At 44.4% G+C, this 72089-nt stretch overlaps 1 protein-coding gene across 6 annotated transcripts; it reads left to right on the top strand.

The window, feature by feature from the left end:
* Nucleotides 1-24731: 24731 nt before the first annotated feature.
* LOC127341840 (probable RNA-dependent RNA polymerase 3) lies at nt 24732-45850 on the top strand. Of its 6 annotated transcripts, XM_051367783.1 has the most exons (20): nt 24732-24954; nt 25667-26320; nt 26402-26585; nt 26844-26973; nt 27334-27417; nt 27870-28041; nt 28600-28816; nt 29188-29275; nt 29350-29466; nt 29728-29793; nt 29911-29982; nt 30420-30526; nt 31298-31446; nt 31616-31838; nt 32762-32987; nt 33663-33808; nt 36847-37006; nt 37468-37606; nt 45079-45245; nt 45328-45850. In XM_051367783.1, exons 1-20 carry the CDS (start codon nt 24885-24887, stop codon nt 45577-45579), a joined length of 3423 nt encoding a protein of 1140 aa, XP_051223743.1. In that variant the 5' UTR covers nt 24732-24884; the 3' UTR covers nt 45580-45850. The 6 variants fall into 6 exon arrangements, with proteins under 6 accessions (XP_051223743.1, XP_051223742.1, XP_051223740.1 ...); XM_051367782.1 differs by having other exon boundaries at nt 25667-26585; nt 33741-33808; XM_051367780.1 differs by having other exon boundaries at nt 25667-26585; nt 45121-45245.
* Nucleotides 45851-72089: the final 26239 nt, after the last annotated feature.

Raw genomic sequence — 72089 nt, 5'->3', positions numbered from 1 at the left:
TGCTTGTTTCTTGTTTCTTTGCGTTACTACTGCTGCAATACTACCACCATCAACTACACGCCAGCAAGTTATTTTCTGGCACCGTTGCTATTGCTCATATATATTCATACCACCTGTATTTCACTATCTCTTCGCCGAACTAGTGCACCTATTAGGTGTGTTGGGGACACAAGAGACTTCTTGCTTTGTGGTTGCAGGGTTGCATGAGAGGGATATCTTTGACCTCTTCCTCCCTGAGTTCGATAAACCTTGGGTGATCCACTTAAGGGAAAACTTGCTGCTGTTCTACAAACCTCTGCTCTTGGAGGCCCAACACTGTCTACAGGAAAAGGAGGGGGAAGTAGACATCAAGCTATTTTCTGGCGCCGTTGCCGGGGAGGAAAGGTAAAAGGTACTCACACTCCAGACCTCGGCTACCAAGCTATTTTCCGCCGTTGTAAGTACTCAAAGCTATTTCCTTTAGATCCTGCAATTGCATCTTTTTGTTTCTTGTTTACACTAGTTTGGCATAATGGACAAGAATGAGCTTCTTATGCTATTTCCTGATTTAAAACATGGATTGTTTGATGCGAAAATTAAAAAACCTATGGAATCTTATTTGCATGCTGGTAGTAATATTAGTATGAACGCTTTGAACACCATTGTTGATAATAATATAGAAAGTTCTAAGCTTGGGGAAGCTGGTTTTCATGATCTTTTTATTCCCCCAAGCATTGAGGAGAAAATTTTCTTTGATGATACTTTGCCTCCTATTTATGATGATTATAATGATAGTAGTCTTTTGTTGCCACCTGTTATGGAGGATAAATTTGATTATGATTACAATATGCCTCCTATATTTGATAGCTACTTTGTTGAATTTGCTCCCACTACAACTAATAAAATTGATTATGCTTATGTGGAGAGTAATAATTTTATGCATGAGACTCATGATAAGAATGCTTTATGTGATAGTTATATTATTGAGTTTGCTCATGTTGCTACTAAAAGTTATTATGAGAGAGGAAAATATGGTTGTAGAAATTTTCATGTTACTAAAACACCTCTCTATGTGCTGAAATTTTTCAAGCTACACTTGTTTTATCTTTCTATGCTTGTTGCATTATGCTTCATGAATTTGTTTATTTACAAGATTCCTATGCATAGGAAGCATGTTAGACTTAAATGTGTTTTGAATTTGCCTCTTGATGCTCTCTTTTTGCTTCAACTACTATTTCTTGCGAGTGCATCATTAAAACTGCTGAGCCCATCTTAATGGCTATAAAGAAAGAACTTCTTGGGAGATAACCCATGTGTTATTTTGCTACAGTACTTTGTTTTATATTTGTGTCTTGGAAGTTGTTTACTACTGTAGCAACCTCTCCTTATCTTAGTTTTGTGTTTTGTTGTGCCAAGTGAAGCCTCTAATCGAAGGTTGATACTAGATTTGGATTTCTGCGCAGAAACAGATTTCTATCTGTCACGAATCTGGGCTGTTTTCTCTGTAGAAAAATCAGAAAAATATGCCAATTTATGTGCGTGTTCCTCAGATATGTACGCAACTTTCATTAGTTTTGAGTTTTCTGATCTGAGCAACGGAAGTATTTATTAAAAATTCGTCTTTACGGACTGTTCTGTTTTGACAGATTCTGCCTTTTATTTCGCATTGCTTCTTTCGCTGTGTTGGGTGGATTTCTTTGTTCCATTACCTTCCAGTAGCTTTGAGCAATGTCCAGAAGTGTTAAGAATGATTGTGTCACCTCTGAACATGTGAGTTTTTGATTGTGTACTAACCCCTCTAATGAAGTTTATGAGAAGTTTGGTGTGAAGGAAGTTTTCAAGGGTCAAGAGAGGAGGATGATATACTATGATCAAGAAGAGTGAAAGCTCTAAGCTTGGGGATGCCCCGGTGGTTCACCCCTGCATATATCAAGAAGACTCAAGCGTCTAAGCTTGGGGATGCCCAAGGCATCCCCTTCTTCATCGACAAATTATCAGGTTCCTTCTCTTGAAACTATATTTTTATTCGGTCACATCTTATGTGCTTTACTTGGAGCGTCTGTATGCTTTTATTTTTGTTGTGTTTGAATAAATTGGATTACATCATGCTTGTGTGGGAGAGAGACACGCTCCGCTGTTGCATATGAACACATGTGTTCTTAGCTTTTAGTATTCATGGCGAAGTTTCTTCTTCGTTAAATTGTTATATGGTTGTAATTGGAAAATAATACATGTAGTAAATTGCTATAATGTCTTGGGTAATATGATACTTGGCAATTGTTGTCCTCATGTTTAAGCTCTTGCATCATATGCTTTGCACCCATTAACGAAGAAATACATAGAGCATGCTAAAATTTGGTTTGCATAATTGGTCTCTCTAAGGTCTAGATAATTTCTAGTATTGAGTTTGAACAACAAGGAAGACGGTGTAGAGTCTTATAATGTTTACAATATGTCTTTTATGTGAGTTTTGCTGCACCGGTTCATCCTTGTGTTTGTTTCAAACAACCTTGCTAGCCTAAACCTTGTATCGAGAGGGAATACTTCTCATGCATCCAAATCCTTGAGCCAAACAACACTATGCCATTTGTGTCCACCATACCTACCTACTACATGGTATTTCCTGCCATTCCAAAGTAAATTGCTTGAGTGCTACCTTTAAACAATTCAAAATTTATCACCTCTGATTTGTGTCAATGTTTTATAGCTCATGAGGAAGTATGTGGTGTTTATCTTTCAATCTTGTTGGGCAACTTTCACCAATGGACTAGTGGCTTCATCCGCTTATCCAATAATTTTGCAAAAAGAGCTGGCAATGGGATTCCCAGTCCCAAATTAATTAACAAAAATAGACACTCCTCCATGGTATGTGATTGTTGGACGGCACCCGAAGGATTCGGTTAGCCATGGCTTGTGTAAGCAAAGGTTGGGAGGAGTGTCATCATAATAAAACTAAAATAAAAAGGCACTCCTTCATGGTATGAGATTGTTGGCAGGCACCCGAGGATTCGGTTAGCCATGGTTTGTGAAAGAAAGGTTGGAAGGAGTGCCACCCAAAATAAAATAAAATGGGAGCCGCTCTTTGAAGGTTTGTCTGGCAAGGGGGTTAGAGTACCCGCTACCATTCGTTGACAACAACATACACCTCTCAAAACTTTAATTTTATGCTCTCTTTATGTTTTCAAAATAGAAGCTCTAGCACAAATATAGCAATCGATGCTTTCCTCTATGGAGGACTATTCTTCTACTTTTATTGTTGAGTCAGTTCACCTATTTCTCTCCACCTCAAGAAGCAAACACTTGTGTGAATTGTGCATTGATTCCTACATATTTGCATATTGCACTTGTTATATTACTCTATGTTGACAATATCCATGAGATATACATGTTATAAGTTGAAAGCAACCGCTGAAACTTAATCTTCCTTTGTGTTGCTTCAATGCCTTTACTTTGAATTATTGCTTTATGAGTTAACTCTTATGCAAGACTTATTGATGCTTGTCTTGAAGTGCTATTCATGAAAAGTCTTTGCTATATGATTCACTTGTTTACTCATGTCATATACATTGTTTTGATCGCTGCATTCACTACATATGCTTTACAAATAGTATGATCAAGGTTATGATGGCATGTCACTCCAGAAATTATCTTTGTTATCGTTTTACCTGCTCGGGACGAGCAGAACTAAGCTTGGGGATGCTGATACGTCTCCGACGTATCGATAATTTCTTATGTTCCATGCCACATTATTGATGTTATCTACATGTTTTATGCACACTTTATGTCATATTCGTGCATTTTCTGGAACTAACCTATTAACAAGATGTCGAAGTGCCGTTCCTCGTTTCGCTGTTTTTGGTTTCGTAAATCCTAGTAACGAAATATTCTCGGAATTGGACGAAATCAACGCCCAGGTTCCTATTTTGCCCGGAAGCATCCAGAACACCCGAGAGCCACCAGGGAGGGGGCACAGGCCCACCAAACCCTAGGCCGGCGCGGCCAGGGGGGGCCCGCGCCACCCTATGGTGTGGGCACCCCTTCGACCCTCCTGCGCCGCCTCTTCGCCTATTTAAAGCCTCCGTCGCGAAAACCCTGACACGTTCGACGAAACCCACAGAAACCTTCCAGAGCCGCCGCCATCGCGAAGCCAAGATCTGGGGGACAGGAGTCTCTATTCCGGCACGCCACCGGAACGGGGAAGTGCCCCCGGAAGGCTTCTCCATCGACACCGCTGCCATCTCCACCACCATCATCATCACCGCTGCTGCTCCCATGAGGAGGGAGTAGTTCTCCATCGAGGCTCGGGGCTGTACCGGTAGCTATGTGGTTCATCTCTCTCCTATGTACTTCAATACAATAATCTCATGAGCTGCCTTACATGATTGAGATTCATATGATGATGCTTGTAATCTAGATGTCGTTATGCTAGTCAAGTGAATTTTACTTATGTGATCTCCGGAGACTCCTTGTCCCACGTGTGTAAAGGTGACAGTGTGTGCACCGTGTGGGTCTCTTAGGCTATATTTCACAGAGTACTTATTCACTGTTGAATGGCATAGTGAGGTGCTTATTTATATCTCTTTATGATTGCAATGTATTTGTATCACAATTTATCTATGTGCTACTCTAGCAATGTTATTAAAGTAGTTTTATTCCTCCTGCACGATGTAATGGTGACAGTGTGTGCATCCGTGTTAGTACTTGGTTTATGCTATGATCATGATCTCTTGTAGATTGCGAAGTTAATTATTGCTATGATAGTATTGATGTGATCTATTCCTCCTACATATGCATGAAGGTGACAGTGTGCATGCTATGTTAGTACTTGGTTTAGTCGAATTGATCTATCTTACACTCTAAGGTTACTTAAATATGAACATTGAATTGTGGAGCTTGTTAACTCCGGCATTGAGGGTTCGTGTAATCCTACGCAATGTGTTCATCATCCAACAAGAGTGTAGAGTATGCATTTATCTATTCTGTTATGTGATCAATGTTGAGAGTGTCCACTAGTGAAAGTGTAATCCCTAGGCCTTGTTCCTAAATACTGCTATCGCTGCTTGTTTACTGTTTTACTGCGTTACTACTGCTGCAATACTACCACCATCAACTACACGCCAGCAAGTTATTTTCTGGCACCGTTGCTACTGCTCATATATATTCATACCACCTGTATTTCACTATCTCTTCGCCGAACTAGTGCACCTATTAGGTGTGTTGGGGACACAAGAGACTTCTTGCTTTGTGGTTGCAGGGTTGCATGAGAGGGATATCTTTGACCTCTTCCTCCCTGAGTTCGATAAACCTTGGGTGATCCACTTAAGGGAAAACTTGCTGCTGTTCTACAAACCTCTGCTCTTGGAGGCCCAACACTGTCTACAGGAAAAGGAGGGGGAAGTAGACATCAGGCACTCCTTCCAACCTTTCAGTAATGTATCGATCTCTTCGCTGCTCTTCTTACGTGGAGGTCATCGGGGTTCATTTGTACCATCGAACAGATCTCCACGCTTTTTCCATGGGTCAGTCTTGTGTAGCCACCTTCGATGCCCCATGTAAACTGTTTTCGAAGAGCCGGGATCCTTACCAAGCTGCAAAAACATCGTCTCTTCCATGCACCTGACACATGCCTTGTGTCCATGGCACACCTAACACGAAATATAACCGTATCCGAGGTAGTCATGCACCGTCGTGATCAACGCAGCTCTCAATGGGAAATATTCTTCAGAGACGGCGTCCCATGTATCTACCCCTTCCTCCGCCCACAACGTTTCAAGCTCCTCCTTTAATAATTCGAGATACATGTTGATATCGTTTCCTGGCTGTGTCGGCCCTTGAATTAGCATACTCATCTGTATGTACTTCCTCTTCATGCACAGCCAGGGTGAGAGGTTGTAGATCCATACAAACACGGGCCATGTGCTATGTGTGCTGCTCTAGTTTCCGAACGGATTGAATCCGTCCGTGCTCGCACCCAACCTGATGTTTCTGGGATCTGCCCCAAAACTTCCGAATTCATTGTCTAATGCTTTCCACTGGCTTGCATCCGAAGGGTGCGTCAGCACTGGGTGCTCAATCCGCTCTTCATCATTCAACACTGCCTCCTTTCTTTTAGCGTGCCAGCGCATGAGCTTTGCTTCCTTGCGGTCCGCGTAGAACCGTTGAAGCCGGGGTGCGAGCGGGAAGTACCACACAACTTTCCGAGGAGCTTTCTTCTTCCCTTTCTTGTACCGTTCAGCGTCACACACAAGACATTTGGTCTTGTCCACGTGCTACTTGCGATACATCAGACAGTCGTTGATGCAGGCGTGATACTTTTCGTGGGGTAAGTCGAGAGGGCACACGATTTTCTTGGCCTCAGCTAGACTACCAGGACACGTGTTCCAGGCAGGAAGGAGATCTTTCACGTATTCCAGAATGTCGTCGACGCTTGTGTCCGTCCATCCGTGTTTCGCCTTCATCTGCAGCACATCGAGCGCTACTCTCAAGCGGGACTCCCCCAACCCGCGACCTGAGTCGTACAACGGAGTATTCGAGTCTATCTCCAGTTGCTCAAGCTTTGATTTCCGCTTGGCGCCTTTCGTCTTTTCGAGAAGCAGATCTTGAAGATGAGGGTCCCGCACGACTGAAGCTAGCGGCACCTCTTCGTCGTCGTCAAGGTTACTATCGTCGTCAAGGTTACTATCGTCGTCAAGGTTATCGTCCTGTGCGACAAACTCTTCATCGTCATCAATATCATGATGCCCTCCTTCTTGCCGGCCATTACCACCTGCTGCCGTCGCCCCATTGACCTCCGCGCCGTCATCACTCATCCATTGAGTGTGTCCATGCATGAAACCATTAGTGAGCAGGTGCCCCTGCAATTTGCCTGAATAGGGGTCAAACCATTTCACTCCTTTGCATCTTCGGCACGGACACAATACCTCGTGCGGTTATTTTCATACATGTCGATGATCGCGTGTTTCAAATATCTCATCACGACGCTTTCACTCATCTCGATAACCATTATCGCCTGCACGGTAAGATTATATAATTGATTAGAACCATCCATCCGTCGGTAGTTTTCACGGAAAATTTCGGCATGACCTTCCTACACGGTAGGACATAGGAGCGCCAGAAATGTGCCGAAACGGAAACTTAAAGAATCAACATTTCGGCGCAACGTTGGCAACTCATTTTCAACGCCAACACACACAAGCACAAACACAACATATATATATGCCACACACGAGAGCTTTGCTTCAAATGTCCAACATACTCGATTGCATTCCTCAATTTGTTCATTAATCACCTATTTGTTTGATATATTCGTCGATGAGATCGAGACGACGCGCCGCGACAATGGCGTATGGAAGCCGACTTTCTAGATCTAGAACTAGATCTAGATTGAGCGGTCAATGCGCGATAGATAGATCTAGATCTACATAGGGATGTGGGAGATGCATGTAGGAAGGGAAGATTTGCTCAAAAAATATGATTTTGTTTGGTCAAATTGGCTAAAGTTGGGGTACAAATGGGCAAAAATTAGGTGGGTTGGGAGAAGGTTCGGGTTGTGTGGATGAGGAGTGAGTGTAGTGGCTTGTGTGAGTGCTGGTTGGTGGCTGTAATAAGTCCCAGGTTACTGCCGGCGCACCTGGACCTGGGTGCGCCGGCAGTATATAGCCCATCCGGCTATATCTGCTCCAGACCAGGCCCACGAAGCATTGCCGGCGCACCAGCCCATGAGCGCGCCGGAAATAGAAAATTACCGCTGGCGCGCTCATGGGCTGGTGCGCCGGCAATGCTTCGTGGGCCTGGCCCTAGTTGGGCGAGGTATTGCCAGAAAATAGCGTCGGCGCGTCGGATCAACAGGTGCGCCGACAGTGGGCATCCATTGCCGGCGCGGCGCTTATTTGGTGCGCCGGCAACAAGTTCCACCGGCACATGCCTATGGTGGTGCGCCGGCACCACTTGCCTCCACCTATAGGCTTTTCCCTAGTAGTGATTACTACAAGTTGGGGAAAAAGGAGAAAAAGGCCACCATCGATGAGAAGGAGGTCGCACATCTCAAGGCACAAGTTGCGCAGATCCCGACATTGGTCGAGACATTGGTCGAGGAGCAAGTGCGACAACAAGTGCAACAAATCGTGGAGACCCAACAGAGGACGCAACGGCAACAAGTGGATGACCAAGTGGGCAACACGCTTAGCTCTATCATCCCTACCTTGGTTGCCGGTCTGGACGTGTGGTATAGGGGAGGAAAAAAGGGGCCTCCCCCGGTTCCCAGTTTCACGAGCAGCAACTCACACAACGTGGAGCCATCGGTGAGTCTGCAGGTGGCAACAATGGTGTCTCCGGCGGCGCAAACCTTGGTGGCTCCGGCGGCGCCAACATTGGTGGCTCCGGCGGTGCCAACCTTGGTGGCTCCCGCGGCGCCAACCTTGGTGCCTCCCGTGGCGCCATTACTTCAGCTCAATGCACCCGTCGCTGCGGATAATACGCCGCCCGGCACCGCGCCAACAAGCGGCCACTCCATCAGTGGCACGCCCACCGCCGGCGGTGCCTTGACCTTAGCCGAGCTGGACGCCATCACGGTAACCAACCCTCGTCTCCGATGACTTCAATATCCTTGCCTTTGACTAGCTAGCCATCCCTAATGCCCTACATGTTTTCCGCAGGGTGCCGCCGCCGACGTCCCATGCACTCTCCTGCATTTTGTGAACGGCGAGTTGATCGATGTTGCCAAGGCCAAAATCGTTCAACCGAGCAACCGCCAGTTACACAGTGTACCCATGGCACCCGACGTGTATAGGATTCAACTGGTTCGGGTGCTTAGTGACTACGACGACGTGGTACCTCCCTTTCAACCCTATGGTGCCGACGAAGATGAGGTCCTTACCCTCCACCAATGCTTCAATTGGTCCATGGTTTGGCCAAAGAGCCAGATTCGTTTGGGGGCGAGTGACACCACCCCACAGACAGCACCCCAAGCCGTGCCGGCGCCAAGCCATGGCAAGACCACCACAACGGTGCCGCCATCAGCCGACGAGCACATGCATATGGCACATGATCCTCACGATGGTCCGGACGAGGACAGTACGTTTGCCAACCTTGACTGCAACTTCAATTTTGCGATGGACTATGATCTCCTTGGCCAACCCTCTCAAGCTGCCGCCGAGGGGAAAACCTATTGCAACAAGAGGCGCCTATTCTGTTCTCAGGAGACGCCTCCAGCTGCCGACTTCACTGAGACTCAGCCGATAGCCGAGGTGAGAAGTGTTATCAGTCCTAACACACTGAAGAAGGCTTGCGAAGAGGAGAATCCAGTCCCAATACATACGAAGCCGAAGGGACGGAAAAGAAAGAAGAAGGACGACAAGTCTGCCAGCCAGCCGGCACCGATCCATGCTCAGGACGGGCCACCAGTACCCAAGGATATGGAGTCGAGGGTGCATGTGTCGGGTGAGCCGATGCTAATTAAAAGATTGTACGATGCTGCACCCGGTCCTATGCGATCTCTGGTGGACGGTGTTTGGCATATGGAGGAGCGGCGTCTCAAGGAGAAAGATAATGGATACCCGGTGTATGTGGCCAAGGTGCCCTCGGGCCATGGCTTTGTCGATAGCGGCTTCGCCCAGAAGATCTTCTTGCGGTATGATGACATCTTCGCCATGTTGAACAGTTATCCGCTGCACTACACCTTCGTTCGCCTATACTCGATCAGTAAGGCGATGCAGATCATTAGAGACAAGACCCCGGGCATCGCGATAGCCGACCCCTTCTACATGCGTGCCGTCCACTTGGCCAGCGCCGGTGACCGGAAAGTGGCGGCTGAGTACCTCAAAGGTTTCTTTCTAGCGAACCAGAAGAAGTACAACCTCCTCCTGCCTGTATTTCCCGAGTAAGTCATCCCCTCACCGGTCTTAACACGTGATTGTTTTAGATTTCTATCGTCCCGTTCTTAAACATTATGTGTTCTATACGCAGAGACAATACCTGCACACTCATCTCCATAACCCCGAAATATTCCATGGCCACATACTTTGATGCGGATAGTAAATCAAGCACGGACTACACGAATGCCAAGGCTATACTTGATGAAGCTCTCAATGGCTACGTCAAAGCTAAAGGCATCATGGAGAGGCCAAATCGTAGGTACGGGAAGCACGTGTTCAAGCACATAACAAATTTCCCCTGCGTCAAGAAGCCGCCTTCTAGTAAGAAGGATGCCTACTACGCCCTCCACCACATGGAGGTGTTCATACAGGATCAGCAGCAGCTTACGCCGCCTGAGCATCTCAGAGAATGGGGCAACGGCTTGTCGCGGATCCGGGACGACGGCATCAAGCAAGAGTTCTTTCGCATCCAAGTAGAGTTTTGTGAAATCATCTTTCAAGATGTCATTAGAAGCTGGGAGTTCTATGCCGGCTATCACCACAACAAGATGACATAGACACAATGCTCCAAATGCAGGGTGATGACTACCGCTCATGGATGTGCTTGAAGAAAGGCGGCGGTTTTATCCACGCTCCGTCGTCCGTTTAGCCGAGTCTTGATGTGCGAGCCTAGTTATGTAGTTGTGAACTAAAGACGAGCTTGTGTTGTAATAAACTTTATCCAACACTTTACTTGCATGTCTGTTTAATTAGTTTCGACGGTTGTTGAACTTATATGTAATCGATGCTATTAATTACTATTTCGGCTATGTTTGTTTCATTTTGTTTGCATATGTCATTTAGTTGATACCACTTGGCTCTTTCTTCCATTTTAGTGCCAATGATTAGAATGTTCGGTCAACTGTACACCCCGGGGTGACGCAAGTGAGCCTGGTGTGATGGCACAAGTATCAATCTCTTGTGCATCCTACCTGGCCTCACTTACGCCATCCCGGGATGTTCATATTTGTTTCGACCAACAATGTATGAGGCCCTCGTCATTCCATTTGCTTTGGTTTTTCAGAATGCCGATGATTAGAATGTTTGGTCACCTATACACTTGGAGGAGGGGCCAGTGAACCTGGTGCGATGACATAAATATCAATATCTTGTGCATCCTACTTGGTTTCAGTGACGCCTTCTCTAAATGTTAATATTTGTTCCGACCAACAAAATATGAGGCATTCCATTTAGTTCATAATAGCTACTTGTCTCTTATTTGAGTTGGCACTTCTTAATTGCATTGGCCTTTCTTCCATTTTAGTGCCGATGATTAGAATGTTCGGTCAACTATACACTCCGGGGTGACGCCAGTGAGCCTGGTGTGATGGCACAAATATCAATCTCTTGTGCATCCTACCTGGCCTCACTGACGCCATCCCGGGATGTTCATATTTGTTTCGACCAACAATGTATGAGGCCATCATCATTCCATTTGCTTTGGTTTTTCAGAATGCCGATGATTAGAATGTTTGGTCACCTATACACTTGGAGGAGGGGCCAGTGAACCTGGTGCGATGACACAAATATCAATCTCTTGTGCATCCTACTTGGTTTCAGTGACGCCTTCTCTAAATGTTAATATTTGTTCCGACCAACAAAATATGAGGCATTCCATTTAGTTCATAATAGCTACTTGTCTCTTATTTGAGTTGGTACTTCTTAATTGCATTGGCCTTTCTTCCATTTTAGTTCCGATGATTAGAATGTTCGGTCAACTGTACACTCCGGGGTGACGCCAGTGAGCCTGGTGTGATGGCACAAATATCAATCTCTTGTGCATCCTACCTGGCCTCACTGACGCCATCCCGGGATGTTCATATTTGTTTCGACCAACAATGTATGAGGCCCTTGTCATTCCATTTGCTTTGGTATCTCAAAATGCCGATGATTAGAATGTTTGGTCAACTGTACACTCCAGGGTGACGCCAGTGAGCCTGGTGTGATGGCACAAATATCAATCTCTTGTGCATCCTACCTGGCCTCACTGACGCCATCCCGGGATGTTCATATTTGTTTGGACCAACAATGTATGAGGCATTCCATTTAGTTCATACTACTTGGATCGTTTTTGAGTTTGCTCTTATTCGTTGCAAACATCTATGAGCGTGCACTAATGTTTCTTTGGCTTGTTCATATATGTGCAGATATGACATGGTATGTCGTGTACAAGGGCAAGGTTCCCGGAGTCTACAACGACTGGGAGGAGTGTCGGAGACAGGTTCACCGTTTTAGCGGTAACAGCTACAAAGGGTACACCATTAGAGCGGAGGCCGAAGACAGATACGCACGCTATCTGGCGGGAGAGAGGACGGAGCGGAGGAGGAACCGGATGAAGACCACTTTCATCGGGACGGTGCTAGTAGTGACTCTAGCTCTCTTCTATGTGATGCTAGTTTAGATGATCGACCTTGTCTAACCACTAGCTCATTTGTGACTTGTAACCCCGTAACTTGCATTGTAACCTCGTAACTTCTCTAATGTGAATGCTTGTGAATCATGTGGGGCTAATGTGAAGAACTATGTATGGATAAGATGTGATGTTGTTTATATGTTGTTATATATCCTGTATTGTGCTATTGTACTGTGATATACAACCTGTATAAATACCTGCCAGGATACAAAAAAAAATCAAAATCATAGCAGTGGCGCACTAGTGGACCATCTGTGGCGCACTGCCACTAAGTAGCAGTGGCGCACTGCTCTGGATCCAGTGGCGCACTGCCCTGTGATCCTCTCCGAGACTAGCAGTGGCGCACCAGGATAAGCAGCAGTGGCGCACGTCCTAGAGATGGCAGTGGCGCACGTCCACACGCAGCAGTGGCGCACCTCCTCACTAGAACAGTGGCGCACGCAAGACGGTAGCAGTGGCGCACCTCATCTACATAGTGGTGGCGCACTGCCTCTGACCAACAGTGGCGCACCACTTTGGAGTAATAGTGGCGCACTGCAGGACATGTCAATGGCGCACCACGCAGTGCGCCACTGGTATCCAGGCTAGTAGTGGCACACCCCTAGTGCGCCACTACTAGGAGTTAGTAGTGGCGTGATAACAGTGGCGCACTAGTGGTACGCCACTGAAGGCTATAAGTGGTGCGCCACTGAATGCCTTTTTCCTAGTAGTGTTGTTTTGAGTTTGGTGTGGAGGAAGTTTTCAAGGATCAAGAGAGGAGGATGATACAATATGATCAAGAAGAGTGAAAACTCTAAGCTTGGGGATGCCCCCGTGGTTCATCCCTGCATATTTCAAGAAGACTCGAGCATCTAAGCTTGGGGATGCCCAAGGCATCCCCTTCTTCATCGATAAATTATCAGGTCACCTCTAGTGAAACTATATTTTTATTCTGTCACATCTTATGTGCTTTACTTGGAGCGTCTTTATGTTCTTGTTTTTGTTTGTTTGAATAAAATTGGATCCTAGCATTCTTTATGTGGGAGAGAGACACGCTCCGCTGTTGCATATGAACACATGTGTTCTTAGCTTTACTCTTAATGTTCATGGCGAAAGTTGAAACTGCTTCATTAATTGTTACATGGTTGGAAACAGAAAATGCTACATGTGATAATTGGTATAATTTCTTGAATAATTTGATACTTGGCAATTGTTGTGCTCATATAGATCATGTTTAAGCTCTTGCATCATGTACTTTGCACCTATTAATGAAGAAATGTTGTAGAGCTTGTTGACATTTGGTTTGCATGATTGGACTCTCTAAAGTCTAGATATTTTCTGGTGAGGGTTTGAACAACAAGGAAGACAGTGTAGAGTCTTATAATGCTTGCAATATGTTCTTATGTAAGTTTTGCTGTACCGGTTCATACTTGTGTTTGCTTCAAACAACCTTGCTAGCCTAAGCCTTGTATTGAGAGGGATTACTTCTCGTGCATCCAAATCCTTGAGCCAAAAACTATGCCATCTGTGTCCACCATACCTACCTACTACATGGTATTTCTCTGCCATTCCAAGTAAATACTTCATGTGCTACCTTTAAACAATTCAAAAGTTACTATCTCTTATTGGTGTCAATGTTTTATAGCTCATGAGGAAGTATGTGGTGTTTTATCTTTCAATCTTGTTGGGCAACTTTCACCAATGGACTAGTGGCTTCATCCGCTTATCCAATAATTTTGCAAAAAGAGCTGGCAACGGGGTTCCCAGCCCCAATTAATTAACTTTCATTAATAATTCTCTTCACATGTTTTGCTCTGATTCATCAGTAAGCAACTTAATTTTGCAAATAGACACTCCTCCATGGTATGTGAAATGTTGGAAGGCACCCGAGGATTCGGTTAGCCATGGCTTGAGAAATCAAAGGTGGGGAGGAGTGTCATCTCTAAATAAAACTAAAATAAATAGACACTCCTTCATGGTATGTGATTGTTGGAAGGCACCCGAGGATTCGGTTAGCCATGGCTTGTGAAAGCAAAGGTTGGAAGGAGTGTCACCCAAAAATAAAAATAAACTAAACTAAAGTACATGTGTAAACAAAAGAGAAGAGGGATGATCTACCTTGGTGGTAGAGATAACGTCCTTCATGGGAGCCGCTCTTTGAAAGTCTGTTTGGCAAGGGGGTTAGAGTGCCCACTACCATTCATTGACAACAACAAACGCCTCTCAAAACTTTACTTTCATGCTCTCTATATGATTTCAAAACTTGAAAAGCTCTAGCACATGATTTTATCCCTGCTTCCCTCTGCGAAGGGCCATTCTTTTACTTTTATGTTGATTCAGTTTACCTACTTCTTTCTATCTTAGAAGCAAACACTTGTGTTAACTGTGCATTGATTCTTACATACTTGCTTATTTGCATTCATCATATTACTTTGTGTTGAAAATTATCCATGAGATAAACATGTTGAAGTTGAAAGCAACTGCTGAAACTTATATCTTCCTTTGTGTTGCTTCAAAACTTTCTACTAAGAATCTATTGCTTTATGAGTTAACTCCTATGCAAGTCTTATTGATGCTTGTCTTGAAAGTACTATTCACGAAAAGTCTTTGCTATATGATTCAGTTGTTTACACATTGTCTTTACCATTGCTTCGAATCGCTGCATTCATCTCATATGCTTTACAATAGTATTGATCAAGATTGTGATAGCATGTCACTTCAGAAATTATCTTTGTTATCGTTTACCTACTCGAGGGCGAGTAGGAACTAAGCTTGGGGATGCTTGATACGTCTCAAATGTATCTATAATTTCTTATGTTCCATGCTACTTTTATGATGATACTCACATGTTTTATACACACTTTATGGCATACTTATGCATTTTCCGGCACTAACCTATTGACAAGATGCCGAAGAGCCAGTTGCTGTTTTCTGCTGTTTTTGGTTTCAGAAATCCTACAAAGGAAATATTCTCGGAATTGGACGAAATCAACGCCCAGGGTCTTATTTTTCCACGAAGCTTCCAGAAGACCGAAATGATTACGAAGTGGGTGACGAGGAGCCGACACCACAGGGCCGCGCGGCCAAGGGTGGGCCCGCGCCGCCCTGTTGTGTGGGGCCCTCGCGCCGCCTCCAACCCTACCCTTCTGCCTACTTAAAGCCTTCGTCGCGAAAACCCCAGTACCGAGAGCCACGATACGGAAAAAGTTCCAGAGACGCCGCCGCCGCCAATCCCATCTCGGGGGATTTAGGAGATCGCCTCCGGCACCCTGCCGGAGAGGGGAATCATCTCCCGGAGGACTCTACATCACCATGATCGCCTCCGGACTGATGTGTGAGTAGTTCATCCTTGGACTATGGGTCCATAGCAGTAGCTAGATGGTTGTCTTCTCCTAATTGTGCTATCATGTTAGATCTTGTGAGCTGCATATCATGATCAATATCATCTATTTGTAATGCTACATGTTGTGTTTGTTGGGATTCGATGAATATGGAATACTATGTCAAGTTGATTATCAATCTATCATATATGTGTTGTTTATGATCTTGCATGCTCTCCGTTGCTAGTAGAGGCTCTGGCCAAGTTAATACTTGTGACTCCAAGAGGGAGTATTTATGCTCGATAGTGGGTTCATGCCTCCATTGAATGGGACAAAGGATGAAAAGTTCTAAGGTTGTGGATGTGTTGTTGCCACTAGGGATAAAACATCAATGCTTTGTCTAAGGATATTTATGTTGATTACATTACGCACCATACTTAATGCAATTGTCTATTGTTTGCAACTTAATACTGGAAGGGGTGCGGATGCTAACCCGAAGGTGGACTTTTTAGGCATAGATGCATGCTGGATAGCGGTCTATGTACTTTGTGCTAATGCCCTAAGTAAATCTCATATTAGTCATCATGATATGTATGTGCATTGTTATGCCCTCTCTATTTGTCAATTGCCCAACTGTAATTTGTTCACCCAACATGCTATTTCTTATTGGAGAGACATCACTAGTGAACTGTGGACCCCGGTCCATTCTTTTACATCTGAATACAATCTACTGCAATCATTGTTCTCTGTTGTTCTTTGCAAACAAACATCATTTTCCACACCATACGTTTAATCCTTTGTTTACAGCAAGCCGGTGAGATTGACAACCTCACTGTTAAGTTGGGGCAAAGAATTTTGATTGTGTTGTGCAGGTTCCACGTTGGCGCCGGAATCCCTGGTGTTGCACCGCACTACACTCCTCCACCAACAACCTTCACGTAGCCTTCATCTCCTACTGGTTCGATAACCTTGGTTTCTTACTGAGGGAAAACTTGCTGCTGTACACATCACACCTTCCTCTTGGGGTTCCCAACGGACGTGTGCTTCACGCGTTATCAGAGACAGAAAAGATGGCTTGAACTAATCAAGGATTATGATTTGACCATCAATTATACTCCAGGAAAGGCTAATGTTGTAGCAGATGCCTTGAGTAGAAAGAGCACTAGAGGAGTGGAACAAGAATTATCACCGGAGTTGAGGAAGGAAATAAGCCAAGCCCAGATACAACTTTGGGAGAAAGAAGCTCATGAAGGACTATCGGCTTTACAAGTAGCCGATGAACTAAGTGTTAACTTAAAGAATGAGATAATCATGGGACAATTGGACGATCCATTCATCATGGAGGAGATGAGAAGGATTGATGAGGGAAGACCATCAGAATTTCACCGAGGAGAGTTGGGATCATTATGGTTCCAGAAAAGGATTTGCGTTTCGGATATTAATGAGATCAAGGAAGTTATACTCCGGGAAGCACATCAAACACCATACTCTATACATCCGGGAAGTACAAAGATGTACATCGATCTCAAGGAGTTATTCTGGTGGAATAACATGAAGAGAGAGATAGCACAATACGTGGCGGAATGCCATACCTGCCAAAGAGTGAAAGCTGAACATCAAAGTCCGGCAGGAAAGTTACAACCTTTACCAATCCCAGAATGGAAATGGGAAGAGATAGGAATGGATTTGATCACCGGACTACCCATGACTAATAAAAAGAAGGACATGATATGGGTAATCGTGGACCGGTTGACGAAGAGTGCACACTTCTTAGCAGTAAACCAGCAGGATAAAGGAGAGAAACTCATCGATCTTTACATTAAAGAGATCGTGAGTAAACATGGAGTGCCTAAGAAGATCGTGTCAGATCGAGGATCCGTGTTCACATCAGCATTTCGGAAGCAATTACATGAAGCTTTAGGATCCAAGTTAGACTATAGTACCGCCTATCATCCTCAGATGGGAGGACAAACAGAGAGAACAAACCAGATATTGGAAGATATGCTTAGGGCTTGTGCCCTAGACTTCGGAGGATCATGGGAGGAGCACTTACCACTAGAAGAGTTTTCATACAATAATAGCTATCAAAGCAGCATCAAGATGGCACCATTCGAAGCCCTGTATGGAAGGAAGTGTAGATCACCTATATGTTGGTATGAAGCAGGATCAAGTAAGGAGTTCAATCCTGATTATGTCAAGGAAAAACAACAGATCATCGACATTATAAGAGATAGGCTGAAGATAGCTCAAAGTCGACAGAAGAGCTATGCAGACCAAAAGAAAAGGACATGGGAGCCACAAGTTGGAGACATGGTGTACCTTAAAGTAAGTGCGATGAAAGGTCTTCAGAGATTCTGAGTAAAGGGGAAGTTGAGCCCTAGATACATAGGACCTTTCAAGATTCTGAGTCAGAACCGAGGGTTAGCCTTTGAATTGGATCTACCTGGAAGGTTAGCTCAGGTACACAATGTATTCCATGTGTCTCAACTCAGGAAGTGCTTAAAGACCCCAGATGAGCCAGTATGACATGATGAGCTCGAGTTACAACTAGACTTGACCTACATCGAGAAGCCAGCTAAGATTCTCGAAGAGAACTGGAAACAACTCAGGAATAGAGCCATTAAGTACTGCAAGATTCAATGGAAACATTACCCCGAGAGGGAAGCCACCTGGGAAAAGGAAGAAGACCCGAGGAAATCATACCCAAAACTCTTCAGGTATTACAACCACAACTTCGGGATGAAGTTTTCTTTAAGGGGGAAAGGTTGTAATGTCCCAGGTTTAGAGACGATCGAGGGGTAGATTTTAGAAAGGGATGTGCACTGCATCATAAATTCCGGGGAAATTTCGCGCTTCTAAAACAAAACTGCATCGAAGGGGGACAAGTTTCTCTCTCGACACCTTACAGGGTTAGGGTTTCGAGAGTGCGACAAACTTGCATCTCACCTAACTAGTTTAGGGTTTTGAGAAGAGAGGAGAGTTTGTGCATTACAACTTAAGTTGCATGATTGAATTCAAACAAACTTGTGTTTGAATTTCAAATTCAAATAGCATATGAATATCTCATAATTTGAGGTAATTCATTAAACAAATTATAAATAATCATGAATATAAATAGTACAACTATTATACAAAGCTCATTAGAGAAAATTGGAGCTTTATTGATATTCACACAAAATACAATGTCAATTACAATATCCAGAATTGAAATATGAATTTACAACACATTACAAGAATTGACCAAATAAAAGGAAAAAAGAAAAAGGAAAATTACAAGTTAAGGAAATGTCCTAAACTACAAGTTGATCTTCATGAAATCATTGATCAAGATGATCTTGCACTTCATCTTGATCATTCCAAAGTTCCCTGCACACACATAAACAAGAAACACAAGTTATGCCAAGTGGCAGGTCAGCAAAAGAAAGTGTAAATGGAGAGGATATGACCATGATCAGCCGAGCTGATCCATTCACTGGACCATGTGACAACCAGCAAGCACACAAGCTGCTCACACAGCCATTGTGCATGCCCAACAACAAGCCATGCTATGTGCATGCATCACAACACACACACAGCCAGAGAGTCACCAACAGGTTGCCAGGCACTGCTGTCGACCAGAGAAGCAAGGGGCAAGGCAAATAAAAGCTTTTCACAGTAAACCCTAACCATTCCATCGACACAAGCTTCTGGGTAAGAACACCAAGAACACAAGAACATCAAGAACAGGAAGAACAGCCACTGCTGTTCAACCTACTCAAACAGCCACAGAAAATTAATCAAGCACCACAAGCTGGCAAGGAGGAGCAAGGCAAGCAAACCAAACCATCAGAAGCAATCCTCTACACCAACAACTTAATCTAGGAGCTGGAGTGAGGTATACTCAAATCCATGAGCAAACATCAGTTTTGCTCATAATACCAGCATGTGCATCACACACACAAGTCAGAGGGTATGATAACCCTAGGTTCATCATCATTTGGTGTAAACCATTTGATGCTGGCAAAATAGGGAATAAGCCAGAAGAAATTAACCCTAGGGAAGAATTGGTCAAGCCCAATGTATCATCACTGTGGCAAACCAAAGAATCCAGTAAGGGATTGATTCACAGCTAGCCTAGCCCAACTCACCTAGCACCTACAGCTAGATACACCATCAGACAGATAGGCAACTTGTGCCTATTTTTGTTTGTCAACAACAAAGATCACTAGAAATCCAACAAGGAATTGCCAGCGATGCTTTCACTAAGCCACAACAAGCCAACAAGGGTGGGAGCTACCTAACAGCAATGAATTGCAGTCAAGGTCACCTCAAACCACTAAACCAGCCAAACAAATAAGCCATGCACAATTATCATTACCCAGATGGGTTCAAACAGGAGGGCTAGGGTACACAACCCAGTGTTGGCATCCATCTAGCCCTACCCAAATTCAAGTAAAATGATCATTACTGCAGGGCAGTTCACATCAATTATCCATGTGATCAAGCCAAGCTAGATAGATAATTGAAATACACAAACAACCAGTGGTATAGACACTTGCAAATGACCCAGAAGATCACTGCAAGCCACAACAGACACTTGAACAGGCAAAGCCTGCACCAGCACAAGGCATGGTGATACACAATCACCAGGACAAGCACCAGACAGTCACATGCATTAAGCTAAGCAAGCAATAAACAAGCAGTTGTGGATCACTTGATCACCAGAGCTTGCTAAAGCATGCTAAAGCCTGCTAGAATCAATTCTAACATCATCACAAGGCCCAGACAATTAAATTAACCATATAATTGAACAATTGCATCACAGATAAGTGAATAAAGCATTATAATTGTATCGAGAAGCACTCCATCAAGGGATGGAGCTGTTAATCCAACAGCTAGGCTCAATTGAGCATGACCATAAATTATAGCACAGAGTTAGCACACCAGGAACACTGGCACTTGCCAAAGGCAAGGATCATGCATCATGATCAAGCCAGAGGCAAGTAATTGTACACACAGGAGAGGCAGGAGCAAGATAGTAGCAGCAGTAACAATGAAATAAAGCATAGCACCACAACATGCTCATGAGCAAGAACTCATGAGCTGCAACAGCAAATTATGAGCAGAATAGCACAACACAGCAACTAGGATCCATGGCAGATGCACAACAGCACATCAACACAACACAGCAGCATACGCACAAGCTAGAAAGGCGTAGCAGCAGCATCACGGCAGGGCCAGCATCTCTACGAGGAGAAGCAGGCCAGTGGCCAGAGCTAGACAAGAAGGGAAGGAGAAGCAGTAGAACAAGTAGCAGAGAAGAACAGAGGAGGTGAGAACTTACTGGTGAAGTGGAGAGGAGCTCGACCATAGCGGCACGGTGGCGCCAGGCCAAGCCGAGCCAGGCACCACCTCGCCGCAACGCCCGCTCCACCACGGTGAGGCACACGGCCGCGCCACGGCGCCAGGAGCATCGGCGGCGATGAAAGCGCCGCGGAACACCACGGCCAAGCGAACAGAGGCGATGGAGACGAGACGAGGAGGCGGCGAAACACAGATCGATGCGGTGGATCTGAAGCGCCGTCGAACGGCGGTTCAGATGCGCCACATCTCACCGCCGGTGATGGCCGGAGTTGGCCGGAATAATTCGGCGGAGGCGCAGGCGACCACGGCGTCGCGAGAGCGAGGAGGCTAGGGTTCGCGAGAGAGAGAGAAGGGGAAGGGGACTGGTGCGTCCGATCGAGCCCAACGTGCGGCTCGGGTTAGGGTTAACCCGCTGGGCCACCCTAACAGGTGGGCCCAGGGGCAATTTTGACTTTTCACAATTCCAAATAAAACAGAAACTTTGAAAATGCATAGATAATGATAAATAGCTCTAAAAATAATTAAAAATATGAAAACTACTCAGGATAAAATTCTCTATCATAATAAAATATGAAATGGAATTTTTGAAGACAAACAAGATTAAGTCCAAATTTGATGATTTAAATAATCATTTAAATCACACCTTATATTTTCAATAATGAAAATAAGTCCATAAATTCTTTTGGACTTTAAAAACACCTTGACAACATTTCAAGGTAGTATTTTACCCTAAACAGAGTATCCCTAAATCATTCTTAGTATTAACCTCTCACATGAAATGATAAAAACACCGGAAGGGGGGGGAACAACCCTAAAAGTTGAATCATGCATAATTGCTTCTTTAACCATTGCCCTTATCGGACAATGATGCTATTTTTCAGCAACAGAGGACAAGGGTCAGTCCACACCATCCAACTGCAACACTTTGCAGTGTTCAGGCAAGTTCATCACTTGCTCATGTTATTTGAGTATTTTTACCAAATTACTTGCAAAGTACTATGTTTATCACTATTGCATAAAAAGCAAAACCACTATTTTCATAACTATGAATATGACTATGTGGTGGGCAATGGAACCATGGATTGTGTTGATATGGTGGAGGTTCCATTGCAAGGGTTTATATCCATCTAGGATTAAACAACAAATGTCGTCCAGTGATTCTTGTGCCGTAACAATCGTGTTAACCATAAGATCTGGAGTGGGACGGAATAGTCAATTGTATTTCCACCTCTTGTACATCAACGGACGCGCTTTACCGTAGAACACTTGTATTCCAAGGGTGCAAGCGGTAGGCTGGGGAAGCCTTAAGTCCCCACGGCAGAGACCGTAGTTACACTTGTCGCCCGAGGATCAGGTTGTAGGGTGGGGGTCCCAGCAAAGTCCCCACGGTATTGCGGTCTATGAGGGGTTGCATCTACCGGCGAAGGAGTTTGGTTCGATCCCAGACTGTCGTCGTGGTCGGGGTCCATCCTTAATTGAAGGAAGTGTGGACGGGAAAGCTGCCCGGTTGGCACCAAGGTTAAGATCTCTTATGGGTAAAGCAACACACGTCTGCAGAGTGTAATGAATCGTGACCTGTCACTCCCTGTTCCGGGATTTGGAAATGCGAACGCTGCCGGAAAGGAACTCCATGAAGTTCTAGTAAACCGGTGAAGGCTGATGGACATAGTTCTTTGGAATAAAAGCAACCTCTTGAAGAAATGTTTATCAAAACCTGCATTGGTATTAGACTTTCTGGTCTAATATCGTAGCTAATGCATTAAACACCTCTTTTCTATAATGAACTTGTTGAGTACGCTCGTACTCATACCACTCTTAAATCCCCTGCTTAGACTGTCTGAATCGACTGGAGGAGGACAACGACGACCTTGAAGGAGCCGAAGTCATCGGCTATGAAGAACCAGACCTCTCTGGAGGTGTTGAAGGTGTAGACTACCTCATAGTCTACGGAACCGGGGAGGGTTCCGGAGGAGGGCACGTGTAGACCTACCAAGTAGTAGTAGTATCCGAGCAGTACGAACTCTTAGTACTTAACTGCTCGAGATGAATAAATGTATAACCTAGTAAGACTTTTATATTGTAAGTTAAGTCGGGTTCGCCTCGAACTCAGGAGTATCCCTCTTAGGACCCAAGAGGAGCTCCGAGATGATATGTACATGATGCTTGTAATAATAAATGAATGAGTTATGGACCTACTATGTTCTGTTGTACTACTCTGAGGGATGTAATATTTGCGGATTGGTACTTCGTGAATGTTATATCAACGACTGGCATACTACAACATGAAGTGGTATGCAGGGTCACCACACCGCTCGTCCCAGATCTAGGCCCAGGCGGGGCCCGGAGGGGCACGGCGGTTGTTCTGCTCTTGGCACGCCGGCGGCGCTCCCTGGAGGAAGAGAAGGCAGGGCGGCGGTGGGTGGGCGGCGATGGCACTTCGGCCGGCCAGCTGCAACGTAGCAGCGGGGCTTTACGGGCCCTTTTGGGTCCGGCCGGGCCAGTTCGGGCCTGGTCTGCCTCGTAGCCTCGTCCGGTCGGCTACCACGAAAGCGGTGGAGCCAGTTCCCTCCCGCGTGGCTGCGGTGCTGCTACCCCCGCCCCCGCTGCATCCCTTTTCTTCGTCTAGGCCCTGCTCCGGTGACCACAGTTAGGCGGCGAGGATGGCTACAAGACCGTGGTGACGTGTGCGGGTGGGCGGCATGTTAGGTGGAGCACGTCGGAGCGTCTGGGGTGGTCGGTTTGGTGGTCGGGAGAAATCCCTGTCGGCATGCTCGACACCGACGCGGTGACGCCTACGGGTGTCACCTTGCCTTCCTGAAGGGCATCGGGTGTACCTCCTCCTCAATCCCCTCCGCATACCGGGGGAAACCCTAGGACTAGTCCGGGCAGCAGCGGCGTCATCGTCGTCTCCTTGGTGAAGGTGTTGCTTGGTATGCGGCGCCTCGGCGTGCTAGGAGCATGGTGGTACTTCTCCGGAGGTCGCAGCGGTTGCGAGTCATCATCGTTTTCGTCGATCTGCCGGTATCGGCATTATTTTTTCTTTCCTTTCTTTTTCTTTTCTTTTGGGCTTGGTTGTGCTGCGGCCCCAGCGCGTTCGTTGTATCAGGTCGTTGCTATATTAATATAGCGGGGCGAAAGCGAAACAACACATTCGAATTTCAAACGAGCAAACCGATGGTTGATGGGGAAAGAGCGGGCGTGCCAGAGTCTGCCAGAATAAAAGGACACAATTGATTCCCAGAATCTTATTTGCAGGCAACGACGGAACGGCTCGGAAGATGACGTGCATGCAGCGGCCCCACCCTGCCGCAGGGGCCCACCAGAAACGTTCCCAAAAGTTTCAATTAACTTCGCCACGCGCCGTTCCTTCCGAGCTACGCCAGGTCGGTCGCGGTTCCCTCGTCCCACAACACAGCTTGCCGTTCCACCTGTCGTTACGCGGGCCCCGCCGCCGCCGCCGCCGCCTCCTGCTCCCTTATCCCCCGCCGCCGCAGCAGCATCGCGCCAGTCGGCCAGTGCCCGTGATCAGACGCGCGGCAGCTTTCCCCTCCCAGCACTTTCTTTGATTCCTTTCTGCGTTTCTCTCCTCCACAGCCACAAGGAACTCCCCCTCCCCCTCCCACTCCCACCACTGACCAGTGACCACCGTCTACTCCTCCCGCCACCGCCGCGGCCGGGGATCGCGGCGAACCTAAACCCTAAACCCTAGCGATGAGCTACCTAAGCCCGACCCAGTCGCGCGCGGCGGCGGCGGCCGTGGGCGCGGAGCTCGCGCGGCTGGAGCGGCGGCTGGGGCAATGGGCCGACCCGGACGCGCGGCAGCGGCTCGCGGGGCTCGGCGAGACGGCGGCGGCGCGGGTGCTGCGGACGATCGGCGAGTCCCGCACGCCCGTCAAGACGCTCTCCGGCTACATCCGGCACTTGGCGGACAAGGAGGCCATGGAGCGCAACGCGAGGGGCATCCCTCCCGCAGAGAGCGCCGCCTGCAGCTCCGGCCCTTCACACGGAGGTGAGAAAAGGCATTGCTTTTTCTTTTCTTTTGGGGGTAATCTTGGGTCCCTTGCTCACTTGGTTGATTGATTGTGCGCGTGTAACTTGATTAAGCACTACTCTTAGAGTGTATGATGCAGTTAGTCGTTAGTTGCATTTGTGTGGTTCCAAAATGGTTCATTTTTAGTGTGGTAATGGCGTAATGCGCCTGCTCATTTTCGTGGCTGTGAGTGTTCATACTCGAAGGATGTTAACGCATTTTGTGACGAAATGGAAATTTTGATCGAGTGCCACGGTTGGATCATCGGTTCCTGTTCTCTTTTGGAATTCCTCCCAAGTTTCAGGCTAACCGGACAGGACTGATGCACAGAAAGGTGCTGCTTTCTTGTTTTGTCCGGGTGGATCTACTTGCTGCTTGGCAGCAGACATTGTTCAAATGGCGACGCTCTTTCCTTGCCATTCTTTTTCTTCTGAATTTAGTGGAGGCCCGCTTCAGATTTCTTGAGTGGTGTTTCCATAATTCACCCCTTTGCAACCAAGAATGACTTGGTCTGCATGCTGTTGATTTCGAATATCTTCTCTATTTTCCAAATTGTGGGCTCTTAGGTGTTACTAGTCGTTGGATTTACCTTGCTTGTCTTGCCTTTTGCTGGACCAATGATTCCTTGCTTTTGTATGTACTGTAATAATAATGTTCCTTGGACTAATCATGGAAATCTTTGGTTTTGCAGATGAATCTGTGTCTGGGCCACTTCACTATAGCGATGATCAATATGATGTTCAAAGCCCTTACAGAGAAGAAATAACTTTGGGTCTCTCAAACCATGCTGCGGGTGCCAACCAGCCAAGGCCTATCGGCTCGCAAGCTAATGAGGGTTCTGGCAGAGAAATTGCTCATGTGGTTCCAAACCTGTCTGCAATGGGAGCTCAGACCCCATCTGGTTGGGTGTCGTTACGAAATCAGAATGAGACTCAGATTAATAGTCCTATCCGATCTATGGCTGCATTGACTGCAGTCACGTCGCCGGTTCAAGCACTGCCCTGTATGGAAGGTGATATCCCATCCGCAATGACACCTGCTATGATGCCGGTTCCAACTCTGCCCAGTACGGTTGGTCAGAACAAATTGGGAAAGACACCTGCTATGATGCCGGTTCCAATTCTGCCCAATACGGTAGGTCAGAACAAATTGGGAAAGACACCTGCTATGATGCCGGTTCCAACCCTGCCATGGATGGCAGGCGAGGATCCAGAAGCTTGGATCCGGCTCCTGAAACAGGACTATTCTCATTACCCTGCGATGACTCCTCCGGTGTGGAACCAGATACCTGTGCAGATTTGTAGTCCTGCCCGAGCAATGGCTCCTAGTGTTATGATACAGGAAGGTACCCCAACGACGATACCAAACAATATTCATACACCTCCAAGAAGTGTCTCCGCACCAATCCATGCGTGGGATATTTCAGGACGAGTTCAGGGAATTGGTGTTCCCTCTGGAAGCCCACACAGCCCAGCATGGGCAGGGATGTCAAGTCCTACATTCTATTGTTCTACATCAAATGCATCGAGGGAGAAAGCAAGTCCTCAAATGGAAGCACTGGATGGAATGGAGTTCAGGAAGATATTTATGATCTTTGCGTACCTTTCTGGGTGAGTTTATCCCCTGATTACATTTTGGAGTAAAGAACAAAGACAATAGCGCTTTGCAAGTACATGGTTTTTGGAGTAAACAGAATAAAAACACTTTCAATTCACTTTCATTTGTACACTTTTATGGATGCATTATTCAGACTATCCCCATTTTCTGAAACACATGTGGCAGATGTTCCCAGTAAAAATTAACCTTTCAGGCAAAACTGTATTGTCTACGTGATGCTCTCTCTAATATATCTTGTATTTAATTTATAGGAGGAGGATAGAAGATGAACTATCTGTCGACTATATTAGATCCTTGCAGAGACTTCCCATGGATCATTTCGAGTCACGAATCTGGAACGAGTTTGGTTGCAAGTATATGGATGTTTCAGACAGAACAAAGGTTCATATCAGTACTCTTGTTTCCCTTAATTTTATGATAGGTCTCTTAAGAATGGTCAAAGATGATGATCTCCTATCATAGTAGCACATGGTATATCAGTTTAACTGTAAACAGAGCTAGATATAATTTGTGGATGTGTATCGCGGGTTTTTGTGATCCTTGTCCGCTATGGAAACCATGTCTCCACTTGTATTTCTCACACTCCTTAAATAGCTATTCTAGATTCAGTGAGTACTGATACCAGTATTAATGTCTCCCAGTGAGAATATTGTACTGACATATATTTGTATTTCCCTCTATAATAAATGATAACATGAGACTGATGGAGTTGTCCTCCCTTTCTCAATTTGATGCTCGTAGAACCTCGATTCAAACTCAGGTACAGCAAGAGTCTACCATTGTAATGTTGAGATAAGAGGGGATTATGCGGTCAAAATTTTCAAGGTCTGTGATGCTTTTATTTTTCTTCTGTCATTTTTATTACATGTATTGTTTCGTTTTTTCCACAGTGTCCTGCTAATTGATGTACGCACACCTTCCAGTCATGATTATTCCTGGCGGTTGCTTTCGACTGCTTGCCTACCTACTTTCACATATAGGTGTATACCACCCATGTATGCTGTCAAAGCACTAACAAAGTGTAGGTATATGTTTATGACCATTTGATTACAATTGCGTAATTGGGAAAATCATGCACAAGATGTTAGTTGAAGTATGTGATCTCAATTGCATAACGTGGCACATCATGCACAACATGTTAGTAGAAGTACAAATATTAGAAAAATGCAACATTAATTAATTGGTTAAAGGACCAAATTGATGTTTGCTGCGTACAGTGATGAAATTCTCTTGGAAGAAGTTCATCCTACATGTTAACCTTATGTTACTGGAGGCAGGGACCATACGTGGAGACTAGAAGGACTCATCTGGCAAAAGTTATTGGTGATGATAACGTCCTTGTAGTGAAGATCATAGGGAAATCTTCAAAAGACACAACTGATTTTGCACCTTACCATAAGGTCGCTGAAGATGGTATTTTTCTGGGTTTGCGTCGATACCGATTTTTCCGTAAGTTTTCATTATCTTATAGTACTCAGCAAATATCTGCATACTTAGTGTCATACTGTGGAGATGATTTTTACATTTCTTGGCAAGATTTAATAAGTGTATTAGTCCATTCTACATTTCTGCATTTCATGGTAAGGTACTTATAGATTGCTTGGAGTTGTATGAGATGAATCAAGATTTATTTGTTTGCATGGCATTGGATGAACAGATCCAGGAAAATAAGCGATAGTGTTTGTTTTGTTGATTAAAATGGAATATTATGTATATCATTGCATTCATTTTGACTTTTAACGGATATTACCGACTTAATCTATTGAACCATGGATAGTCATAATAGTACATGATTATCACTTATTTTTTTCATATTGCCACTGAATTCAACAACAAATCAGTAATCATTACCAGGAGAGCCTAATCAACTTAAATTTCAGCTGTAAGTATTAATAATGGGTAGTTATTAGAAGTTGCGTCAAGGTTCCATATGTTTCATCGCAGTTAACTTGGTTGTGGTAGGCTGGACGATCGTCTTTAACTCATGTCTGGGCGTCTATTTTTTAGTTTACAAAGATGGAGGAAAAGAAGAGAAAATTAAAGAAGATAGAAGATTTGGGGGTAATGAGAAATGCACTTCAGCTGTGAGGTGCTACTTTGTTCGGACCGAGTCAGGATGGAAGATGGATGAACCTTATATACTCTCTGGCAAAACAATCAGTCAGGCCCGCAAACTTTTCATGCATGTACATACCGCTCCCACCTTGGCGAAATATATGGCCAGGTATTTTCTGCTAAATTTGTCGCATAGTACCAGTTAATTGATGTGATATGGGTGCCTTTTCTAGTTTCTGGGCTATGTTGATGCTAATGTATGGTTGTTGCTACCATAATGAGAGTATTTTAGAAAAAAAAAGCAAAAAGAGTTGTATTTCAGAAGGCTCAAATTTTATTGAGATATGCTTGTCTAACTACCTAGGTTTTCTATTTCCTGATTCTTTCAGTTGCGGCTTTTGAACTATTAAACCCTCTAAACAGAAAAAGGAACTGATTATTGATGCTATTCCCTTCTCCATGGTTGCTGCTGTAGTCTCTCTTTTCTGTGTGTGTGTGTGTGTGTGTTTTCAATTTGTGTTCTTTAATTCGATGTGACAGGTTTGCGTTAATACTATCCAAAACTATCACATTGGAGGCTGATTTATCAGTGGTTCATGTTATACAGCTTGATGATAAACCTTGCAGCGTAATTCTCTCGCTCTACTCCGTTATCTGCTCTTGCTTCTAGAATTTGGAATTGATCTTAATGCAATACTTTAGGATGAATATGGGAACATTGTTGTTCAAGATGACGAGCCTTTAATTCATACTGATGGAACTGGCCTTATCTCGGAAGATTTAGCTATGAAATGCTCCACAAGTATCTCCGAGAGAAAGGTTTGTGTACTTACCCGTACTTACACCCTGATAAAAAGTTAAGTGGAACTTAGTTACGAACTTATTGTAGATATTTTATACTTCACTAGACAAATCTGGGTTCTCCTGATGTATGATACGACCTCCCTATTACATTTCCTCTATAATTTCCCTGTCCTGGAATATCATGCTCTTCAGATTACTGCAAGAATAGCTAATGTCAGTATTTTATTCCAACACTTCTAGCTTAATATATTTATTCTTTCATTATGTCTTGTTCAGGATATTGTATCCTGTGACGAAACACCTATGGTGTCTTCACGTGCGAAGAGGCGTCGCTCTATCGCGGTATCGCCACTGAATCTGTATTGTATTAACTATGTGTCGCAGTGTTCTTATTTATATTCTGAATATGTTACCAATTAACTAAAAGATTAATTTTTCTGATCTGTTCGTTTTTTTCAGCCTCTTCTTACGCAGTTCCGTATGTTTTATAAAGGAGCAGCTGTTAAGGGAACTGCCTTAGTTGACAGAAGGGTACGCATTGAGAGTTAGTCTTTAAGATATCATGCCACTTAAAATTCTTAAAACATATTCTTGTTATTGGTTGTCTGTTGGTAGTTCTTTTTACGCAAGTGGCAGTTGTGGCTTCATAACTTTTGAGCATCTATACATCTGCATTTTCCTTCTACAGTGATAGAAAGTTATGGGCATGACAATACAGTTTATCTATATATGAACTCAAGTATACTTCCAAGCAGCGCAATGGAGCAGTTATTTGTTTTTCAGTTAGGATAGACAGATTAGAAAGCTATTTCCCTTCTGCAATCTCATCATATTACCAAGATCAGTTGACTACTAGTTTGGTTCATGTTGATATCCTTAACATTGTGGATATCGGCATGCGTTTTACTATCTTATCTTGCCCAAACCTTTGAGCATTCTTTGTAAGAATATCTTATTTTCTGTTGCAGCTTCCTTCTGGAACTATTCTTATACGTCCATCAATGATAAAGATAAAATCTGATCCAGAATTGTGTGGTGTACAGACCGTCAACTCTTTGGAAATAGTTACAACAAGGTACACCAAGAAACTCTGAGTTGTGTTGTTGGGGTGCTAAGTACTTAGTTGTTTACACATGCGAATATTTGAGATTTTATGTCTATACATGACTATTGTTGCAATGCTCCTCGATGTATTTCTTTATGCCTCAGAGGTGGCATTACAAATTACACATGGTAATCAAGTGAAATTATTTGGTATAACTCACTGGGATTTTGTATGGCTATTTCACTTGTTTCATATCTTCTCTAAAAGTCTTTCATGGACTGAAGTTTAGTGTCTCGTTCATACCAGCAGTACGAAAACAACCATTAAAATTGTATGTTGCGGTACCAGGAAAAATCTTTCAGTTTAAAGAAAAAAAATCAGAACCCACAGAGATCTCCTAAGTTTCTCATCTCAGGAAAAGACCCGAAGTGTTTGAATTGTATTTGATCCCTTTTAGAGGAGAATAGATACATGTTGGGATTTTTAGGACAATATATTATACTACCTATGTCCATAAATAGATGTCTTAGCATTGTCTAAATCTAGATGTATCTACACACTACTTGGATTTGTCTAAATCTGGATGTATCTAGACACTACTTGGATTTGTCGAAAAATCCAAGTAGTGTTTAGGTGCATCCAGATTTAGACAAATCCAAGACATCTATTTATGACTGAGGGACTAAAAAAGATGCTTCTTGTTTTGTTCCGCATTTAGTTTAATATTTCACCAAGAATTCCTTCTGTTTAATATTTTTTTTTCTTTTGGTTCACTAGTAATATCCTTGTTTCTTTCATCAGCAATCAACCCAAGAGGACATTAACATCAAAATACTTGATTGCACTACTTTACTATGGAGGGGTGAAGGCAGAGTACTTTATAGAGCTTCTACACGATGCAATTGAAGGGGCTGAGAATGCTCGTTATGGTTATGGTGATGCACTTAAACGTAAGCTTTAAATACGGTGGTTGCATATTCTTAATGCACTGAATTTTGTACAAATTGGCACCATATTGTGCTTCTTTCTGTTCTTATCTTATTTAAGTTCTGACAGTCTGCCATTTATTCTCACCTGTTTGCATTTGATACATACCATTGTTTCATCTGGTTCTTACAGTTGCATTTATCTATGCTGACATGGAAGACTCCATGTCGGCACGAATGCTTCTTTCTGGAGTCCCACTAGAAGATGCATATTTGCAATCTAGACTGGCTACCATGTCTCAGCTGGAAAGGAAAGGAATCAAGGAAGGCAAACTACCGATTAATGATTGCTTTTATTTGATGGGTACAACAGATCCTACAGGAAAACTCAGACCCAATGAAGTTTGTGTGATACTGTAAGTGGCAGAAAATACTCTTCACGTCTGCATCCCTTTGAATTCTGTTTTGTTAATGTTTCAGTGATCCCTAATTTATTGGTCACCTTTAGGAACTTCTGAAGATACTTCTGCTTTATTTGTAATTAAGGTTTAATAAGAATCTCAGTTAGGCAGTCCTGGAATAGTCTTGCATGCCCTCAAATTTTCTGCAGTAGCAGCTTTTTCGTTCATTACAATTCAAAGCTCTTGTTGGTTGACATCATATGTTAACACACATGTGCGCTCGATGGCAAGCATGTGTCTGCACTATGTGAGGATCTCGCTCCACATTTTTTCCAGCATGTATAGTGTATTCACGTTGAAGTGTGTGCTAACACATGCTGATGAAGTATTTTTAATCGCAATTCTAGAACTGTGGGCTATTATTTTCTCTCAGTGACCTGAATGTGCTAAGAGTTGCTAACTGATAATATGCCTTCGTGGCGACTTCGTTCTATGAGAAGAATGGTAATCAGATCATAAGTATATGTGTATTTGGGGCTTTATGCTGTAGTCTGGAGGGGGTACTGTAACTGCATTATTCTTTTCAGTTGGTCAGATTTGGACTAACCTGACATCATATCACTATATAAGGGAGGTTTGAGAGATTTCATTTGTGTGGCTATTTGTAAATAGAAATTTTTGCAAGAGATATTATGGACTCCAAAGGGTTTTCGATCTTGCAGGAGATTTTTGACACTTAAAATTATAAGTAGGCCATAACCTCCTATAAAACATCCACTATGCTGCAGTCATTAAATACTGGATCATTGTTGATGCTTGAAAGCAGTTTTTTTTTCTTCCGAGAAAACGCAAAAAGTCTTTGCGTTTCGTTTCATTGGATAGGTAGAAGAGTCATTACAGGCCTGCTGTTTATTAAATACTTTATCTGCTTTAAACAGTGACAGAGGACAATATTCTGGAAAAGTGCTTGTCTATAAACATCCTGGGTTGCACTTTGGGGATATACATGTATTGACATCAAGATATATTAAGGATATAGACGAGGCAGTGGGGCATTCAAGATATGCTATACTTTTCCCTACATCTGGGCCACGATCTTTGGCCGATGAGATGGCCAATAGTGACTATGATGGGGACATGTATTGGGTCTCGATAAATGCACAGGTCAGTTGTTTGCTGGTCGACGCTATACTTGACTTCTCTATGAGAAATATTGCTATGGATAGCCCATTTGAAGCCTCAAGAACCAAAGTGTGACAAGTGGCCCTTTTTGCGAGAAAAAAGATCTTTAGGAACTAAAGTGAACCTGTAGAAACTTCTGAAGATATTTCTGTGTCATTGATAATTTTACACTGTTATCTTCTTCAGTTTTGAAGAAATTTACTCATTCATGTTCTAGCACTAAAACTGTCCATTGCTTGTTATAGTCATGCCTGACAATTTCTGCAGTACGCTATACAGGGCGTATTTTGACTGTCCAATTTTGAACTTGGATTTTTTTTGTAGAATGTTATGTTAATGCTTTAAAAGTCACAATCATGAGAAAGTATTTTTTCTAAATATATCCAATAGTATGTATTTTGTGTAACGCAATGCACATATTCTGTTTTGAACAAAACATACTATTTGATTATTGTTGGTCAATGCACGAGTTTGAACAGTCAAAATATGCTCTACATTAAACTGAGAGTGGCCATTATAGCTTCATCATGTCAAGTGTATCTTTATGTAGCAATGCAGCATAAATATATAGTGGTTTCGATGTCATAGAAATATCACTTTATGTTGTCTTTTAACCTCTCAAAGAATAGTCACTCGCTACAAATGTGGTATTTTCAGTTATTACAGCAGTTCAAGCCTTCTAAGCCATGGATTCAAAAAATTAAACCAAAGAAAGCCTGCCAAATGTGTCCTCAGGTTTTTAATGAGTCGCTACTCGAGAGGAATCTATTTAATGATTTCTTGAAAGCAAGATTTGCCCGCAGGTATTCATATGAAGTTGTATTTTTTTTCTGATTTATGCTAATAATCATCATGAACCTCTGTTTTCCAAACAGTTAAGCTTATTATCCGTCACTAGGAAACATTATACTGAAAATGAATTTTACAGCATGAATCTCATATATTAGACAACAAATTTAGTTTTAGGGCCTTATTATACTAAGTGAGCGACCATAATCGATAGCATGTATCTGACCAGCTTGTCTTTTGCGTTTTATTTCATTGGAAAGATAGAGTTTGTTACAATCCTCCTAGGAGGCAAGGTACATGTTTCTGAATTACATCAGTGTATGTCCCATGTCGTCGGCAGCACAACCCTCAGGCCCTTCGCTCCAGCTCTTGCCCAGAGCGCTGCTTCATCGAAGATGGCTGTCACCAGATCACGAACCAAGGGCCAGGCTCTGTCGAAGACGCAACAGTTGGTGTGCTTCTAGATTAGCCATGGCGTCAACAGAGTGATGGAGTCCAGGTCACAATGAATGAGCGTGGCGGAGCTCTTCACGAAGTTGACCTGCAGCCCTGATGCGTGGCCGAACAGCTGCAGGATCTTGCTCACGGCCATGATGTCATCCATTGTGGGCAGGCAGAACATGACCACATTGTCGGCGTAAAGCAAGAACTCCAGGACGGTGCGCCGTGGGCGCTGGACGAGGCACCCCAGGGCATCGACACCAAGGACGTAGAGCTGGGGTGACAATGGGTCACCCTGCCTAAGTCCGCGCCGGTGCCAAATTGGGGGCCCTGGCTCTCTGTTGATCAGAACCCGCGTACTAGCCGATGACAGCAGAATCGCCAACCGCTCCAGGAAGCGATCTCTGAACCCATATTGATGTAGCGCTTCAAAAAGGAAGGGCCACGAGATGGAATCGAACACGAGCGCTAGATCAAGCTTGAGGAGGATACGTGGAACTCCTAGTTGATGTAGCAGGCGGGCGGACTGCTTGACCAGGATGAAGTTGTCGTGCCGCTGATGAACTAGTTTTGGTTGGCACTCGCAAGTTCATCAAGGCGTGGCGCCAGGTGCAGGCGACGCCTTAGCCGTCAAGGCGCCCGCCCTCCGCCTTGGAAAATCGACCGCTTTAGGCGCATAGGCATCCAAAGCGCCCGTCTAGGCGTCGCTTAGGAGTCAGAGTGCCCCCTAACCGCTCTAAGACGCCTTAATGCCTTTAAAACCATGGCGACAACATCTTCGCGAAAAGCTTCGCCACCAGGTGGATGAAGCTGATGGGCCTGTAGTCACCTAGAGCACTCGCATCGGCTCACTTGGGGAGTAGTGTCATCAAGGCATGGTTGAGGCGGTGAAAGCCCTGGCCGTGGAGATCATACAGCTGCTGGAAGGCGTCCACGATGTTTTGCTTGACGGTGTTTCAACACTCGAGAAGGAACTCGGCGCTGAACCCATCAGGGCCCGGCACCTTGAGAGGCATTCACTTCACGGCGTTCCAGATTTCATAGGCGGAGAAGGAAGCCTCTAGAGCATCCAAGCCATTGGCAGGCTCGATCAGCTGGGTAAAGTCCAGCGAATAGTCGCGGCCGATGTCCGATCGTAGTGCATGAACGCAGCCTCGGCAATGTCCGCGTGGTCGGTAAGCGTTTGCCCCTCGACACTGATGTCGTGGATCCTTTCCTTCTGCCTGCGGTAGGTGCACCACCGGTCAAAGGCCGTATTGGTGTCGCCATCATGGAGGCAGGCGATCCACGCGCACTGGCAGGCAATGGTGCAATCAAGTGATGCCAGCCCCAAGTAGGCGGTCTTGAGCTCGTCCTGAGGGTTGACAAGGCACAGGAAGACATGGACCTGGCCAGCTTCCTACCGCAGGGTTACAGGGCCATGAAACCGGGGGTCATGTATGTCACAGTAACAGTGATGAGAAAGAGATAAACAAGAATATCAAAGATTACAGTTACTATGCTCTCCCACATTATGCTCCTCTTATCTGGATCCGTAATTGAACTTCTTTACTTTCCTTGACTTTGACTTCACTTATTGTCTTACGGCTAACCTTGACTAGGTCGATGTAGGATTATGCATTATGCTGGACTAACTGAACCTGAACACAACCCGAGCCCGAGTAATTCATGGTTTGGATATTCATCACTAAGTGCAACTAGCCTCCTAGCCTTTTCCTCTAATATGCTAAGCTCGACAAGTAAGCTCTACTCTTGTGGGCAAATAATGACCCCTTGGATGAAAGGAGAAAATACCAAAGCAATCGAGTTTGTATATGGAAATATGAAAAATTGAAATTTGGGAATACATCGTGCTCAACATAATAAGTTAGACAACAAAACGTATATTTCACATAAGCATCACCAAACACATCAACAGGCTTCTAGAGTCTTAGTCTTCAGCCGCACTGCAACCTCATTTGTAGTTTCAGTGAGACTTGATTTGCAGGAAATGTCTTACCAAATAGATGAGGACGAAGCCAAGTGCATATGACGCCATAATTTTTTCACTTGCACCCGCTGCTTGTGCATTTTGATAGGTGAAAAATGTTATTTAGCCATCTTTCAAGTGAATTAGTTCTTACATATCTATCTTTCTACATTTAACTTGGGAAAATTTTCAAATCCATGTCATCAGTGTTGTTTGGTATGTTGTTATTATGTGACTGAAATGCATTGGATGTATCCCTTGCCCCTGGGTACGCATTATGACGTTAGTTTCCTTCAATACATTTGATTGGTGTAAATTCTTAAGTGCTATTTCCAATAGCATACTCATAATGTAAAAAATGACTGGTTTTGGCACTAGAAGATATGAAGAATTTGTATTTTGTTTAAATGGGAATGTTTCTCAAAAGTGTTGAATGCCCCTTTTATTAAAGCCTGTTGAGGTATTTGCATTGCTTCGTTTGTTTCCCACCTTGTTAGTATTCCATCTAGAAAAATAAAGGTTTGGATTCTGTGTGATGTAATCATTATTCCGAATGTCTGATGTTGGTAGCAATCTCTATCAGTATAACAACTTTTTACTGCTGTATGATCTAAGAATTGTTCTGATTTTGTCTACTTTCAGTTCTGTACTTAGCACTGCAGCGGATTGTTGGTTAGTATACATGGATCGACTCATAACAGATGATCTTGATGAAGGTGAAAGGGAAGTATTAGAGAAAAAGATGGAAATATTAGTAGATCTTTATTATTTGGCTCTGGATGCTGCAAAGACTGGGATGAAGGTTAATTCTGCTTTTCACTATACCCAGTTTGTAGTTTCAACTGCTTTTATGTAGAATCATGTGTACCCACTCTTCATGTATTATTTATTTTAATATATTGATTTTGGACCACTAAGTTTCCAGGTATCATCTGGTATTTGGTTAGAAGTCTAAAATAGGGAAACTAAATGACTATTCCCTTTTGTGATTAGGTGTATTGTTCCAAAACAGAAAGTGAATAGAAGAGATGTGCAGTTTCAACTTGGTTATTTGTTGGAAGCATATGCTATGTAATTAATAAGGTATCAAGTGGGATCCCATCTAAGTCCCACTGATAGTTCATTTTTGCCTTTCCTAGTGTAAATTTTCATGTAATTAATAAGGTAACATGGAATCAGTTTGAACTTTGCATAGCCAGAGTAAACGCCTATTGTACTTGAACAGTTAAGCTTCTTCTGACCATCTTTCTTCCATCTGAACAGATCAATGTCCCTTCTGAGCTGATACCAAAAAGTTATCCACACTTCATGGATCGGAAGCAATGCTACCATTCCAACTCCATACTAGGCAGAATCTATGATGAAGCAGTGAAACTGCAATCTGAGAATGTTGGACCAATCGGTAAGTTACTTGGATTATCTCTTTCATGTCGTCAATTTTTTTATTCAGTTTAGCTTCAGTAGTTAGTATGGGTATTGTTTTCGGATATTTCGTATTGTACTGAATGTTCATATGGACCTCTGGGTCGATGATAAATGTTAGAGATGTATAGTCTCCTTTCTTCTATATCCCCATTTTATAAAGGGTTTCCTGCACTTTGATACACATGTACATGTATTGGCTTTTGGTCCCTGTAAATGATAGTTGCTCATTACCAACATGGTTTCAGAGCTCCGACGGTCTTCCTGGGTGCTGCTACCCCTCCTTCCTTCCTCTCCAAAAATCAGCCGCTCACAAGCTTGATCTGGCCGCCCCTGCCACAAATAGGGCCGCTACTAGTGGGAATGATTTCATCTGTGCTCGATCTGGTTGCTCCTGGCTTGAATCGGGCCGAAATCGCGACGCCGGCCACCGCCCGTCGCGTCCAGCTGCTGCCCGGCTCCGCTGCTGTGAGCCAGCGCGCGAGACTGCGTCCGGACAAGTGAACAACTCGATCCGATCTGAGTGTGTTGACCAAAAAAATTAAACTACAATGGCATCCTTTTTTTTTTTGAGCAACCGGCAGGAACACTGCCTTTCCATTAAGAAGAGGGAAATTTGGTCAGTTTATAAGGAAAACTGACCAAAAACCGTACAACCCAAACGCCACACACCGGCCCCGAGGCCGCGCACCACACGAGCCGACAACACTCCCGCCCTAGCAAGAGGCATCACTCAAAGAAAGCTTCCTGGAGCTGCCGCTCCGACGTCCACACCGGTCCCGAGACCGCGCACACTGGCGAGAAACCGAAAAACAACCGAAACACAACACACCGGCCCCGAGGCTGCGCACGCTACGAGCCGACGACACTTCAGCCCAAGCAAGAAGGGACAACACTCAAAGACGCAAGAGTTTCGGAGCCGCCGCTGCGACGTCCACACCCCACCCGCCTAGCCGGCAAAGCAGCTGCCACGCAAAGCAAACCCAAACTTGCCTAGCGGAGTACCAGACATCCAAGACATCGCCCCCAAGGGGGAGACGACGATGACGCCGACGATGCCCGCTCTAGCGAAAGCCAAAGCTCAGGTTTTCACCCGGAGAGTCTAAGACTTTACACGACGAGGGAGGTGAAGGAGCTCCTCGACAATGCCTCCAACGAGGGGAACGACGCCCGAGGACGCCGACATCGCTGGCACCAACCGAAGTGGATGCAGTGCTTTCGCGTGGAGTTCACCTAAACCCAAGTCGTTGAAGCCTATCCACGAAGGCGAAGAAGACGTGCCCGCGTCGCAGCTCGCCATCGCCGCCGCACGAAGCCAACCGTGCCATAATGCCACGGTGCTCCAGGACGAGCCCTTCGGCCGCCCACGCAATCGTGCCTTGCCGCCCGCACGGCCAGGGAAGAGCAGCAGAAACCTCCACGTCCCGGAGCCGCCGCTCCGGCCTTCACGCGCAGCAGCAGAGCGAACACCTCATATCGACTCGCCACCCGCCGCGGGGTGCCGGACAGCGCCCCAACCACCCGAAGAGTGGCGCGCCGCGCCGCCGTCCAAACGCCATGGCGCACCTCCACCATGGCTGCAGGTGCCAGCGATGGCAACCTGCCACACGCAGTGGCCCACCAAAGCCGCCAGGTCGCCGATTAATCTGGGGGAGCTACCACACGACCATCGTGCCGAGGCATCCCCGAGATCCATCCACCTCCACGCAACCTCTGCGTCGAGGCACCACCCAGCAGCCGACCACCCAAACGCCACTGCGTTCCTGGGGCCGCCGCCCCGGCCTCCCCGCCGCCGTCACCCGCGCCCAGACTCAGAAGCAAGGTGGTAGAGGACCACCACGGGCCAAGGCCGCCGCTGGCAGCCGCATGCCGGTGAGCAGACGCCGCAGCCGCCAGCGTCGAAGACTCCCGCCAGTCAGCCGGGAACAGGCAAACCGACGCGCCGGACCACCACCTGCCGTCAGGCGCACAAACGCCCGGGGACGGCGTCGGCCGTAGCGCTGCCCACGCAGCCGCCAGGACCGGACGCAGATGAAGAAAAATCCGGGGCCACCGCCCCGGCGCACGCTGCCAGATTGAGCCCGAACAGGCCCAGATCTGGCCCATAGGGCCGAGCTCGAAGCAGACGGCCGCAGCGCTGGCTGCCGCACCGCTGCGCGAGATCGACGCCTACACCTTGCTGCAGAGCAGCCGCGACGCGCCCCGGAGCCGCCTCCCCACCCCTCGCCGGCAACGCCCCACACGGGCCGGCAACAACCTGCAGAGAGACCCCCACCCCCTGCGGCAGCGGCCGGCGCGCGAGGTTTCTGCCCCCGGCGTCGCCTGGGGAGCGACGCGAGGAGCGGGTGTCCGACGGCCCTTCCTTAATCCTCCACTTTTTCCAGCGTCAATGGCATCCTTTTCATCAGGCTATGTCAGTATTCCTTGTTGCCCGGAGATTTTCGATGGCACCAATTATGGTGAGTTTGTTGCCTTCATGCGCATTCATATGCACGGTCTTTCCCTTTGGGGTGTTCTCAGTGGCGAGGTCGCTGCTAAGGAGGCAGCCAAGGCTGCCGAGGATGCTTATGATCAACAGGTACATGACTATTCTACTGCTCTTGGTGCCTATCGTGATGATCTAGCTGCTTAGAGCATCTCCAACAGGCGTGCCATATTTCGGCGCTGTATAAGTGGCTAGCGCCCGCGCTGTAAAAGTATACCGCGCGTTGCGACAAGATTTCCTCCACCGGACGCGCTAAAATACAGCGCGAGCGCGGGCACAAAAAATGATCCTCTACCAGGTGCTCCCAAATACAGCGCGCGCCGGCGGAAAACAACTTTGATACACTACTATGCGTTCAACAAGATCAAATACTCACATAAATCATCAAATAAATGATCTACCATAGTTCAAATGGACACAAAGTGCAACACACATATCACATAGTTCAAGAACCACACACAACATGACGTAGTTCAACAACCACACACAACATATGGTTCAAATGGACACAAAGTGCAACACACAATTTGCATATCACAAATGCAAGATAGAATCTCACACTTCCGCATTTTCCAAGTCATCGCCATCTTTTGCTTCTTCATCGACACCTTGGCTTGAAGGAGGAAGAGTAGGATCCATAGAGGCCACGAATCCTCCCAGTGGTGCTCCCATGGCTCCATACACACCACTCACTGATGCTCCCATAGTCCCTCCGAAGACTCCTCCATAGCTTGGTCCTCCCATGCTGGCCATGCCTCCAAAGCCTCCCATGCCGGCCATGCCTCCCACACCGGGCATGCCTCCCATGTCGGCCGTGCCTCCCATGGCGGGCATGCCTCCCATACCGGGCATGCCTCCCATGTCTCCTCCAAACATGCCGGCCGTGGGTGTGTTCATGTTGGCCACCAACAATCTCTTCTTGGCCAACACTTCGTCACGAGCAAGGTTGATGTACTCCTTTTGCCTTTCATCCAAGTTGTATCCATCAAGAAGAGCTTCCACTCCTCCACCACTAGGCGTAGATGCTCCTCATTGGCTTTCTTCTATTCCTCGAAAGCCAACTTCCTCTCCTCGTTGGTGGCTAGCCTCTCCTCCAAAGCAGCTCTCCGAGCCTCCATAGCATGCATAGCCTCTTTCTCCAAGTTTCTTACCACCTTCCTATCTTCATTTGCTTGCAACCTTGCATTTGCAATCCTTTTCATAGCAATGTCAATGTCATCATCTCCGGCCTTCTTTTCCTTCATATCTTTGGCGGTCTTCCTACCAAGCACATTCCTCCTTGCATTGTTAACCGAGTGAGGAGTGGGGCTTCTCTTCTTGCCTTCATCACTTGAATCATCATCATCGATGATTGTTGCTTCACCGGTTGCATTGGTGGCCATGGTTACCGCATCCAATTTCCTGCGGGTCTTCCACTTTTCTTCATTCCCTAGCACTTCATAGCAATGATGCATGGTGAATGGCTTGCCAAGAATCTTGTTGCCTTTCTTGTTCTTCTTTCCCACATCTCTAAACAAGCCTTGAGCCATAGAGTTCTACAAAGCAAACAAAAGAGAATAGATGAGCCATATGAACAATAACCGTGCGTAGAGATGATCAACAAAGTAGTAGAATTGCTTACCCTGTCGATATCATTTGTGCCACTTGGGTTAATGATATCAACATTGGCTTGCACGCCCGCCCACTTTTGGCAATCGGTGTTGATGCCTGCCCAACGAAACCAAAGAGAACGCATGCTCCGCTCGTTCCCACTTGTGTTGTTGGCGTCGATGTACTCCTTCATCCTCATCCAATAGGTCTCTCTTGTTTGATCGGTGCCGGTTGTTTGATCCATTCCAATTGTCAACCATGTCTTGCAAAGCAACTTGTCCTCCGCTATGGTGTAGTTCGCTGACCGATCGGGAGGGCGCGCTTCAATCAACCCTTCTCCTTCCTCATCGATATCCTCATATTCCTCCCATGCCTCAACATTGTCATCATGCACAAACGAAGATCCAACATTCATTGTCTCCATGAAATCCTCATCATCGACTATCAATTGCAATAAAATTCATGGTTCTCCGGCTATGTATGCATCTAAACTAAAATTTCGATAAAAAGGGTCGCGGTCGCCTTCCCTTTTTTGGCGGCGGGTTACCGGCACCCGCGGCGGCCGACGATCGTTTGGGCGCCGGCGCCTTCCTCCTCGGCGGCGCCCGCGCCTTGCCGGGGGCCTACGCGGTGGCCAGCTGCACGGCGGCGGCGCTTGTGTGCAGCGTCGGCCGCGGCAGGACGAATAGGGCTTGGGACGTGGTGTTGCCGGCGTCGGCGCCACCGCTCGGGTTTGGCGCATGGGGCGGCGGCACGACGGAGGCGGCGGCAGGTGGAATGGAGTAGGGACGGGTCGGTGGGGTGCCGAAGGGTGCGTCCATCGCCGGAATTGCGCCGGCGGCCGTGCGGAGGCGAGGATTTGGCGGTGGGGCAGCGCTTGTGTGGGGGGATGTTTCAGCGCGGTTTTCTTCGCGCGAGCGTCGAGCGATGCTGCGCGCTGCAGCCGGAGCCCAAAGTATAGCGCCTAGGATAGGGCAAAACGGCCCGCGCCCAAAAAGTTTTGCAGCGCCGCGCCGTATACAACGCCTGCCTACTGGAGGAACGATTTCGGGCTCCGGCGTTGCATATCGGCGGTTTATATAGAGCGCGTCCTATATGGCGCGCCTGTTGGAGATGCTCTTACACTTAGTGGCGTGATGAGGATGCTAAGGCTGCTGCGGTTCTCTCTTAGAGTGTTCAACCTCAGTTTGCTTTTAAGTTTATGGGCCTGAGTATAGTCTCTGAGATATGGTCTCACCTTCGTAAGCGCTATCAACCCTCTAGTGATTCTTTCTATTTATCTGTGGTACGTCAGAAGCATGCTCTTCAGCAGGGTGACTTTATTGTTCATGAGTTCTACACAGGTTTGCCATCTGGCGTTAGCTTGACTCCCTTCGCAGTGTTGATTGTCATACTTGTCCATGTTGCCAGACTGTGCGGTCTGGTTTGAAGTTTCAGCGGATCTATGAGTTCGTGTCTTGGTTGCGTCCAGAGTTTGTGCCTTGGCGTGCTGAGTTGTTTGCTTGGGGCCATGTTCCTATCTTAGAGGTGTTGTCTGAGCTCCGTGTTGAGGAGACTCGTCTACGTGGTGTTGGTTTGCTTGTCGTACCCATTGTGCTCGCTGATCGACCTCCTGTTGCACAAGTTCTCCCTCCTTATAGTGCTCCACCAAACTTGCCCACACCAGCTGGTCGTGGAGGTCGTTCTTATCGAGGTGGCCCTTGTTCTCGTCTGTTCTGCGGCTAATCTCAGAAGTCGGGGCACCTAGAGTCTGCTTGTTTCAAGAAGCTGCTGGACTTGCGCCATGGTGCACTCAACTTTGCTACTACGAATCGTGCCTCTTCCTCGCCTGATGACTTCACCAAGCAGGATATTCTGAGGCTTAAGCCCCTGCTTGCCTCCTCTTCGACGGGTACTGATGGTTGTGTGACTTATTGCTAGAGCGTCCACCGTCTACACAGTCAGGTACATCTTCGTGGGTTGGAGCTTTTCTCACATGTCTTCTGATTCTTCCTCTCTCTCTTCTCTTCGATCTCTTTTTTCCTGTGAATGCTCTCACTGCTGATGGCACTTCTCTTCCTGTTGCTGGTCGTGACAACCTTTCTACTCCTTCCTTCTCCGTTTGTGATATTTCTCATGTTCCCCATCTTATCATTAATTTGTTTTTTGTTGCTCAGCTTGCTGATTTTGGTTGTCGTGTCATTGTTCTGTTTAGAATAGTCGCATCGGGGCTCTGGTTGGGGCTGACCCTTGGTGCCATGACTCCTAGGGTCTTTGGGAGCCCGACTGGCTTCGTGTTCCTTCTACTGCCACCACATCCGCTAATTGACACGCTCTTGCTGCTTCCGCTACCTCCTCCTTTTATCACTGGCATCATTGGCTTGGTCATTCTGTGGTTCTCGTTTATTGTCCTTAGTTCGACGAGGTCTTCTAGAGATGTCTCGTTACAGTGTCAGGGTTGTAGACTTGGAAAGTAGACTCAGTTACCTTATCCCACTAGCGAGTTAATATATGTGCGTTCTTTTGTATTGGTCCATTCTGATGTATGGGGTTTGGTTCCCTTTGCTCCGAAGAGGGCCCGCCGCTACGATGTTATTTTTATTGATGAATTTTCTCGCTACACTTGGCTCTACTTTATGACATCTCGCAACAAGGTTCTCTCTCTATATAAGCGTTTTGCTGCCATGGTCCATACTCAGTATTCCAAACCTATTCGTGTGTTTCGAGCTCTCTGATGGTGAGTATCTCCCTAGTGTTGCGTGGTTTTCTTGCTGAGCAGGGTACTCTTGCCCAATTCTCTTGTCCTTAGAATGGCGTGGCTGAGCGCAAGCATGGCCACCTTCTTGAGACGGCTCGTGCGATGATGATCGTTGCCTCTCTTCCTCCTCACTTTTGGGATGAAGCCGTGTTTGATTCCACCTGCTTGAGACGGCTCGTGCGACGTCGATCGTGGCATTCTCTCGAGCGTCTTTCTGGTTGTTCTCCTGATTACTCGACGCTTCGTCTTTTTGGTTGTGTTTGCTATGTTCTTCTAGCGCCACGTGAACGCACCAAGCTGACTGTATTGAGACACTCTTTTAGAGACGGGAGGTTTGTGGGGTGTGTGTTAGAGATGTACTCTTTTAGGGACACTCTTTTAAGGGGTTTCTTGCACTTTGACACACATGTACATGTATTGACCTTTAACCCCTTGTGAATGATAGTTGCTCATTCCCAACAGTAAACAACATGTAGCCTCACAATAGGCTGGAGTATTCCTAGAGTTAAGGTCATAACAATCCCATTTGGAATGGTTGGTCTTTGGGGGTGTCACATGAGCATATTTTCCATTCAAAATGTGACATAGTGGTGCCTAAAAAAAATGCTTCTCTGTTTCTGCCTTTTGTTATTATAACCAGAAATATCGTTGGACCCGCGTTTTAATGAAAGGGGAACTTCAGAATGCAAGCCCTTCTGGACACGTCATTACAAGGATTACTTGACAGAGAGTGGGCCACTCAGTGAAATACAGGATAAGGAAGAAGTGAACTTAAAGTTTAATGAACTCTACCACAAGTACAAGCATGTAAGTTCCCAATCTTGTACTGAATACAAAAGTATATCCCAGGCTCCTACCAACATTCTGAGATGGCATAATTGTTCTGCAGATTCTCTACCATGCTGCTGAATTTGAACAAACCCCAAGGGACCTGAAAGATGTGTTTGATGAGGCATGCGCGATTTATCAAATCGCCTATGAGAGCGCAGTGGCTGCTAAAAAACCCGGGAGATGCAGCTTCGTGTGGAAAGTCGCGGGCCGCGCGCTATGCCATTTCTACGCCCTCGAGACCGAGGATGACAAAGTGCTTGTCCCGCTGTCGATCGCCAAGAGTTTTCTGGTGAAGGGTCGCAAGAAGTAGTAGCAAGGTGCTGCGAATATAACTAGATGCTGTACAAAGTAGGTATCTACTGTAGCGGTATATCAGGGTGGATATTTCAAGCTGATCCGTTAACCTGTAGGCTGTATTTTATACGTGCTTCAAGCATCTACGAGTTGTGCTCTCGAGGTGCATGATGATGTGTCTAGGCACATTTACGTAATAGTAATGTAATGCTACCGTGAATCGCATGTGTAATAAGAGATGGCATCTCATATCCCTGTTCGTTGTTCAGAAACGTAACTTTAATGCAGTCCAGTGTATCCAGATACAGTGTGAGTTCTGGTTGCTCCTCGTGCCAATGCATCACCCCACTATCGCCTCGCCACGTCAGTTTTTACCCTCACTCTCACCCCACTCTCACCCCACGGTGCCAGTGCACGGGGCTATAGTGACAGCTCTCACTTCTCTCTCCTTCCTACCGCCTCCCTACCGCCCCCACTAGCACCGCTATCGCCCCGCTCTCGTCTCGCCTCGCTCCCGCCCGCCTCTCGCCCGGCAGCGGGCGGTACCGCCCGTGCTCACGCCTCCACTAGCACCGCTATCGCCCCGCTCTCGTCTCGCCTCGCTCCCGCCCGCCTCTCGCCTGGCAGCGGGCGGTACCGCCCGTGCTCACGCCTCCACTAGCACCAGCCTTAGTTGATGTTTGGTTTAACAATCTCGTCACTTTTCAGGGGCGCCACCTCTCTATGCACTGAACCCTTAGGCTGGTGCTAGTGGAGGCGTGAGCACGGGCGGTACCGCCCGCTGCCGGGCGAGAGGCGGGCGGGAGCGAGGCGAGACGAGAGCGGGAGGCGCTGGGGCTGGCGCCGGGCGGTACCGCCCGCTGCCGCCCGGCTACCGCCCGCGTTGGGGGCGACAGCGAGGCGAGAGAGGGGCGATAGCGGTGCTAGTGGGGGCAGTAGGGAGGCGGTAGGAAGGAGAGAAGTGAGAGCTGGCACTATAGCCCCGTGCACTGGCACCGTGGGGTGAGAGTGGGGTGAGAGTGAGGGTAAAAACTGACGTGGCGAGGCGATAGTGGGGTGATGCATTACATCGCAAAATATTACTTTTTTTGTTTGGTCAGTTTCACTGCCAACCACACTGGACCAGAGTATAAAATGAACAGAGATAGTCAAGTCTTCAGAACTAACCAATTTTTTTTTGTATCGGCGTGAGACAAGCCTTGCCAGTTACCATGGTTACATTTCTATGTTACAGGTCAATCTTAACAGTGCAGCGTTGCTCCAGGTTTCCCGACTTGCGCGCAGACACCATCTTTTGGCAACGCACCGATCAGGCGATCACCGGCGATGGCGACCGATGGATCTACTCTGGAGAAGAAGTACACGATAGATCCAGGGACGGAGCGGAGTAATGAAGTATAAGGGAAGCAATCTTAGTATGAGGGGTGCAGAACTAGCTAAATCACACAAATAAAGGGCTGTCATGGCTTGTGCACAAAGGAAAATCATGAGTATAGGGGGGCTCCCCCCCACCCCACCCCCACCCTCACCCCCACCCCCAAATTGACCACACACATGTGACATATGTATATTAGTTAACAGTATAATGGAACCAGTAGGACCTCTCCACAACGATTTTAGATTCTTAGCCGTCTGATTGAACGATCCAAAGGTTCAAAATTCGTTATAGAACTAACATGGTTTCCCGAACTGGCATCGTTACATCTCGTTAGAAAGGCCCGTTTTCATTTTATTGGCCCGTTTTCGTTCTAGAGCTGCTACTCTCAGCATTGCGAAATAGTTAAAAAAGGGAAACCTTCGTAGAGGTCTTGATGATATGTTCCTAATGCGCCAAGTGTCGCTCTCTCCTTTCATGCGGTCCTCTCATAGGTATCTGCATGTGCACCAAGTGTCGCGACGAGAATAAAAGTGGGATGACGACGAGAGAAGGAGAGCCACGGGAGGCTTGGTTTTCCCTTTCTTTTTGAGAATCGAATTTTTAAAATGAAATATCTTGACAATCGTTCGTTCAAATTGTGAACCGTTTCCAGTTCTGAGATCCTCACGTTGAGATCTTTAGAACAAGATCCCATGTTGATACGTTTCGAGAAAAAAAACTTGTACTTCCAATAGTAGTATGGTTGTACTTATGGTGTGTACTTAACTGTACTCGTCCTTGTACTGATAAGTACTTCCATTTTTAGTGTATTTGGTGTAGTTTTTCACTTTATTCGGTAATTGTATTTGCTCGTGTGTGGAGTTGTACATGTACTCGCTCGTGTGTGCAGGTGTACTTCTGTATCTGTACTCGCTTATGTGTGCAACTGTACTTCTGTATCTGTACTCGCTCACGTGTGCAGCTGTATTTCTGTATCTGTACTCGCTCATGTGTGCAGATGTACTTGTACTCGCTTATGTGTGCAGCTGTACTTACTTCTGGACTTGTACTGCTTGTGTGTGGAGGCGTAGTTCTGTACATGTACTTGTAATAATAAAATAAAAAGTTGCTTTGCAGCAGCAACACGCGTCCTGGACTCCGCCTACTCCATTCCCATCCGGCTCTTCCTCTAGTTCTTGCTCCCCTGTCCCTTGATCTTGGGCACCTTGGGTTTGATCGGAGGCATGCGTCCGGCGGCGATCTCCACCCGCTGGAAGTAGCGGAGGTGAATGCCGAGCGCCTTGTGCTTGGCGCGGAAGGCGTAGACGTTCACTATCGCGCCAACATTGGGGAAGGTCCTTCCGATGTCCTCGGCATGCGTGAGGAGGCAGTTGAAGTCGGTGCTGCCGAGTCTCCTAGTGCAGAAGGGGAACTTGTAGACACCTTTGGCGAAGTAGGAGGTGTACTGGCCGACCTGCAGCCTCCGCAACACCTGCCTAGCCTTGGTGTGCTCATCCTCCTCGCCGCTGCCAGACACCTGATCCATATCGAACGGAAACTATGAGTGAATGAGTTGCAACGATGACATAACGTGCATGATAACAAAGTTAGAAATAACAGAGGCAGTCTCAGTTAGAGTTGACACGATTATATATCTACAGGGACGGGGTTAGCGAACCAAAGCTCTCATGCACAACAAATTTGTACACAACAATAGTTCGCTGAACCCGCCCTGTACAAATTTGTGCCCAACGATTCACCATAGGCAAAGAAACAAATTCCAGATCTGAATTTGAACAAATTTCAGATTATTTGCAAAATTAAACCCTAAATTAACTGATTGAGATCCCATGATTACTTGCATAAATTAACCGAACGACCGAACCCCAAATCTTAAACGAAATCAAGAAGGGATCAAATCAAAATGGAATAAAATCGGCGCAAATATTAACCCAATACTCATCCTACCTACAGATAGACACAACTAGTTACTAGGGAACCAACAAAAATAGGGTTGAAAAAAGGAAAGGGGAACAAGAAGGGAGCAAACCGTAGTTACCTCGTTCCAAGGGTCGTCCATGCAGGTGTCGTAGGGGTTCGACGGCCGGATGTACGACACCTTCTCATAGGGGTCCCATTCCGGCGGGATCTGACCGCCACCGGCGGTAGCCTCCGATGCATCAGCGGCGGCGGCCGTAGAGGGGACGACGTCGAGGACGGAGGCGCCGCGCTCGCAGTCGACGGTGTCGAGGACGATGTGATTCGCATTCTCCTTGTCCACCGCCGGTAGAGGAGAGGGAGAGGGTTTTTTTTTGCTTTGGAGAAGATGATGGGACGTGAGAGGCGGCATTGCGTGAGTGAGTGAGACTGACAGTGATAGTGCGAGGAGGCGAACAGGGAGAGGCATCTATAAAGGCGAGGGGTGCTAAATGCGACCCGCGTCCTACGCGTCCACTATTGCACGTCTGCACGTCTTCGACTTCTGCACTGCGGCACGCGTCCACGATTGCACGTCTTCCACTTCTGCACCGTGACTCGCGTCCTACGCGTCAACAATTGCACGTCTTCCACTTCTGCACCGCAACATGCGTCCTCGAGTCGAACCCTGGAAATTTTGATATACTCAGGTATACCCTCGAATCTTATACTATCATTTTTTGTGTGCTCAGTTTTCCCCTTGAGTGCTAATACTGGCAAGTGCAATATACTCAGATTTACCCTCAAGTGGTTGGTCAACAGAGAGTGAACAAATGGGATTAAGCTAGTTAAATGAGTCATTTAATGTGCAAAAATTTCCAAAAAATGATAAAACCATAGTGGCACTTACTAATGGAGTCTTCTTACGCGACCTGCCAGGCTGGGAACCATAACAATCATAGATAAATCAAGTTTTACCACAAATTTCCACTTCTCAAATCACCTAGTAGCTATGAAGGTGCATGGCTTTCCACAATATGCACTTCCCAAAACAGCTTTCCCCAAAACATACTTTGTCTGAATGAGGCCACAATTTTCACACTCATGTATATTTGTATTGCAAATAGTTTGAGGTAGGCCAAGATGGGTTTCATTGTACAAAACACGCATTTTCCATTTTTAAATCTCATATTTGAATCCCTTAGTCTGTTTACTACTCACGTTCCCTTGGTTTCTTGATACTACTTAGTCTTGCCCTCTCCCTTCACAAATTCTCACAGACGCTCAATCTTGCCCTGATTGGTCTAGCCCTTGTCACGGGCAGGATAACCCCTCTCTATATCTGATCGAGGCCACCACCCTCTCTCTCTCTGTCGGCGGCTAGCTTCCACCCTCTATGTATGCTAAATACCCAGTTTGCCACCGGATTCAGCAAGTTTGGTTTTATGTATTATTTTTCGCACGCTAAAAATTATAAAATCTTTTAGGCATTACTTTTCACGCAAAAAATGATAAACCATCTTTGATTTCTTGTAGCCATTACTTTTCATGCAAAAAATGATAAACCATCACCGATTTGTTGTAGCCATTACTTTTCACGCAAAAATGATAAAACATCACCGATTTGTTGTAGCCATTACTTTTCACGCAAAAAATGATAAATCATCACCGATTTGTTGTAGCCATTAATTTCACGCAAAAAATGATAAACCATCACCGATTTGTTGTTGTTAGAGATATGCCCAAGAGGCAATAATAAAGTGGTTATTATATATCTTTGTGTTTATGATAAATGTTTGCATACCATGCTATAATTGTATTAACTGAAACATTGATACATGTGTGTTATGTAAACAACAAGGAGTCCCTAGTAAGCCTCTTGTATAACTATCTTATTGATTAATAGATGATCATGGTTTCGTGATCATGAACATTGGATGCTATTAATGACAAGGTTATGTCATTAAGATGAATGACATAATGGACACACACCCAAATAAACGTAGCATAAGATCATGTCATTAAGTTCAGTTTGCTATAATCTTTCGATACATAGTTACCTAGTCCTTCGACCATGAGATCATGTAAATCACTTATACCGGAAGGGTACTTTGATTACATCAAACGCCAATGCGTAAATGGGTGGTTATAAAGATGGGATTAAGTATTCGTAAAGTGTGAGTTGAGGCATATGGATCAAGAGTGGGATTTGTCCATCCCGATGACAGATAGATATACTCTGGGCCCTCTCGGTGGAATGTCGTCTGATTAGCTTGCAAGCATGTGACTGGTTCACAAGAGATGATATGCCACGGTACGAGTAAAGAGTACTTGTCGGTGACGAGATTGAACAAGGTATCGTGATACCGATGATCGAACCTCGGACAAGTAGAGTATCGCGTGACAAAGGGAATCGGTATCGTATGTAAATGGTTCAATCGATCACTAAGATATCGTTGAATATGTGGGAGCCATTATGGATCTCCATATCCCGCTATTGGTTATTGGTCGGAGAGAAGTCTCAACCATGACTGCATAGTTCACGAACCGTAGGGTGACACACTTAAGGTTTTATGTCGTTTTAAGTAGATATGGAATATGGAATGGAGTTTGAATTTTGTTCGGAGTCTCGGATGGGATCCAGGACATCACGAGGAGGTTCGGAATGGTCCGGAGAATAAGATTCATATATGGGAAGTCATTTTCCGGAGTTTGGAAAAAGTCCGGTGTTTTGACCGGAGCTTCTAGAAGGTTTTGGAAGGACCAGAATAGTCCGGAATATTGTGGAAGGTTCCGGAAGTGTCCGGGACGACCCGGGATGTCTAAGGAAGTCCGGAGGGTTCCATAATAGGTGTATCCATGTTTTCCTTAAGGGTTAAGAAGTTTCCCCTAAGGCAGATTCGGATTTGGCAAAAGAGTCCTAGTTCTAGTAGGTTTCGGCTGACAGAAACCTACCGGAACTCTCCCAAACTTTGGGGGCAGGTCTTGGACGACCCAAGGACCTTTTCCACCTATAAAAGGATGGCAAGGGGAGCCCCAAGAGGTGCACAAGTCGCAGCCCTAGCTCCCTCTCCCAAACCCTAGCCTCTCTCCTCCTCATACTACTCCCATAGCGCTTAGGCGAAGCCCTGTCGGAGTTCTCCATCACCACCGCCACCACGCCGTCGTGCTGTCGGGATTCCGAGGAGGATCTACTACATCCGCTGCCCGCTGCAACAGGGAGAAGGACGTCGTCATCAACACCGAACGTGTGACCGAGTACGGAGGTGCTGCCCGACTGTGGCACCGCCAAGATCTTCTATGCGCTTTTGCAAGTGGCAAGTGATCGACTACATCCACAACGAGATCTAATCTCGTAGGCTTTTGAAATCTTCAAGGGTTAGTCTCATGATCTTCTCGTTGCTACCATCTACTAGATTAGATCTTGGCTTGTTATTCGTTCTTGCGGTAGGAAATTTTTTGTTTTCTATGCTACGAATCCCATCAGTGGTATCAGAGCCGTGTCTATGCATAGATTGGTTGCACGAGTAGAACACAATGGTTTTGTGGGCGTTGATGCTTTTGTTGTCTTTAGTTAGTGTACTTTGCATCTTGCGGGGTGGTGGGATGAAGCGACCCGGGCTAACTTTACATGACCGCGTTCATGAGACTTGCTCCACGCTCGCCATGCAACTTGTATTGCATAAGTGGCTTTGCGGGTGTCTGTCTCTCTCACCATAGTGAAGATTCAATTTACTCTTTCTATTGACAACACTAGTATCACCGTTGTGGTTCATGTTCGTAGGTAGATTGGATCTTGCTCGAAAACCCTAAACCACGTAAAATATGCAAACCAAATTAGAGGCGTCTAACTTGTTTTTGCAGGGTTTGGTGATGTGATATGGCCATGATGTGATGATGAATATGTATGAGATGATCATTATTGTATTGTGGCAACCGGCAGGAGCCTTATGGTTGTCTTTATGTTTCATGTTGTAGTATTATTTCAAAGTAGTTGTAATAGTTGCTACACACGGTGAACAACCATGAAGACGGCGCCATGGACCTTGACGCTACGACGACGATGATGGAGATCATGCCCGTTGATGATGTAGATCATGTCCGTGCTTTGGAGATGAAGATCAAAGGCGCAAAGACTAAAGGGCCATATCATATCACATATGAATTGCATGTGATGTTAATCCTTTATGCATCTTATTTTGCTTAGATCGCGACGGTAGCATTATAAGATGATCCCTCACATTAATATCAAGATAATAAAGTGTTCTCCCCTCGTATGCACCGTTGCTACAGTTCATCGTTTTGAATCATCTCGTGATGATCGGATGTGATAGATTCTACGTTCACATACAACGGGTGTAAGCCATGTTGCACACGCGGAAATACTTGGGTTTGCTTGACGAGCCTAGCATGTACAGACATGCCTCGGAACACAGGAAACCGAAAGGTTGAACACGAGTCATATGTATGATATGATCAACATGTTGATATTCACCATTGAAGCTACATCATCTTACATGATGATCGGTTTTGGTGTAGTGGATATGGATCGTGTATCACTAAACAACTATGAGGGATGTTGTATTAAGTGGGAGTTCATTAGTAATTAGATTAAAACATGAACTAATTATCATGAACATAGTCTGAATAGTATTTTGAATTAAATTTGTACAATTGGCATCCGTTTACTACCATGCGCTAGTCTTGTAATTGAGATAGAAATACTGTTAAGTCTGACAAGTAACTTTACGGACTGGTACCGTATTGTTAAAGAATCAAGAAATGATTAAGTCCTATTGCAAACTTTTAGTAAATCTCACATTGCTGATTCAAAGAACAATGGTTTCAATTAGTACCTAAAATCATCTTGTCTCCGTGAAACTTGAAGTTCAAATCCGTTTGAAAAGTAAGGAGCTGGAAATTTAGTTTTCAGAGATAAGCGAGGTATGAGATATATGTGATATCTAAGACCTTATTGCAAGATGATAGAATATAATCTGGTGAGACTACATAAACTCATAAGTTTTATGGGAATGTACAAAGGTTGAAGACGCCAGGCGTCCCAATCCTCCAACTATTTGGGCACTAACGATATTCGCATATCCATGAAGTGATCGTCCTTAGTATGCACCGTTGCTAAGACTCGTCGTTTTGAAGCATCACGTGATGATCGGGTGTTATAGATTCTACGTGTGCATACAACGGGTGCAAGCCATATTTGCACATGCGAATACTAAGGTTAAACTTTACGAGCCTAGCATGTACAGACATGGTCTCGGAAAGTCGTCATGATTTGATGGATAAAATTATGAGTGAAATTGTTCATCACATTAAAAGGTTACTAATAGTGAAATCCGGAACACTTGTCATATGATGATCAACTTCAAAGAACCTCAAGGTTATTGGTATTTGACCAACAAACCTAGAAGTTATTGACATTGAAGTGTTTTTCTGAGAATGAGGAAAGCTAAAAGAGAAACTACAAAAAAGTTTATTGGCAGAAAGATAGAAAAGACTAGAATGTCTAGCTCAGTTGTATATAAATGATATACATGTTATGAATGTATTCCTTGTTTGATCACACAATGAAATTCTTGGGTATTTGTACCATATTGGTTGGTACGAAGTGTCATACAAAACAACGCAATACAAGAATACAATGGCCTAAGTGACTGACAAGGAATATGACAGGAATGCACGTCTGGAACAAAAATAAAGTGTTATTATGTTCGTCGTTGGCATTCTGTCTAGCCCTTCAGATTTATAATAAATAACTTAATAATTGTTATTTTGTTCTGGTCAAATGAAAACAATGAGTTGTTCAAATTTTGACAGTATTCCATGTACGATGGATAAGTAATTATAAATCTTTATGGTGAAAAACACATGCATAACACTGACGCTAAAATGCCATAAGGCAAATGATTTGAATTCCACTCATTTGTGGAACCGCCATTTAGGTCATATTAGAAAGGAACGCATGAAGGAACTCCATGCAAATGGATTTTTGGAGTCATTTGATTTTTGAATCGTTTGGCGCTTGCAAATCTTTTTTAAAGAGAATGACTGAAATACCGTTCATAGGCCAAGAGTTGAACGGGCAACTAACTTAGTGGAAACATACATGATGATGTATGTGGTTCACTGGGCATAGTTGTGTGCGGGAGATTCTTCTACTTCATGAAAACTTCCAACAATGAATTGAGTATTTATATGTGGATATATTCGATAAGGAAGAAGTTTGAAACATTTGAATGGATTCAAATAAATTTCAGCATGAAGTGGAAATCATCGTAATAGAAAAGTCAAATATCTATGATTGGATCATGGTGGAAATATTTGAATTACGAGTTTTAGCGAACATCTAAGAGAGTTATGAAATTGTTCTACAACTCATGTTTCTTGGAGTATCATAGTGATGATGGAGTATCCGAGGGATGTATCCAAACCTTGTTGGGTCAATGATGAGATAAAATAAAATGATGCCATTATATTTTTGTGGATTATGCTTTAGTGACTACCGCTTTTACACTAAATAGAGCATCATCATAAATCCGTTGAAATGACACCATACGAGTTATGGCATGGGTATAAACCCTAAGAGTCCTTTCTTAAATTTTGGTATGCATAGCATAAGTAAATAAGTTTAAAACCAAAATTGGATGAATGTCTTTGTTGGTTATCCCATAGAATTGATTGGGAATTCTTTCCACTATGGAGACAAAGATAAAAGTGTTTGTCGATGTTTCTTACTTATTTCCAAGAAATTGTTTCTAGCGAAGTATTTGAGTGGGAGGACAATGGAACTTGATAAGGTTTATGAACCTGAGCATGATGATCAGAGTAGCGCAGCATCGGAAATGGTTCCGGAAGCGGCCACGACGATCATGGCTCCCATGACTACAAAGTGTTTTAGCCATGGAGATCGAAGTACCTATTGAACCTTGTAGGTATGGTTTACTTTGTGATCAAGTAAATGATTTGTGGACAAAGGATTGATTTTGAACAATGATAAAAGAACTACATACAAAGAAGTTATGATGGGCCCTGACTCCGTTAAAATGGCTATGCGCCATGAAATCCAAGATAGGTGAATACTTTTTGAAAGTAAAAGAATCTATGAAATTGATGGACTTGGATGGAATATCCTTGAAGAAGCTCGATTTGTCAAAAGATTGTTTACGGCAAAGTTCAAAGAGTTGACTACGATAAGATTAGATATTCCGTAGCGATGCTTATAGTCTATGTGGATTATTCTAGTAATCACTACATATTTCTTTTATGAGATATGCTAGTAGGATGGCAAAATACATTACTTAACAGAAGTGTGTATTAAAGGTGTATACAATATACAACCAAGAGTTTTGCTGGTCCGTGGAATACTAGATAGGTATACGAACTTCAACTGGATGAAGTAAGTATCACGGAGTTGGAATCTTCACCGGATGAAATAGTCAAAGAGTTTTTGATTTCATCAGAAACGATGAAGATGCTTGCATTTGCAAGAAATTAAGTGGGAGCGCTGAGACATATTTATAATACTTTATGTAGATGACATATCGTTGATTATAAATAATGTAATTATAAACTTGATGTGAATAAAAGGTTTCATTGAAAATTAACTTCAATGAAAGGATATGGACTGAAACGTATTTAGTGTCAAGATCTATGAAGATAGATTGAAACACATAATAAGTTTAAGTCAAAGTACATAGAATGGATATTGAAGTAGTTCAATATAGAAATATTAAGAAGGTGTTCTTTTCATGTGAAGGTTTAACAAGATTTGAGTGTATCTAACACTCAATGAGTAAAAACACATGAGTGATTATAGATCACGAATAATATGTACATAATCAGATGTCCTGTGCTCTAAAGTGTTATGAGCATGTACCAGAATGATTCATGTGATGATCATTGGACGACAGTAAGAATATCCTTGAGTACTTTAGAAGAACCAAGGATATATATATAATTTTATATGGGGTAATGACAAACAAATCGCTGTAAAGTGTTGCACCGATATTAGTTTGGTCACATATAAAAATGAATTTCAAATCTCAATTAGGCTAAGTGTTGTTTAAAAGGTAGCACAATGCTAGATTTAGAAGAGTTCTAAATATTGTGACGGATTCTACAAACGAAGGCAGAGTATGTCATTGTTTTGACAATGACTGAGGATGTTTAAGTCGAGGAGTTCTTTGAGAACTTGGTGTAGTTCCGATAGTGTCAGAACTTTGAGCTATATTGTGTGTGACAATATTAGTGACATATTTCAGACCGCGGAATTAAGGTTCCACCAGAAGACCGAACATATACGATAAATGCCGACTCATTTGGAAAATGAGTGACGCGTTTAGACGCAAATGAATTGCAAAATACATACGTTTCTGAGCGTGTCAAATCCGTTGACTAAAACCTCTCCCGTGAGCAAAACATGATAAAGCACCAGAAAGCCAGGGTGTTATATCTTTACAAATTCAAACTAGATTATTGACTCTAGTGCAAGTGGGAGACTGTTAGAGATATGCCCAAGAGGCAATAATAAAGTGGTTATTATATATCTTTGTGTTTATGATAAATGTTTGCATACCATGCTATAATTTTATTAACTGAAACATTGATACATGTGTGTTATGTAAACAACAAGGAGTCCCTAGTAAGCCTCTTGTATAACTAGCTTGTTGATTAATAGATGATCATGGTTTCGTGATCATGAACATTGGATGTTATTAATAACAAGGTTATGTCATTAAGATGAATGACATAATGGACACACACCCAAATAAACGTAGCATAAGATCATGTCATTAAGTTCAGTTTGCTATAATCTTTCGATACATAGTTACCTAGTCCTTCGACCATGAGATCATGTAAATCACTTATACCGGAAGGGTACTTTGATTACATCAAACGCCAATGCGTAAATGGGTGGTTATAAAGATGGGATTAAGTATTCGTAAAGTGTGAGTTGAGGCATATGAATCAAGAGTGGGATTTGTCCATCCCGATGACAGATAGATATACTCTGGGCCCTCTCGGTGGAATGTCGTCTGATTAGCTTGCAAGCATGTGACTGGTTCACAAGAGATGATATGCCACGGTACGAGTAAAGAGTACTTGTCGGTGACGAGGTTGAACAAGGTATCGTGATACCGATGATCTAACCTCGGACAAGTAGAGTATCGCGTGACAAAGGGAATCGGTATCGTATGTAAATGGTTCAATCGATCACTAAGTTATCGTTGAATATGTGGGAGCCATTATGGATCTCCAGATCCCGCTATTGGTTATTGGTCGGAGAGAAGTCTCAACCATGTCTGCATAGTTCACGAACCGTAGGGTGACACACTTAAGGTTTGATGTCGTTTAAGTAGATATGGAATATGGAATGGAGTTCGAATTTTGTTCGGAGTCTCGGATGGGATCCAGCACATCACGAGGAGGTTCGGAATGGTCCGGAGAATAAGATTCATATATGGGAAGTCATTTTCCGGAGTTTGGAAAAAGTCTGGTGTTTTGACCGGAGCTTCTAGAAGGTTTTGGAAGGACCGGAATAGTCCGGAATATTGTGGAAGGTTACGGAAGTGTCCGGGACGACCCATGATGTCTAAGGAAGTCCGGAGGGTTCCATAATAGGTGTATCCATGTTTTCCTTAAGGGTTAAGAAGTTTCCCCTAAGGCAGATTCGGATTTGGCAAAAGAGTCCTAGTTCTAGTAGGTTTCGGCTGACAGAAACCTACCGGAACTCTCCCAAACTTTGGGGGCAGGTCTTGGACGACCCAAGGACCTTTTCCACCTATAAAAGGATGGCAAGGGGAGCCCCAAGAGGTGCACAAGTCGCAGCCCTAGCTCCCTCTCACAAACCCTAGCCTCTCTCCTCCTCATACTACTCCCATAGCGCTTAGGCGAAGCCTTGTCGGAGTTCTCCATCACCACCGCCACCACGCCGTCGTGCTGTCGGGATTCCGAGGAGTATCTACTACATCCGCTGCCCGCTGAAACGGGGAGAAGGACGTCGTCATCAACACCGAACGTGTGACCGAGTACGGAGGTGCTGCCCGACTGTGGCACCGTCAAGATCTTCTACGCGCTTTTGCAAGCGGCAAGTGATCGACTACATCCACAACGAGATCTAATCTCGTAGGCTTTGGAAATCTTCAAGGGTTAGTCTCATGATCTTCTCGTTGCTACCATCTACTAGATTAGATCTTGGCTTGTTATTCGTTCTTGCAGTAGGAATTTTTTTGTTTTCTATGCTACGAATCCCATCGGTTGTAGCCATTACTTTTCACGCAAAAAATGATAAACCATCACCGATTTCTTGTAGCCATTACATTTCACGCTAAAAATGATAAACGAAACAATCTATATATCTCTATATTGATGTTTGGGAGGGTTCACCATCTACTTATGTTAACTTTCGAGGTTTTGACATGAAAATCAACTAGGTATTATAAAGGGAAATAAAACTTTAAAAAATGTAAAAACGAAACAATCTACCTATCTTTGTATAGAAGATCATCTATATGATTTTTGAGGTCATTTAGAGAAGGTCGAAAAAACCTAACTTGTTACAAAAGCTGGTTTCAGTGAGACCAAACGGCATGCGCTTAAGCAAAGTGATTTTTTCAAACATCTCCAAATGACCCCAAGTTTGGCATACATGATGCCATACGTGTAACAACAAGTAATATCTAAAAAGTTTCACAAAATTTGGAATTTAGGGTGAAAATGATGCCATACATGATGCTGTTTTTCGAGGTTTTGACCTGAAAATCAACTGGGTATTATAAAGGGAAATAAAAAGTTCGAAAAATGTAAAAACGAAACAATCTATCTATCTTTGTATAGAAGATCATCTGTATGAAAAAATCACCTTGTTACAAAAGCTAGTTTCAGTGAGACGAAACGGCATGCGCTTAAGCAAAGTGATTTTTTTGAACATCTCCAAATGACCCCAAATTTGCCATACATGATGCCATACGTGTAACAACAAGGAATATCTAAAAAGTGTCAAAAAAATTTGCCGAACCGTATAGCTCTATCAAAAAGAAACTCACCATGGTGCTAGTAAATTTTTTAGTTACAAACTTTTGTATTTTACCTAACCTTCAACAGAAAACTTGTTTCAAATTCATTTTTAGCGTACAAGAAACAAATCCCACCTTGATTCGAGCACCATAGCTTCCAAACGATGCCGATGCCGATATCAGCATGGTCAGAACAGCTATGCTCGCCGCCACTGCTAGGTCACCGTCGGGATGCACCCTCAATCCCATCCCCTCATTCGATCACTGACACACCAGAGTTATTGTCGAGGCCAGTGCCAAACGTACATGCTGATGCCAATGCCGAACATGCACGCCGCTGTGGGCATGGCCACGCCGCCCCACTATGTTGGATGCCACAGACCACCGCGAGGTTTTTCCCTTCGCCACGACACTCCCCTAGCACCCATCTATACACGTCAGAAATGAGAGACACTAGTTTTCTCTACATTGCCCGCGTTCGTGTCCGACACCGTCAGTAAAAGTGTTGAGGTAGTTGTCGATGTCCTCGACCATTTCTTCTCTTCTTTGCATGGTTAAACGCGTCTAGTTCATATCTATCTAATGTGTCTGGTCTCGCCTCATGCAGTTCTTTGTGGACGTCGATCTCATCTCGGCACCCCGCAGGCCACCTCCTCCGTGCCATCGCTATAGAGCTCCGTTTAAAAATCTAATCCTACCCGTGTATTGCCCCTTGTATCAGCGTCATGGCCCCACTTGTCATTCGATATACTGAAGCCCCACTTGTCCGCATTTTGGTCAGGGATACATTGATGCTTACGGTCAAACAAAGATGGATGGTCTGACGTGTCTTTGCAGGCTCTACGTGGCCCCACTAGTCAGTAGATAACGGTCAAAGTTGTTGACCCGTCGGGCAACCGACCGTTCCAGCACTTGTGAGGGTTCAGACAAGGGCTTCGGCAAAACGGAGGAAAAACTAAGCGGCTGGGGAAAACTGAGCACAAGGACCCCAGGGCACGAAAATAGAAATCCCTGATACGTCCATTTTGCATCACCATTTTATATCATAATTTGCTGTTATTCATTGATATATTTCATATTTGGAGATGATACTTATGTTATTTCATCTATTTTGCATGTTTCATGATTATTGGAGGATCGCGCACCGGAGTCAGGATTCTGCTGGAAAAAGCACCGTCAGAATGCAATATTTCGGAAGATCAACAATTGATGGAAATTATATGAAAAATCCTATTTTTCCAGAAGACGAAGGGAGCCAGAAGGGGGAGCCGAGGAGGGCCGCCATGGGCCCACCTCATAGGCCGGCGCGGGCCAAGGCCTGGCCGCGCCGCCTTGTGAGGAGGGGGCCCACAGCCCCCTCTGGCCTCCTCTCCTTCGCGTACTTCTTCGTCCCGAAAACCTAAGCTCCAGGGGATAGTCGCGAATAGTCACAGCCGCCTCTGCGGGGCGGAAAACACCAGAGAGAAAAGAACTCTCCGGCGGGCAGGAATCCACCGGGGAAATTCCCTCCCGGAGGGGGAAATCGACGCCATCGTCACCGTCATCGAGCTGGACATCATCTCCATCATCATCACCACCATCTTCATCATCGTCACCGCCATCTCCACCGCTGCACCTCATCACCGTTGTAACAATCAGGGTTGGATCTTGATTGTTTGATAGGGGAAACTCTCCCGGTATTGATTTCTACTTGTTATTGATGCTATTGAGTGAAACCATTGAACCAAGGTTTATGTTCAGATTGTTATTCATCATCATATCACCTCTGATCATGTTCCATATGATGTCTCGTGAGTAGTTCGTTTAGTTCTTGAGGACATGGGTGAAGTCTAAATGTTAGTAGTGAATTAAGTTGGGTAATATTCAATGTTATGATATTTAAGTTGTGGTGTTATTCTTCTAGTGGTGTCATGTGAACGTCAACTACATGATACTTCACCTTTATGGGCCTAGGGGAATACATCTTGTATTCGTTTGCTAATTGCGGGGTTGCCGGAGTGACAGCAACCTGAACCCCCGTTAGTATATCGATGCAGGAGGGATAGCAGGATCTCAGAGTTTAAGGCTGTGGTTAGATTTATCTTAATTACTTTCTTGTATTTGCGGATGCTTGCAAGGGGTATAATCACAAGTATGTATTAGTCCTAGGAAGGGCGGTGCATTAGCATAGGTTCACCCACACAACACTTATCAAAACAGTGAAGATTAATCAGCTATATGAAGCGAAAGCACTAGACTAAATTCCCGTGTGTCCTCAAGAACGTTTGGTCATTATAAGTAAACAAACCGGCTTGTCCTTTGTGCTAAAAAGGATTGGGCCACTCGCTGCAATTATTTCTCTCGCATTTTACTTACTCGTACTTTATTTATCTGCTATATCAAAACCCCCTGAATACTTGTCTGTGAGCATTTACAGTGAATCCTTCATCGAAACTGCTTGTCAACACCTTCTGCTCCTCGTTGGGTTCGACACTCTTATTTATCGAAAGTACTACGATACACCCCCTATACTTGTGGGTCATCAAGACTATTTTCTGGCGCCGTTGCCGGGGAGTGAAGCGCTATTGGTAAGTGGAATCGGTAAGGAAAACCTTTACTGTACGTGCTGATTTTATCTCTGCCTGCTGCTATAATTCATTATGGAGAGATCTTCTCTTGAATTCCTATTTGGAAAATCTACTACTACTGCAAAGGTAGTGGATGAGGCGCTAGGTGAGAAAGAGGTTCCATATAAAATACCTATGAAAATTATTGAATGTGTTGTGGATAACCGCTATGAAGGGGATGGAACTGTCCATCCTGGTGATCATTTACTGTTTCTACATGAATTATGCGGGTTATTCAAATGTGCAGGTATTGCTATGGATGAAGTTAGAAAGAAACTATTCTCTATATCGCTGTCTGGTAAAGCGGCGCATTGGTATAAATTGCTGAAGAATGGTGATTCTCTTGATTGGAAGGATATTGTGCCTCTATTTTATTCTAAATTCTATCCTCCAAGTGAAATTCACAAAGATCGGAACCACATATATAATTTCTGGCCTCATGATGGAGAGAGTATTGCCCAAGCATGGGGGAGATTGAAGTCTTTAATGCTCAAATGCCCCATTCATGAGCTTCCTGGTAATATTATTATTGATAATTTCTATGCAAGATTGTCTTTTCAAGATAAGACTTTGCTGGATACTTCTTGTTCTGGATCATTTACACGCAATGAAGAAGAGTTTAAAAGGGACCTTCTTGATCGGATTCAGGAGAATACTGAAGGATGGGAGAATGACAAAGATAGAGAGTCAGGTATCAACTATGATTATAAATGCATTGAAGTTTTTATGGATACTGATAAATTTCGTAATATGAGTGCTACTTATGGTCTTGATTCTCAAGTCGTTGCAAACTTTTATAAAGCTTTTGCCTCTCACTTTGAATTGCCTAGGAAGAATTTTGATAAGTATCATGAACCATATAAAGATAAAATTGATTCATCTATAAATAAATGTGCTATAATTGAAACTGTTGATCATATTCTTCCTGAAGCTTATATCAAAAAAACTCCTTTCCCTGCTAAAATGAAGGAGTACTCTGTTATATCTAGTGCGGTTAATAAAAGTGCAAAGAAACCTATAGAACCTGAAGAACAAATAAAGGTTGAACCTGCTGTTGCAATAATTAAAGATCTTGTGACTGAAAATGTAGAAGATGGTCATATTATTTTCTGTGAAGATGCTTCTAATATTGTTTCGCATCCTAATAAGTCTAGGAAAACTAGTGTTCCTATGCTATCTGTTAGAATTGGTGATCATTGTTATTATGATTTATGTGACATTGGTGCAAGTATTAGTGCCATTCCTTATGAGCTTTATACGGAGATCATGCATGAAATTGGTTCTTGTGAACTTGAAGATATTGATGTGGTTATTCGGCTAGCTAATAGAGAAACTATCTCTCCTATTGGTATTGTTCGAGATGTGGAAGTTCTATGTGGTAAGATTAAATATCCTGCTGACTTTTTGGTACTTGGTTCTGCTGCTAGTAAGTATTGTCCTATTATTTTTGGTAGACCTTTCCTAAATACTTGTGGAGCTGTTATAGATTGCAAGAAGGAAAAAATTATGACTAAATTTGCTGGTGAATCTTATGAGTTTAATTTCTCTAAATTTGCCAAAACTCCTTATAAAGCTGATTTGCCTAATAATGATTTTAGAGTTGAACAGTGTGCGTCTATTGCTCTTGCTCCTAATAATCCTTTGCAGCAACATTTGGAGGATAGTGAGAGTGAAGTCTTTAGGGAAGAAAGGAATGAGCTTGATGAAATTTTCCTTCGTCAACCTATTCTTAAACATGACTTGCCGGTTGAAGATTTAGGTACAACACTACCACCAAAGGAAGATCCTGTTTTTGATTTAAAACCATTGCCTGATAATCTTAAGAATTCTCATATTGATGATAAGAAAATATATCCTGTTATTATTAGTTCTAAGCTTTCAGAATTTGAGGAAGAAAGGTTATTGGAAATATTGAAGAAACACCGAGGAGCTATTGGCTACACTCTTGATGATTTGAAGGGGATTTCTCCCTCTATTTGCCAACATGCTATCAATATGGAAGATGATGCAAAGCCTGTTGTTGAACATCAGCGTCGTCTAATTCCGAAGATGAAGGATGCGGTAAGGAATGAGGTATTAAAACTTCTTGAAGCTGGTATTATATATCCTATTGCTGATAGTAGATGGGTTAGTCCTGTGCATTGTGTTCCTAAGAAAGGAGGAATGACAGTTGTGCCTAATGATAATGATGAGCTCATCCCTCAAAGAGTAGTTGTAGGGTATAGAATGTGCATTGATTATCGAAAAGTTAATAAAGTTACTAAGAAATATCATTACCCTTTACCCTTTATTGATCAAAATGTTAGAGAGGTTGTCTAAAAATACTCATTTTTGCTTTCTTGATGGTTATTCTGGGTTTTCACAAATTGCTGTTAAAACTAAAGATCAAGAGAAAACCACTTTCACTTGTCCCTATGGAACTTATGCTTATAGACGTATGCCTTTTGGTTTATGTAATGCTCCTGCTACTTTTCAAAGATGCATGTCTGCTATTTTTCATGGCTTTTGTGAGAATATTGTAGAGGTATTCATGGATGATTTTTCTGTCTATGGGAATTCTTTTGATAATTGCTTGCGAAACCTCGATAAAGTTTTGCAGAGATGTGAAGAAACTAACCTTGTTCTTAATTGGGAGAAATGCCACTTTATGGTTAATGAAGGAATTGTATTGGGACATAAAATTTCCGAGAGAGGTATTGAAGTTGATAGAGCTAAAGTTGAAGCAATTGAGAAGATGCCCTATCCGAGGGATGTTAAAGGTATTCGTAGTGTTCTTGGTCATGCTGGGTTTTATAGGAGATTTATTAAAGATTTCTCCAAGATTTCAAAGCCTCTTACTAATCTTCTTCAAAAAGATGTACCTTTTGTTTTTGATGATGATTGTAAGGAAGCTTTTGAAACTCTAAAGAAAGCCTTAAGAACTGCTCCTGTAGTTGAACCTCCTGATTGGAACTTACCTTTTGAAATTATGTGTGATACTAGTGATTTTGCTGTAGGCGTTGTTCTTGGACAGCGAGTAGATAAAAAATTAAATTTTATTCATTATGCTAGAAAAACTCTTGATGCTGCTCAAAGAAATTATGCTACAATTGAAAAAGAATTATTAGCTGTAGTCTTTGCTTGTGACAAGTTTAGATCTTATATCGTTGATTCAAAAGTTACAATTCATACTGATCATGCTGCAATTAGATACCTTATGATGAAGAAAGATGCTAAGCCAAGGCTTATTAGATGGGTGCTTCTTTTGCAATAATTTGATTTACATATTGTAGATAGGAAAGGTGCTGATAATCCTGTTGCTGATAATTTATCTAGATTGGAAAATATTGCTTATGATCCTGTTCCTGTTAATGATAGTTTTCCAAATGAACAATTGGCTGTAATAAAGGTGAGCTCGCGAGATAGTCCTTGGTATGCTGATTATGCTAACTTTATTGTTTCCAAGTACTTGCCTCCAACCTTTTCAGCTCAGCAAAGGAGGAAATTCTTTTATGACTTGAGGCATTATTTTTGGGATGACCCACACTTATATAAAGAAGGAGTGGATGGTATTATGCGAAGATGTGTACCCGAATATGAACAACAAGAGATATTGAGTAAGTGTCATGGTAGTGATTATGGAGGACATCACGCCGGAGATAGAACCGCGCAAAAGGTTCTACAATCAGGTTTTTATTGGCCAACTCTCTTCAAAGATGCAAGGAAGTTTATTTTATCTTGTGATGAATGTCAAAGGGTTGGTAATATCTCCAGACGCAATGAAATGCCTATGAATTATACTCTTGTTATTGAACCATTCGATTGTTGGGGATTTGACTTCATGGGTCCTTTCCCTTCTTCAGAAGGTAACACTCATATACTTGTCGCTGTTGACTATGTTACTAAATGGGTGGAAGCTATACCCACAAAAAGTGCTGATGGTGAGACTTCTTTAAAAATGCTTTTAGATATTATTTTTCCTAGATTTGGAGTACCTAGATATATTATGACTGATGGAGGTTCTCATTTTATTCATGGTGGTTTTAGAAAAACCCTTGCTAAATATGGTATTAATCATAGGATTGCTTCCGCTTATTATCCTCAAACTAGCGGGCAAGTAGAATTATCAAATAGAGAGATTAAATCTATCTTGGGAAAGACTGTTAATAAATCTAGAAAGAACTGGGCTATTAAATTGAAGGAAGCATTATGGGCTTATAGAACTGCTTATAAAAATCCCATGGGTATGACACCGTATAAAATGGTTTATGGGAAAGCTTGTCATTTACCTTTAGAACTAGAGCACAAAGCTTATTGGGCTGTAAGAGAACTAAATAAAGATCCTAAACTTGCCTGTAAGAAGAGATTGCTACAACTGAGTTCTCTAGATGAATGGAGAAGTGAAGCTTATGAAAATGCTAAACTCTTTAAAGAGAAAGTTAAGAAATGGCATGATAGAAGAATTATCAAAAGAGAATTTAATGTTGGAGATAAAGTCCTATTGTATCGGTCTCGTCTCAGATTTTTTGCAGGGAAATTACTCTCAAAATGGGAAGGACCATATGTCATTGATGAGGTGTATCGATCAGGAGCAATTAAAATTAGCTCTCTGCAAGGTAATGCCACACAAGTGGTGAATGGACAAAGACTCAAGCATTATATCTCTGGTGATTCTTATAATAAAGATGTTGATGTTATTCAAGTGGTAACTCCGGAGGCCTTCATCAAAGGTCAAATTGACAGTTCTGCAGAGTTTGACTTTGAATAGGTAATAGTACTGGTAATAAAAAGTCCGCGTTTAACTTTCCGAACAATGTTTTTGCTATTTTCGGAAAATATGAAAAATTACGAGATCGAAACGGAGTGGAGGAGACGCACGAGGGCGTGCCCCCACAGGCCGGCGCGGGCCCCAGCCTGGCCGCGCCGCCCTGTGAGGAGGGCCCCTCGTTGTCCCTCTCCGACTCTGGTTCGACCTGGTACTTTCCTTCCTTCGCGAATTTTTTTGCTATATAATCTCCCGGACCCCTGGAGGTCCGTATATCGTTTTCTCGTCGTGTTTTGTTTCGAGCTGTTTTCTGCCAAGATCTGTTTTGATCTAGAAGCACCATGGTCTCCAACAACAAGGACAAGGAGCCTTTGAGGAAGTAAAGGAGATGTCATCAATGAAAAGGAAGCGGGAAACTGTGGAGAGTAAGACAATCTTGGTGGGATCCGTTAACACTGGACGTTCTTTTTCTCATAACCTGCAGGGACCTCTACCGCCTGCTCTTAGCCTCAACTCTTTCCCTTGTGTGGAGGAAGCACTACGGGTTACCGATGAGTTTTGCGATCAATACCGTGCGCTGAGAAGGGAAGTGGAGATACTTCTTGAGGAGAACCACCGACTTCGCAGAATGCTGGAATATTATTCAATTCCTATCACAAGGCTGCCACCGCCACTTTCAGATAACAATGAATCTCTTCGAGTCTTAGTGCAGAATTGCCAAACTGAGAAGCTGAAGCTGAAGGAGATCTTTAAGGATCGCAGGAACGGACCATCACCATCATCACCAAAGGAGTAATTCATCATCGGTATTGGCATCCCCTTGGTTTGTTCCAAGCTTGGGGGAGTGCCGCGGTATCACATCATCACTATCTTTTACCTTTTATTATCAAGTAGTGTCATATCATGAGTAGGGAAGTTATCATATAAGATGTGTTGCGGTATGGAAGTATCTCTCTTTAGTTGGTTATCTATGTATCCCTTGGTGTGAGTTATCGTTATGGAATATTAATGAGAAGTTTTATCATTTACATATTGCACATCTTATTTTAGTTTGCAATCTCTATTATGTGGTTGATCTTGTTGTTAGTATTGGTATCACTTTGGGAGCATCAAGTAAATCTATTTGGTTTTGGCGAACTTTGCTTGGGTCAATAGCAACAACACCTTGAATTTGAGTAGAAAAGAGGAAACACATGTAGATATGTTATTATCTTTCTTGTTAGTTCCTAGCTTAGTATTCTGAAGTTAAATTTGTTTGTGCTTACAAGGAAGATGCATGATTGTTTCTATCACATGTATATTTGTTTGTTTCCCTCAACTCTTATGCTTGCTAATTAACCTTGCTAGCCAAAGACCTGTACCGAGAGGGAATACCTCTTGTGCATCTAAACTTTAACCCAAACCTATGCCATTTGTGTCCACCATAACTACCTACTATGTGGTATTTTGCGCCATTCCGAGTAAATACTTCATGTGCTACCTTTAAACAATTCAAAAGTTATCATCCCTTATTTGTGTCAATGTTTTATAGCTCATGAGGAAGTATGTGGTGTTTTATCTTTCAGTCTTGTTAGGCAGCTTTCACTAATGGACTAGTGGCTTCATCCACTTATCCTATAATTTTGCAAAAAGAGCTGGCAACGGGGTTCCCAGCCCCAATTAATCAACTTTCATTAATAATTCTCTTCACATGTTTTGCCCTGATTCATCAGTAAGCAACTTAATTTTGCAATAGACACTCCTCCATGGTATGTGAAATGTTGGAAGGCACCCGAGGATTCGGTTAGCCATGGCTTGAGAAAGCAAAGGTTGGGAGGAGTGTCATCCTTAAATAAACTAAAGTACTGTTGCCTGCCAAAACCCACCGGCGAGTAGTGGTTAAGCAACACGAAGAGCCAGGAGACTCCCAAGACTGCTAAGTGGGCCCTGGTGCCTCGCGTCGTCCCGCAAAGTCCCAGCACACGTCCTGGCGGTTGCAAGGGCGTGCCACCTGACCTATACCTGATCAGGAAGGTGTTGGATTGCTTCGATTAGTCTCCTGCATGGTAGACACGTAAACATTAAATACGAGCCCGATCGGCTCTCAGGTTGCCCTGTGGATCGGCTCAAGGAGCCGATCGCCCCATGGTTCACGTTGGATTTACGATGACATGGGGATCCTGCTTGATCAAAACAAAGCTAAACCAATCTACGATAGTTTAGGGTTTTCACCACATAATCGGAACATCCTACGCGTAGTTGGGCCTAGCAGATACGAAAGATGATGGAAACTATTCCTAAAAGAGGCCTAAAAACCAACGTTAAGTCAATTCCCGGAACATCCCTTATAGGAACGGTGAAACAACACCTCACGCACTACCGGATCGTCCAACCCCAGCATAAGGCCTAATCATGCAGATATTAAACTAATCCTTGAAACAAGGAGCAACTATAACAGATCGGATCTACTAAGTAACGAACAAGCAAGGTGCTGCCCTTACACCTAGATAGGTGTAAGGGCAGCTAGATGTCGAGGGACGGCATTGCTAAGCAAATATGCATAAGAAAAGCATCAATGCAAGCCCCAAAACATCTACGATAAATAGTGCTACTCGCCATCAACAACGCTTCAGCACGAGTAACACAAGGTAACGAATAAACGTATACTGCCTAGATCGCAAGATGCGATCTAGGCAGCATGATGCTTACCCGGAAGAAACCCTCGAAATAAGGGGTGGCGATGCGCCTGGTTTGTGTTTGTTGTGAACGTGATTGTCCTCCTTCTCAATAACCCTAGGTACATATTTATAGTCCAAGGGACTTTCTAATTCGGAAGTACACCTGACCGTGTACGAGCCAAACTCTATCTTTTAATTCTAAATACGATCTAATAATATACAGATACACGGGCAATTCAGCCCAAACTCACGTGCAAGGCCGCTTCAGATATTCTCCACGTGTATCTTCTTCAAGCCCATCTCAATTATGGCCCATCTCCTGATTTGGCTAAAATCTGGGGATAACACATGCCCCCCTGGTTTTGGTAATGACAATTTCAAAACCACTCTGTTTTTCCTTCGAAGGGTCATGTCGTAGCAGAGAAGAACCGTCGCAGTATCCTACATCATGATGCCTTGCCTTCTCAACTTCTCTGCACGATTCGACAGTTTTGGCACCACTTCCTCGGAAATCACCACAGCATTAAATCTCCCCGTCCCCTTTATTTTAACTGCATCGAGCAATTCGCTTCTTCATCCTCTTGTTCCATACTAGCCATCGGCAAAAAACCCCCTTCCTCTGTAGCCATGTCTTCCTCCTCCTCCTCTGCCTCATCAGGTCTCTCCGATGTATCTTCTCCCTTCCGTGAGCCCACGCCGGAGTGGGACCCGGTGGTGGCGTACAACCACCGCGCCCCGGAGGAGTGGGACATCGAGTCCCATAATTCCTCCGTTTGGTCCGAGGACGACAAGTCCTTGACAGACGGAGAAGACGACTTCCAGTTCCTTGTCGACGGGGAACTGGAGGCGGCGAGCGAGGACGACCTCCTCTCATGGGAGGGGAACTTCTCCTCCGACGAGGAAGAAGAAGAGGCGGAGGAGACGGACGAAGACTCCTCCTCCACGGAATACCCACCGGCCAAGCGCTTCCGTGGCTGGGCCTGGTCGGATGATGACGATGACGATGATGACGAGGAGGATGAAGGCCTCGCTGGCGGCTTCATCAGCAGCGACGAGGAGCCCGCCGGCAGCAGCGCCGACGGCAGCCACGATAGCGACGACGAGGGCAGCGACGGCCCTTAGATTAGGAAGTAGTGTAGGGCCAGTAGTAGTAGCGCATTAGGCATCGGATGATCTTTTGAGAGCCATCGGCTCTTTCTTGTAAAAATTCCTCTTCGAATCAATGAAAATCGTTCTTCCAATGTGATTCTCCATCTGTTCAATTTCAAATCTTCCGACTGCCAAAACAAGTCAACGCACTAAGAACCGATAGCAACGTATCGGCCTTTCACCCTCAAATGCCCATAAGACCGAGCTCAAATCCTAAATCAGACAGATATTCAAGCAAACACTCCTCGAATTCAGACTGTAACTTGATATCTGACCACAACATTTTGCAACTCTAAAGTCGATGGCTGTACATCGGCTGTTTTGTTCTCAAGTCGATGTCCGTGCATCGGCTATTTTATTCTTAAGCCGATAACCGTGCATCGGCTAAAAAAAATTTTACTGGCCGATTTAAAAATCGGCCCCCGTATCTCTCTGCCCATCATCCCACATACTTGGGAAATACTTCTTGAGATGCTGGCCATTGACAGCCACTGGGAACTTCACACCATCCAATTGCTCAAGCATGTATGCATTCCCCTTTAAAACTTGATCGACTTTGTACGGGCCGTGCCAATTTGGAGACCATTTACCATACACTTTGTCCTTAGTCCCCAACGGCAATACAGCTTCCCATACCAGATCACCAACCTGGAACTCCTTTGGCTTCACCTTCTTATTATATGCGCGAGCCACCTTAGCTTTATTCTCCTTGATTTTCTCAAGTGACCATAGTCTGAGTTCCGTTGCATCCTCAATGCTGTCGCTCATTAGGGCTGCATATTCTTCAGCAGTTAAATCATTCTGAAATGTTATCCGTCTCGACCCAGCCTTGATTTCCCAGGGTAACACAGCTTCTTGTCCATAGACCAGCTGGTATGGCGAGGTTTTTATTGCTCCATGACACGACATGCGATAAGCCCACAAAGCTTCTGACAATACCTCATGCCATCGTCTAGGGTGCTCGTCAATTTTCCTCTTAATCATCTTGATCAGGCTTTTGTTGGACGCTTCGGCCTGCCCATTTGCTTGAGCATAGTATGGAGACGATCGGATCAGCTTGATT

This window comes from Lolium perenne, chromosome 3, assembly GCF_019359855.2.
Source record: "Lolium perenne isolate Kyuss_39 chromosome 3, Kyuss_2.0, whole genome shotgun sequence".
NCBI classification, from domain to species: Eukaryota; Viridiplantae; Streptophyta; class Magnoliopsida; order Poales; family Poaceae; genus Lolium; species Lolium perenne.
Note: the sequence above shows the minus strand (reverse complement) of the source record. Positions and strands in the feature narration are given on the sequence as shown.

Excerpts from the sequence above, each read along its gene's own strand:
- LOC127341840 (XM_051367779.1), top strand. The coding sequence starts at position 24,885 with ATGGAGCGCAACGCGAGGGGCATCCCTCCCGCAGAGAGCGCCGCCTGC. Across the intron at positions 37,007-37,467 it reads CTGCAAAGACTGGGATGAAG|ATCAATGTCCCTTCTGAGCT; the intron begins GTTAATTCTGCT and ends CCATCTGAACAG. Across the intron at positions 37,607-45,078 it reads TGAGAATGTTGGACCAATCG|AAATATCGTTGGACCCGCGT; the intron begins GTAAGTTACTTG and ends TATTATAACCAG.